This window comes from Oryx dammah, unplaced genomic scaffold (assembly GCF_014754425.2).
Source record: "Oryx dammah isolate SB20612 unplaced genomic scaffold, SCBI_Odam_1.1 HiC_scaffold_14, whole genome shotgun sequence".
In the NCBI taxonomy this organism is placed as follows: domain Eukaryota; kingdom Metazoa; phylum Chordata; class Mammalia; order Artiodactyla; family Bovidae; genus Oryx; species Oryx dammah.
In genome coordinates this window covers 11290799-11362887 of record NW_024070198.1, presented here as the reverse complement: position 1 = coordinate 11362887, position 72089 = coordinate 11290799, and positions in this window count along the sequence as shown.

Here is a 72089-nt window from a genome sequence, read left to right as displayed (position 1 = left end):
ATTAATCAGGGATGAGGAAAAGAGGGCTGAGTCCTCATAAAATATATTCCAAAGATAAATTTTGATAAGCCTTGGTGTTCATGTAACAGTAGAGTTTGAGCCACATGAAGACTCTAAAATCCCCTGTGCCTGTGAAAGACAAGATTAAATGATGTGTTACATAGTGCTGGCAATTTTGCTTAATTTCTGGAAATGTGTCATATAATTATCAGTTAACCAGAATGGTCAGTTAACTATTAGTGACCATTCCTTAATCATCGTGCCTAAGTGAGAGTTCACTGTATATGTGTAAGCTGAAGAGTAATATGTACAATTAATGGCAATTCATGAAGTGAAATTCATGTGGGCAGTCATTTGCAAATGATTTAGATAGGAAAAGATATATTTACACACTCTAAGAGAACTGACTAAGGATACATACTTACAATGGAGGACAAGGGAAAAGGAAGAAAAATTTATGTTAACTTGACCAACTAAACATTTATTTCTAGTCATTCATAGAATAGAACCCATGAACTAATTTCACAAATAAATACCTTAAAAATACGTAAAGTGCATAGTAGGAACTCAATAGAAATGGCATTGAAGTAAACATGCTTCAGGTTCTAGATGGGCCCATGTGCTTCTGAAGCTTTGCAAATACAACCTACCAACTACATCAGTGCTTGTTAAGCTGTAATGTGTACTCTGAGAAATAAGGGTGTGTTTTTTAGATTCTCCCCATAGTCCTGACCATAGGTAGAAAAATCTACATTAGTAATTTTTACTTCTGTTCACCTTACATTACTGGACCCAGAGCTAGCCACAAAGCTGGAAGAATCTATTCTAAGTTTGACATCCACTGTGCAAATCTGGCCTCATTTTGGCAGATTGAACAAATGATTTTGGAAGTTGAAAGCTATTTTCATGCCATTCATTTTTAGCTTCTTCCACATATATGCATTTATGCCTATGCAAGAATAATCACTATTCACTCAATTGTACTTTGAAGCAGGTAATAAGCAAAATGATTTGCAAGAATAAAAATAAAGCATCAGTTGCTTTCTTTGTTCACTCCCTAAGAGCGTCATCTTGTAGATGAAATTACAGGCCTCATATAACATTCAGAAACTGAAGAAGGTGAAATGCATGCATCCTGGATTGATCTTAGTCATTTCTGCCCAATTCTCCAATCAAGGAAAAGACAGAAATGTAGCTGACTTCGTGGGTCTGCAATTTGCTAGCTGTTGTAGGATGTCTGACTTTCAAATGAAAATTGCTGCTATATTTTCAAAAAAGATTTTTAAAGAAATAATGACTCTTGTATGCATGCTATGTAAGGATATTGTACTCTTTGGGGTTACAAATGTACGCTGATGATTTATAAATATACTCAAGGAAAGAAATAGTTTGTATTCCTTGAGTGTCACTCATGCACACAGTTTTTCTTTTACAGCCCCTGGAGGGGTGAATAAAAGGTTCCAAACAGTAGTCTTTGGCCATATATACCATAGAAATAAGTTATTTTTATAACATCCAAATATTTTAAAGTCATCAGCATGAGGCTACAGGATACCGTTGGTGTTTGAGCTGTGTGCCAAAGAATTTATCAAAGTTAAGGAAATCTTCCTCTCTGACTATGGTCTTACTCTGAATCCTATAATCACTGTGAAAAAAAAGTCTTCCTAACCCTGTATTTCCTATTCAAGACAATGCAGAGAAGCATTCAAATGTCCACACTGCTTCCAAGACTTGGTCAAAGGCAGAATTTTACTTTTCCAAGACCTGACCAGTCCCAGATCCTTAACCCCAATGCTGTTTCTGTTCAGGTAGACTGTTTAGGGGTTTGCCCATGACACAGGACAAACTCTGTAAGAAGAAAACTGCTGTTTCTGAGAGGGACAATGCTTGGTCTCCTTTTCTCTTAACTCCAAACTGGGCAGAATTTGTGTTCCTGTGATAGGGGGACCACATGATTACATTTCAAACCTAAACAATTTTGAAAATGATAAAAGAACACTCTTCATAATTACATTAGAACAACAGGTAGAAACCAGGCCATTCTGGGCAAATAGAGACATTTCATCACTCTTTTCTGTACTGATATCCAATCATTTTGTTTTCTCTTTTGGGACACAAAGGAAAAGTTCTGCCTATTCTCTATGTATAGAAGACAATAAGTGGAAAGAATCTGCTTGCAATCCAGGAGACACGGATTCAATCCCTGGGTTGGGAAGATCCCCTGGAGGAGGGCATGGCAACTCACTCCAGTATTCTTGCCTAGAGAATCCCATGGACAGAGGAGCCTGCAGGGCTACAGTCCACAGGTTTCAAAGAGTCAGACACAACTGAAGCAACTGGGCATGCATGCATGCATTCCTATATAGATGTAAGGCAAATTTATTATGACTGCTTTTTATACTTTCTCTCAATTCAAGAAAACTGAGCAATGAAGAGGCTATAGATCATATAGGTGATCTTCCATGCATTTTGTATAATTGAACTTTGGATAAAAACTCAGGCACTAGATAATGTCAGGTTTTTCTTCTGAAAAATGTTTAGAACTAAAGAGCCTCTTGATGAAGGTGAAAAAGGAGAGTGAAAAAGTTGGCTTAAAGCTCAACATTCAGAAAACTAAGATCATGGCATCCAGTCCCATCACTTCATGGCAAATAGTTGGGGAAACAGTGGCTAACTTTATTTTGGGGGGCTCCAAAATCACTGCAGATGGTGATTCCAGCCATGAAATTAAAAGACGCTTACTCCTTGGAAGGAAAGTTATGACCAACCTAGATAGCATATTCAAAAGCAGAGACATTACTTTGTCCACAAAGGTCCATCTTCAAGGCTATGGTTTTTCCAGTAATCATGTATGGATTTGAGATTTGGACTATAAGGAAAGCTGAGTGCCGAAGAATTGATGCTTTTGAACTGTGGTGTTGGAGAAGACTCTTGAGAGTCCCTTGGACTGCAAGGAGATCAAATCAGTCCATCCTAAAGGAGATCAGTCCTGGGTGTTCACTGGAAGGACTGATGTTGAAGCTGAAACTCCAATACTTTGGCCACCTCATGCGAAGAGCTGACTCATTTAAAAAGACCCTGATCCTGGGAAAGATTGAGGGCAGGAGGAGAAGGGGATGACAGAGGATGAGATGGTTGGATGGCATCACCACCTCAATAGACTCTGGCAGTTGGTGATGGACAGGGAGGCCTGGTGTGCTGCAGTTCATGGGGTCGCAAAGAGTTGGACACCACTGAGCGACTGAATTGAACTAATTCTGTATTGCTGATTTTGGACCATCGTTGGTCTTTAAAAACTAGTTGACAGTAAAAAGAAAGAGGTTGATGTCTTATGAAAATTAAGGCACTCAATCATCACCTCTATTTGTGTAGAGATTATTCCACCTTCATTGGTTGGTGGGAACTATTTGGATAGGAACAGTATATAAATATGACAAAGAGGCATAAGTTAGCACCAACAGTAAATGACTATGCAAGACTCATAGGTCTAAACCATAGAATATGATCACTCTGACAATTATAGCCCAGACAATTTTAATATGGGAGTCACCAATCACCCTTAAATTCACTAAAGAAAAAGCTTAATGGTGAACGCAAGAAACTATCTTATTTGGAGAAATATCGATTGCATTCTGAAATATTCTAAAGAACCCAGCCCTAGGGAATTGGTAGTATGACTCAATGACATTCTCAAGTATATCTGAGATATCAAAATGTTGATTTCAGGTCTGAGTGATTAATCCCCAGCAACTTTTTGTATGGACCTTCTTTAGATAATAAAACAAATTCATTTGTTAAATTCCTGACAAAAATATTTCATTAGCTTAGAAAAATATTTGGTATCTATTTCATCATTCCCAAGTAGCTTCATATTATTAAGAAACAAATTAAAAGAAGGAACGCTTAAATAATAGCTACTTTCTGTTTCTCAACATTATTGTCTTATCAGTCCAGGGATAGTTTCTGATGGTTGTTTTCCTTAAGACTTCATGAAGATCCGCCCAAAACAAATGGTCTCATTTAGATTAACTGTCAGCTCTGCCTTTACCTGCACTATCTCCAAAACACAAGCTGCTACTTGGTCGATTCAGTCAAACAATGAGTTATTTGATGAAAGAAAGACCATCAGTCAACCTGGTTAAGGTAAATGAGTAATTGAAACGACCAGGAAATAGAGTAGTAATGACTAATCCAGCGGTCCCACATGCAAACGGCCTCCATGTGTCAAATGGGCCTCCTCGCTCTGAATACCAGACAACAATGGTTTAATGTATTTGCAACTTTGTAAATAGCTAGGAACTTTTTATGTGATAATGTATTTGAATTTGGAAGGCCATTTTTTTTTTCAAGGAATGTTTGCCATTATCCGATCTCGGTACTGTTTATCTCCACCTCATATAGGACTGTGGTGTTTATGTGTGCATGTGGTTAGAACAATAGGAGAGATTAGCATAGAACTCAGTAGAAACTTCCCTGGAGTTCAGAGACGGTGGGCAAAATATAAGTCATAGAACAGAGTTTTTCTAACTGTGGGTCGTTACCCAATGATGGATATGGGATCAATTTGTGAGGTGGTGCTGTGGACTGAATTGTGTCCACAAGTCATAGGTTGAAGCCTGGATGCCCAATGTGATGGTGTAGATGATTCCTTTGGGAGGTGGTTCGGTTTAAATGCTATCCTGAGGACTTAGTGTTCTTATAGGAAGGGATGGCCGAGAGCTTTTCCTCTCTCTCCCTCTCCCTGACCCCATCCCAGTCTCTCTCTCTCTGCATGTCTCTCTTTCTGTCTCTGCTGTGAGGACACAGTGAGGACAGAAAGAGGATCCTCCGGGCGGACCGAATCTGACTATGCTTGATCCAGTCTCCAGAAGCTAGAAGCAAGCTCCTGTTCATGCCATCCAGTCTATGGTATTCTGCTACAGTATATTGAGCAGACTCACATAGATGGATGCCACTTTTTAAAAAAACAATAGACTAGACAATATGATTTGCATGTGTTAAGGGTAATAAACCTAAGTGGTATTTTTCAGCTTATGTTAATGCACAGGTATATGAGCACAGGATTATAATGGGAAATGGATTTCTTTGTGTGGGATATATTTTAAAATGTTTGTGCACACTGATATAGTGAAGCCTGTGGTACAGTGGTTGCAGAGATGAAAAGGGTGATATGATGCCTTTGTTATCCACATGGTTCAAATAACTACAAAGTGGTCATAGACTCTCAATTGCAAACAGATTAAAATTCTAATAAAATACCATAGGAAAAGGGAGCTGTGACATCAAGATGAAATGAGAGAGGGAAGGAAAGAGGAAGAGAGAAAGGGCAAGCCCCCCTTTTCAGCAGAATTCTTACCATCATACATGAAAGAAATGAACTAGCTAGAAAATCATTATTTTCAAACTCTATAGTAATAAACTGTTTCAAGGAAGAATCATTACAGATACTTAAACCACTGGCTAAAATGTTTATTAAGGAACAAGTTATTGTATAGTCTGAAAGTATTTCCTCACATATTAGTCTATTATATACAACAATTTACTTAATAGAGTAGAATAAACCTTCTATTCTACTCATTCTACTGCCAAATCCTGCATGACTTTCATTTTTAACCATATGATCAAAGCTAATGTCACCAATAACAAAACAAAATAACATCACAAAATTCCAGCTTTGATGTGTTATGAAGGAGACTACATTACTTATGTAGAATTTCTGCCCCTCTCCCCCAAAAAACACAGTACCTTTGCCTAGATCTTATCACAAGGAACCCATCCTACAAGAACAAACTAAGAGACTTTCTAAAAAACAAATGGCCTGTACTCTTCAAAAATGTCTAACTCAGTTCAAAGAAAGGCTAAAAACTAATCTAGATATAAGGAGACTGAAAACAATTACTACTATGTTGAGTCTTGAATCAAAAAATAAAACTTGTTGTAAAGACCGTTATTGGGACAAGGGTGAAGCTTGGACATGGACTATATATTGAAGAACGGTACAAGAATCGTAATGTATCTGTGTTGAATTTTTTTTTAATTAATTTTTAAATTGAAGGATAATTGCTTTACACAATTGTTTCTGCCAAACATCAACATGAATCAGCCATAGGTAAACATGGGTCCCCTCCCTCTTGAACCTCCCTCCCCATGTTGGATTTCTTGATTATTACATTGTGATTCTGTAAGGGAATAAAGGATTGTGACATCTGCAACAGTCTCTCAAATGATTCAGCAAAAATTATACATATAAACTTTTCTGTGTGTTTGAAAGTTTTTTAAATTGCTTTAAAAAAGCATAAGTGTGATCAATTTTAGATTAAAGACAGGTATTTGCTTCTTTATTTCTTAGACATTACTTGTACATGTCAGGGCTTCCCTTGTGGCTCAGCTGGCAAAGAATCTGCCTACAATGTGAGAGACCTGGGTTCGATTCCTGGGTTGGAAAGATCCCTTAGAGAAGGGAACAGCTACCCATTCCAGTATTCTGGCCTAGAGAATTCCATGGACTGTATAGTCCAGGGGGTCACAAAGAGTTGGACACGACTGAGCGACTTTCACGTTCACTTTCACTGTCAAACCTACTACTTCTTTCATCTTCAAGCACCCACCCTGAAAGTGTGTGGCTGGAATAAACTGGCACTCATTTGATTTTCATATAATAAGTCAAGGAAGATGGCAGATACTTCAGCTCAAGCAAAGAGAGAACTACCAAGCTCCAAAGTAGAGTCATATAGTGACCTGGACACCAAGCCTAAGAGCAGGTGCTGCCCTTCTATGGAGGGGACACTGATCTCCTTTGATAATCCAGCTTTGTATTTGCAGCCTGTGCTAAGGGCAGGCCCAGACATTCTCAGGTCTGCAGAGGAGTACTCCTCCAACCCAAGGCAGGGACAAAGGTGTGTGGGCACCTGCCCGTTCCTTGATGTTCTCTCTCCTCCCCTTCCTTGAACACTTTACAATATGTTTCCTGAAGGTGGTTGTGAATCTTTGGAGCTCAAAAATGTAGGGAAAGAAACATATTTAGGTCTCCTGCCAAGGTCTTCCCTGGCCAGGCTCATGGGCATTTGTGGGGACATAGCATCAGGTGATGACAACTTCCAGAGAAGGAAACAGATGAACAGTGTTTCAGCAGCAGGCTGAGTTGACTAGGCATGTTCAACATGCACTCTCCGCTGCAAGTCTGTCTTCTCACTCAGTCTACAACCACAAACTCTACTTGGGAATCACTGAGCCGGTCTGTTACTAATCCTACAACTTTCAGTTGAATTTTGCTGCTCTTGTTCCCTAATCATAGGCTGCACCTTATTCCCAGTTCTCAGGCTTGCCCAGGATCTGCCCCAGTAGCTTATAGAAAAGCACTATAACATTTAGTAAGAAATTTTAAAAATCAACTAAGGTTTTTAGTTAATCATAGAGTTTGGATGAGTGAAGGAATAGTGGATGACATGACATGTATTCTAGAAAGACAGATGTACAAAATTTTTACTGACAAAGTATTTTGAAATTATTTTCTCTTGAAAGAAATGAAAATGACAGCCTGCCAAAATAAATATATCTGCTGTATAAATTGCAGGTACTCTGTGAAATTTCTTCTAGGAAGAAAGCAAAACAAATAATGATGTTTTAGAAATATTAAGTCAAGAAACAAAGGGTAAGAGAAAAGTTTTAGGAAAGAAATTTTCTCTCTCCTCTGTCCCTTTCCCCTAGAAGCATATCTGTGTAGTGCACACCTAGAAACATGAGTATGTAGAGAAGACAGTTGGCTCTTTGTTCTCATTATCACAATGTTTTCAGCCCTCTCCACACCTAACCATATCCCAAATCTTTCTGGTATTCTGCAAAAGTATTCCACAGTGGTACCAAGAGATTCTGCTCCTACTGGCATGATGACACTCTCTCCAGAATCCTTTTAACTCTAAAAGGGAAAAGAAGACCCTTATTGAGTATTATTATTAGTCTTCCAACAAATATAAAATTATGACTCATATATATATAAAATGAACACATGTCAAAAATATTTTTGACACATTAATAGCGGAACAGGTAAGTTGTTAGAACTGGTTCTAACAGTGTGGATTTAATTTATATTCTCTACTGGACAAAATTCACTTGCACTGCCATGAACAGGAATCATTTGCAAAGCCAAGAGGAAATATTTGCATTGGATAATTTCCATTTTCTACTAGTTAGTCTTTTTCTTCAGTGTTGTATAACAGCCTGTTGTTGTTGTTCAGTTGCTAAGTCATGTCTGACTCTTTGTGACCCCATGGACTTCAGTGTGCCAGGCTTTCCTGTTCTTCACGATCTCCCAGAGTTTGCTCAAATTCATGTCCGTTGAGTTAGTGATACTATGCAACCATCTCGTCCTCTGCTGCTCCCTTCTCCTCCTGCCCTCAATCTTTCCCAGCATCAGGGTCTTTTCCAATGAGTTGGCTCTTTGCATCAGGTGGTCAAAGTTCTAACAAAGTATAATGCCTAGTGAAAGACAAAGGTTCACATCCCTGTAAGAGCAGACTATCCCAAGACTGTGGCATTCCACTGAATAGATACCTAGTAATCCCTTTTCCCATTCTAAAATCTTAAAATTTTCCTTACAGAATGATGAACAAAAATATGTAGATGATAGAGAGATGATAGATAGATATTAAAAAAAAACTCAAGGCTTGCTGATATAACTTTACTTTCAACTGTTGATGAGAAGGAATTTACTTCATTCTTAAATTCAGGTCTCAGATATCTGTGCAAGCAATAAAAATTAGGGTTAGGGTTAGGCCACATAAGTCTTGGCCCCGACCAAGGCTCAGTACTTTTTCATCAAGCATAATTTTTTATTTTTCTTTTTCCAAGGAAAATCAAAGACATTGATTTCCATATCCTTTAGGAATCTCATCATCTTCTCATTCCTTTCACCATCTCTTAGATGCCTGAAATTTTGGTCCCTGATCAGCTAAGACAGTGAGCAGCGAGCATTTTTGTTTCACTTGGTTTTATCTGACATTGTGAAATCAGAAACTGTTCATATATTTGACAAATTATAATTAGGAAAAAGAGAGTGAAACTCAGAAATCTCAGTTAATACTGAAAAAATAAAAAGATGGTAATAATCAGAGAGACATCTAAAGATTGAGCAAAAGGGAGAGGCACAGAAGATTTGAACCAGCCATAGAAAGATCTTTGCCTGGCACCAGTTCATGTCTGATCGTGTCTACATTCAAAATGGATGACAGTGCCCAATACACTTCTCTACTCCATCCCTTCAAATCAGCATCTACTTGATATTATTTTCAGGAAAAAAATTAGTTTTACGTCTGTCTTTTGCATGGGTTCCTTCCAAAATCCAACTTAAATCATTTTAGATGCTACATTAAAAACAACACAGTGGTATGATGTTTTACTATCATGATTCTCTTTTTATGAAATTACCTCTGAATTACAAACCATCTCTATGCTAAGAGTGTGTGCTGTGTGTCCAGTCATGCAATTGTGTCCAACTGTCTGCAACCCCATGGACTCCAGCATGCTTGGCTCCTCTGCCCATGTGATTTTCCAGGCAAGAATACTGGAGTGGGTTGCCGTTGCCTCCTCTTATACTAAGAGACTCTACCTCTATAGTTTTTTTCTACACATCATACCTGAATCTTCTTTGAAAGCCTTATGGTGGATTTTAGCCCATAGTAACAACAACAAAAAAAAATCTGAGGATAAGCCTACAGAATTGGCCCACATTTCAAGCAATGAGAAGTGGTTTATAGAAGGAGAGTGACAAAGAGCTTTTAATATGAGAATAAGAGTTCAGTTCTCCATCCAGTTGAAAGCAGAAAGAGGTATGCAATATCTTAGTGCCTTTTAAAAAATGCTTATGAAAAAAAAAATGCTTATGAAATACTTCTCTCCTTTATCAGAATCTGGCTTCTTCTGTAATGGAAGCAATCAGTATTTTTGATAGTCAATTGCATATGTGATAATAAATGTCTTTTCAGATGCCTAACATTTCTCAGCTTCTCTCTGGTTACTAATCCATCTCAATTCATTGCTTCATATAATTTAAAAAATATAGCTAAATGTGATGTTAATATATCCTAGTTTGGCTATCTTGTATTTGATCTATGAAATGTCACTTACTTTTCTGGAACTGATTATAAATTAAGCATAAGTGCCTTTTCTGAAGTCACAGAAACTTCGAAGTGCTCATGTTTGATTAGTGGTAAGTGACAGGTTATATTTCACTAACTGTACTGACTATTAAAAGAAATCAGTCTATCTTCCTATTTCTTTTCTTTATGTGGCAGAGATTCTGATAATTGGCCCAAGATGTGATTACAATTTCCAGTCTACATTTCCATGTGGAGCAATAATGTAGGGAACTATGCATGAACACTTTCTGAACGTCGGGCCCTGCCCACATACAGAGGACCTCTGCGAAGTCCACATGATGAGGGGGAGCATAAAACCATGGGATGCTTCCTGGCCCACAGGCACAATGATGCCAGAGAGTAAGTGTGCACACTCACATGCCAAGAACTTCACTCAGAGGGCCTCAGGCAGAGGACGGACAGTGCAGGAGAAGGAAGCTATTTCTGGTGCAACTGGTGGTTTTGGTTGGCTGATAATAGAGTGTGTGTTGAAGAAGACCAACTTTCCGCTTCTTTTTATACCCATGAATGGTATAAGTTGAATTTGGGAGAGCCAGATGCAACACTTTGTGGAAAGCATGCACTTTGAGCAACTACAGAAGGAGAGGATTCTCTGGAGAACGAGGACTAAGCAGAATGAAGTACCCATTTCTGACACAGACAAGCCTGAGAAATACAATGAGCAGATACGAGGATCAATGAATGATGGAGGCCAGGGATGACGTGGGAAGATGAGGATACAAGTGAGACAGAGTCAGAGACTTCCTCCCAGTCCTTGGGGAAGAAGGGTGGGAAGTTAGCATTCAAACCCTAGGGGGCATTCTATGAAATCTTCTTGATTAGCTAAATGGAACAGAGCATGTGGCTCAGACCTTAGAGAAGGGTTAGTCCTTCTCAGCAAACACTTTGATTGTTCTCAGTGGAAGATTCACAGCTTATTGGTCGTGGTTCTGGTTGCCAGTGAAGGTCAATCCTGGTGTTAAACATAGGTAGACTCTTTCCTGCCTGGTCAAGTTCAGGGCCCATAATGGCACCTGGAACAGGAGAAAAGAGGTAGAGATGATGAGATCTCCTGATTACTAGAGGGGTCTTGGAGCAGATATGCTCCCAGGAGTGACTGGTAAAGTATTGGTCAATCCTGAAGACGTATTAAAGCAGCTCATTGAAATAAATGTCATCGGTTCCACTATTGATCAGAACAATTATATACCCAAGGCAATGGCACCCCACTCCAGTACTCTTGCCTGGAAAATCCCACAGATGGAGGAGCCTGCTGGGCTGTAGTCCATGGGGTCGCTAAGAGTCAGACACAACTGAGCGACTTCACTTTCCCTTTTCACTTTCAGGCACAGGAGAAGGAGATGGCAACCCATTCCAGTGTTCTTGCCTGGAGAATCCCAGGGACGGGGGAGCCTGGTGGGCTGCCGTCTATGGGGTCTCACAGAGTCGGACACGACTGATGCGACTTAGCAGCAGCAGCAGCAGAAGTAAAGACACGAAGAGAAGCTGCAGAAGGGAAGCAAGGATGACAGAGGCCTTTTAAAAAATGTAGCAAGATGTCAATACTAATAATCCATTTTTTCTTAAGAAACAATAATAGAATTGGTCCTGCTTGACTTATTACACCAACAAACTGTAGTTCATTGAAATGAAAGTTCACCGCTCAGTCATGTCTGACTCTTTGCAACCACATGGACTGTAGCCACGTAGGTTCCTCTGTCCATGGGATTTTCCAGGCAAGAATACTAGAGTGGGTTGCTATTCCCTTCCCGGAAGATCCAGGGGTTGAACCCAGGCAGATTCTTTACCATCTGAGCCACAAAGGAAGCCCTCGTCCAAATATAGGCTTCCAAAAATGTGAAATTAAGAGAGGGAGGAAACAATAACAAAAATGGTCTCCTTTTCCCTTCATTTCCAGGAAAGCTCAAGGGAAAATATCACATTCACACAAACTGTTGAAGCCATAGGTCTTATATGGGTGATTTTTTTTTTTTCTGTTGGAACTAAAGAATTTCCCAACCATGTAACTCTACAGTCTTTGAAGATGCCCTTTGAATAACTTTTCTTGGGTTTGTCCACAGTAAGGCATGTGGAACTTTACCAACCAGGGATCAAAACTATACTCCCTGAAGTAGAAGCCCAGAGTCTTAACCATTGGACCACCAGGGAAGTCCTGGGTGCTTTTATTATGTTACACTTTTGTTTACATAATTTGGGAAAAAAAATTTATTCCAAAGTTACACAAACACAACTCAGGAGGAAGCACATGTCTTGGAGTCTAGAGTGAGCTCTGATGACATTCACCTGCTCTTTGCATCCAGCTTCCACTTGCTTTTGCTTGCTCTGCTGCTAAGTACTGCTACCTGAGAGAGCTGCTCTGCAGAAAGGGAAGGGCCTGGCCAGCCAGACTAGCTGATGAGGGAGCACAAAGTCTGCATTTGCCTCAAAGCAGAGCCTCAGTCTAAGGCTGCATCTACAATTGCACCCTTGTCTGTTTCCCTGGGCTTGCCCAGTGGCGCTGGTGGTAAAAATCCTGCCTGCCAGTTTAGGAGACATGGGTTCCATGCCTGGATCTGGAAGATCCCCTGGAGGAAGGCACAGCAACCCACTCCAGTATTCTTGCCTGGGGAATCCCATGGACTGAGGAGCCTGGCAGACTACAGTCCATGGAGTTGCAAAGAGTTGGACACGACTGAAGTGACTTAGCACGCATGTACTGTTTCCCTGCCCATCCCTTTCCTTACTTACCTGCTTCTGGGAACACTTTCTTCTTAATCACTTGGAATCAAACTTGGCTCAGGGTCTGCTTCTGGGAGGAACTACCTTAAGTAAAGTCTGGAAACCCTAATTCAAAACCTGGTTAAATTTACCAGCTGCCAGGCCTTGAAACCTGTCATTTAACCCAGAGGTATGTCAGTTTCTGCCTCTGTTTAAAAAAAAAAAAAAAAAAAAGAAAGAAATCTATAACTCTTCCTTGGCTGGGGTTTTGTGAAAATGAAAAGAGGTGATATATGAGAAGTGCTTAACATGGGTCCTAGTGTGCAATAGGCACTCAATAAATGTTAGTTGAATGTGAATATTTACTGGCAAGTCTTGGCTTCCACTGTTTTAAGATCAACAGTATTATTTTTAGTTTCATGCTGCTCCTCGCCAGCTGGTATGCTAGATTCATATTTCTTGCACAGAATTTATATATCTTTTTGCTGAGTTACTCAGCTCTTGTTCACTTGTTTATTCATTGTGTTTGGTCGACTTGAGTAGAAGGATTCTATAGTCACAAGCTGGTGGCTCTGACCCATACATGGGGCTGGATTATATGCATGGCTTCACCATTCAGCTCATGCTGATAAAATCAGTTAACAAATGAACTAAAGAAATCCAAAAGATGCTTTTGTCTCAACAAAATGATGGCTTTATCTCCTTATGCAAAGTGGAACAAATATTTGGACAATTATCTGGGAAATTCAAAACCAAGAGAAGCTAAAAGTGCTGAACTTATCTTTAATTTTCTCTAATTCCTTACTTGTATAGACTGTGCCTTTAAAAAATATTTGTATAATCTAGTCTTAGATACCCAGAGACTCTTTTTGGGGGGTGCAGGATAGCAAAAAAACCCTCCTGTATTTTTACATTTGGCTTATGTATTGAGCTTAATACCCTGAAAGCCAAAACTGCAATCAGAACTTTCTTGAGGGAAAATTAGAGATCCATTTTCCAATCTTTGAGGAGATGCATGTAACATAAAATATGGGTGCCTGAACAATGATCGTTGTTTGATTGAACAATTGCTTTTAGCAAGCTGCCCAGGCTTGTTTGTATAACTGTCTTTGCCTTTATTCCTGGAATGCTGCTACTGCTAAGTCACATCAGTCGTGTCCGACTCTGTGTGACCCAATAGACGGCAGCCCACCAGGCTCCCCTGTCCCTGGGATTCTCCAGGCAAGAACACTGGAGTGGGTTGCCATTTCCTTCTCCAAAGCATGAAAGTGGAAAGTGAAAATTGAAAGTGAAGTCGCTCAGTCGTGTCCGACTCCTAGCGACCCCATGGACTACAGTCCACCAAGCCCCTCCATCCATGGGATTTTCCAGGCAAGAGTACTGGAGTGGGTTGCCATTGCCTTCTCCGATTCCTGGAATATGTAGGGACAAAAATCAAAAGCAATACTTATTTAATATTCTCAGGTCATATAATTTGGAAGGGCTTAAGATATCCTAATGACTTTGAAGCTTTTGAACTGTGGTGTTGGAGAAGACTCTTGAGAGTCCCTTGGACTGCAAGGAGATCCAACCAGTCCATTCTGAAGGAGATCAGCCCTGGGATTTCTTTGGAAGGAATAATGCTAAAGCTGAAACTCCAGTACTTTGGCCACCTCATGAGAAGAGTTGACTCATTGGAAAAGACTCTGATGCTGGGAGGGATTGGGGGGCAGGAGGAGAAGGGGACGACAGAGGATGAGATGGCTGGATGGCATCACTGACTCGATGGACGTGAGTCTGAGTGAACTCTGGGAGTTGGTGATGGACGACAGGGAGGCCTGGCGTGCTGTGATTCATGGGGTCACAAAGAGTCGGACATGACTGAGCGACTGAACTGAACTGAACTGAACTGAATGACTTTGAAAGGTCCCTGTCCTTAAAATAATAACGTGTTTTGAATATGGGTTTTTAGACTGTGTAGGCAGTTGATGGCATTGATTTTTCATTTCTGTTATAAACACTCTTCCCTTTATGAATTTTATTAGCATTCATTATTCAAATGGTATTTTTATTTACCTTCCACTGTTGACAAAGAACAGTAGAAAAGAAAGGTTTATGAGCATAAAATTGTATTTAAATTGTGATACAAACAGTAAATAATAATGTTCTCTTTTGAAAAGATAAAGACTTCATATTTCAAAAAAATTATCCTAAGGCCAAATTACAGTGGCTAAGTGGTCTTGCCTTCTATAATGGGATTCAAAACAAATGAGAGAAAACAGGCATTTGAGAATTGGTCGTGGTTTCTCCAGCTTGCTTCAATCTTTCATACCACACACAATTGATGAGGCATCCGATCTGATCATTTTTCTCTACTCTGCAGGCAAATTTCCAACTGTTCTCATGGGGCTGGAAATAGCCCAGTATGACATGCGGTTTGCCCATCCATACCTCACCGCCTTGGCCTTGACCATCCTAGTTTTGTTCTCATCTTATAAAGAAGCCACTGAGCTGAGTGATGACATAGCAGCTAGTGACATCATCTAAAGTCAGGATGGACAGTATGAATGATGGATAAGGGATTGATATGGTAAAAACCAAGGTTTTGTACCTTCAGGGAACACTCTAGAAATCTATATCCACTTAGCAAAGCCATTGCTCATGCCATTTTGATCACAGTTAGGGGGAAATGGCCATGATATCAGTGGCGAGTGATATCTAGCAGTTACCTCTTCTTCCATGCAATTTTGTTTGGTGCAAGGAGAATGACAAGCTCTGGGAGTTGGTGATGGACAAGGAAGCCTGGAGTGCTGCAGTCCATGGGGTTGAAAAGAGCTGGACACGACTGAGTGACTGTGCTGACTGACTGAAGAAGAATGACGTTGTTTCATAGAAAAGACATGGTCTTCAGAATTCCCACAGGTCAGAGTTCAAATTACACCTTTGTCCATTTCCACTTGTATGATAGTGTGCAAATTAAGTTCTCTAAGGATTTCTATAAAGAGTACATGAGAAAAATGTGGAGCTCTTAGCAGAAGAATAAGTGTTTTGGACTCAGTAAATATATTCATTGATGTAGTTGATATTCTCTGCTAAGCCCCATCCAATAAAGATGGACTTTTCAATATTATTGTGAAAAAGGAAGAGGTCATTCAGAATCAAGTCTTGACTACACCTCATTTTAACTTTTCTCAGATATAAAACTTCAGCTATACTATGTGCTTTCAGTAGTGTGTGTATGTTAATCCCAAACTCCTGATTTACCCCTCCCTCCCATACCTTTCCCCTTTATTAAGCATAAATTTGCTTTCAAAGTCTGTGAGCCTGTTTCTGTTTTGTAATTAGGTTCATTTGTATCATTTTTTAGATACCACACTTATAAGTGACATCATATGGTATTTGCCTTTCTCTGACTTACTTCACTTAATATGATCATCTCCAGGTTCATCCATGTTGCTGCAAAATGGCTTCATTTCATTCCTCTTATGGCTGAGTAGTATTCCATTAGATAAATATACCACCTCTTATTTATCCATTCGTCTGTTGAAGGACATTTACTTCCATATCTTGACTATTGTGAATAGTGCTACAATGAACACTGAGGAAGTGCATGTATTTTTTTTTAATTATGGTTTTCTCTAGATAGATGGCCAGGAGTGGGATTGCTGGAGCATATGGTAGTTCTATTATTTTTACTTTTTAAGGAACTGCCATGCTGTTCTCCATAGTGGTTTTACCAACGGACATTTATACTAACAGTGTAGAAGGGTTCCCTTTTCTCTACTCCCTCTCCAGCATTTATTGTTTGTAGACTTTTTGATGATGGTCATCTTGACCGGTGTAAGGTAAAAACCAGTTTCTCAATCACAGCATCCTGGAACATGGGCAACAAGCATTTCTTCTGTTCGTAGTTCATTGGCTAAAACAAATCACAAGTTCATACTCAGATGCTGGTGGAGAAGGTGGAGTTGGAGGTGACTGGTGAGAAATGTAGCCCCTCATTTCAGCTCCTTACCCAAGTGACTCTACATTGTGGAAGGGAAGAGCGAATCTTGGGGGACAGCAAGCCATTTCTTCCATACACCCTCTTCAGTAAAGAGAATAAGGCAGTGGTTCTCAACCTAAGGTTGGAGTCCTACCAAAAGATAAACATGGAAAAGTAATTTTACTATGAGGTCATTTTCTTTCCATTAAAAGAGAGATATATTCTAGATTAGAATAAAATTTTCTCATACATAAACTAAAACATGAGATTTCAAACAAATGATATTTCCATCATCACTCAAACACACATACACACACACGCATAAACGAGCATCCATTGTTCTTGTTGTAAGTGGAAAGGCTTGAGGAATACTTAAATACTGTGGAAAAACATGTCATAAATCTTCAGTTCAGTTCAGTAGCTCAGTTGTGTCTGACTCTTTGTGACCCCAGGGACTGCAGAACGCCAGGCTTCCCTGTCCCTCCCAGAGCTTGCTCAAACTCATGTCCATTGAGTTGGTGATGCCATCCAACCATCTCATCCTCTGTCGTCCCCTTCTCCTCCTGCCTTCAATCTTTCCTGCATCAGGGTCTTTTCCAGTGAGTCAGTTCTTAGAATCAGGTGGCCAAAGTATTGGAGCTTCATTTTCAGCATTGGTCCTTCCAATAAATATTCAGGACTGATTTCCTTTAGGATTGACTTGCAGGGACTCTCAAGAGTCCTCTCCAACACCAGAGTTCAAAAGCATTAATTCTTTGGCAATCAGCCCTCTTCATGGTCCAACTCACACATCCATACATGACTACTGGAAAAACCATAGCTTTGACTAGGCAGACGTTTGTTGGCAAAGTAATGTCTCTGCTTTTTAATATGCTGTCTAGATTGGTCATAGCATTTTTTCCAAGGAGCAAGTGTCTTTCAAGGCTGCGGTCACCATCTGCAGTGACCTTGCAGCCCAAGAAAACGAAGTCTCTCACTGTTTCCATTGTTTCCCCATCTATTTGCCATAAAGCAATGGGACTGGATCCCATGATCTTAGTTTTTCGAATGTTGAGTTTTAGGACAGCTTTTTCACTCTCCTCTTTCAGTTTCATCAAGAGGCTCTTTAGTTCCTCTTCACTTTCTGCCATAAGGGTGGTGTCATCTGCATATCTGAGGTTATAGATATTTCTCCTGGAAATCTTGATTCCAGCCTGTGCTTCATCCAGCCCAGCATTTCACATGATGTACTCTGCATATAAGTTAAATAAGCAGGGTGACAATATATAGCCTTGATTTTAGCAGTCTTCTTTCTCCTTTTAAGTATTTTTTTCTCTTCCTTTGATAATGTAGTCTTACAACAGATTTTAGAAATAAGAGATTTCCTCCTCTTTTCCTCTTTCATCAAAGAAGAAGCTCTGACCTTGGAGTCTGTAGAGGAGGTGCAATGCTTTATTTGTCTTAATTCACACGAGTGACTGAGGAAAGCATGGGAACATACTTCACTGAGTTCTACCCTATCATCAGAACTTCTTGTTGGAGACAGCATTGTTCTCCCTACCCTTTGTCTAAAAGTGGATAGCTGTCAAAAAGAAAGGAATAAGATGACAGCCCAGAAATCTCATGGTACTGCATGTAAATAGTTTATAGTCCTAGACTGGATTATAGCCTAAAAGTACAGAAAATGGGAGGCCATGGGGGAACGTGTTATAAGATAAAAAGGAGAGACTTGGAGAGTAAGCAGGCTGAAGCCTAGGAGTGGACCTCATTGAGAGAGGGGATGGCAACATGAGCTGGTGGAGGTCACATTGAGGCAGGTTCTGGGCTTAGGACCAACTTTCTCTTTCTCACCACCTGCAGACCACTGTGGTATCTTGGTATATCTCAAGAGAGTATGTTCAATTCTTGCTTCACAAATGAAGTTTATTGTTGTTGTTTAATCACTAATTTATGCCAGACTCTTTGCAACCCCATGGACTGTAGTTCACCAGGCTCCTCTGTCCATGGGATTTCCCAGGCAAGAGTACTGGAGTGGGTTGCCATTTCCTTCTCCAAGGACCTTCCCAACCCAGGGATTGAACCCACGTCTCCTGCATTGCAGACAGATTCTTTACAGCTGAGCCACAAGGGAAGCCCCCAAGTGAAGTTTATTCACCTGTAATACTTGGAGAAGTGACCCCTGTGGGGTCGCACAGGGTCGGACACGACTGAAGTGACTTAGCAGCAGCAATACTTGGAATGGGCAACATTCATCTCAAAACCAAAATTTTCTCTAGAGAGAAAAGGGATTTTTCAAAGTTCACCCTATTCATCTTGACATATCACAGGATAAAACTTTGCTGAAAACTATAGGTAAACAAGCTGTGCTGCAGTGCAAGGCAACCCCTACCTCACAGAAACCAGGTGAAAAGCTTTCTGGTTCTGTAGCCTGGGGTGGTGGTTGTTCAGTCACTCAGTCCTGTCTGACTCTTTGTGACCCCATGGACTGCAGCACACTAAGCTTCCCTGTTCTTTGCCATCTCCCGGAGCTTGCTTGAACTCATGTCCATTGAGTCAGTGATGCCATCCAACCATCTCATCCACTGTCATCCCCTTCTCCTCCTGCCTTCAATCTTTCCCAGCATCCAAGTCTTTTCTAAGAAGTTGGCTGTTTGCATCAGGTGGCCAAAGTATTGGAGCTTCAACTTCAGCATCAGGTCTTCCAATGAATATTCAGGGGTGATTTCTTTTAGGATTGACAGGTTTGATCTCCTTGCAGTCCAAGGGACTCTCAAGAGTCTTCTCCAACATCACAGTTCAAAAGCATCAATTCTTCAGCACTGAGCCTTCTTTATGGCCCTACTCTCACATATATGACTACTGGAAAAACCATAGCTTTGACTATACAGATCTTTGTCGGCAAAAGCCTGTAAAGCCAAAGCCTGGGGAACCTTACGCAAATCCTCCTTTCTATATACACTTTTGGAAGAAGTGCCTGTGTCCTCAGTCACTTCAGTCGTGTCTGACTCTTTGTGACCCTATGGACTGTAGCCTACAAGGCTCCTTCGTCCATGGGATTCTCTAGGCATGAGTAGCAGAGTGGGTTGCCATTCCCTCCTCCAGGGGATCTTCCTGACCCAGGGATCGAACCTGGGTCCCCTGCATTGTAGGCAGATTCTTTATCACTGAGCCAACAGGGAAGGAAATGATATAAAACGCCCAGATGTATTGCAGCAGAGAGAGAAGCTGAGCCAAGAGGAATCCGTGCCCCTATTCTGGAGAGAAGCCAGCCTCAGAGGATGCACCCACATAGGATAAAATGGTGGTGGTGGAAGCGCAGGGGTAGTGGATAGAGGAAGAGTCACAGAGCGGGCACCAGAAGCTCCTGCGACCTTGCAGGAGACACATGACTGATGGCTCTGGTCCAGCAGGTGTGCTGAGTGATGGCTTCAGGGAACATGAGGCCTTGGCTGGTCAGCAGGGAGATGGCGGAGACCCCAGGGAATGCTGCCTGTACCGAGCGAATAGGACGTGACCAGCCATGTACCTCAGATAAGAGCTGGCCACTCAGTGGACAAGGACATCTCAACAAGAGGTCAGTAACGCAGCCATAAAAGGAATTAAATAATGCCGTTTACAGCCATGTGGATGGACCTAGAGATTATCATACTAAGCAAAGTAATTCAGAGAGAGACAAATGCTATCACTTATGTGTGGAATCTAAAATATGACACAAATGAGCATATCTGGTGGCTCAGACGGTAAAGAATCCGCCTGCAATGCAGGAGCCCTTTGTTTGATCCCTGGGTCAGGAAGATCCTCTGGAGAAGGGACTGGCTATCCACTCCAGTATTCTCGCCTGGGGAATCCCATGGACAGAGCAACCTGGCAGGTTACAGTCCATGGGGTCGCAGAAAGTCTGACATGACTGAGCATCTAATACACACACACACAGCCCAGGAAACAAAAACAGATGCACAGATATAAGGAAGAGACTTGTGGTTGCCATCGTGGGGAAGAGGTGGGAGAGAAGACTGGGAGTTTAGAATTAACAGATGCAATTATCATATATGTGATGGATAAACAACAAGGATCTATTATATAGTAAGAGAACTATATTCAATATCCTATGATAAACCATAACAGAAAAAGAATGAGAAAGAATAGATGGATAGTCACTGTGCTGTACAGCAGAAATTAAATACAGCATTGTAAATCAATTATAATTCAGTAACATTAAAAAAAAAGAACTACAGAATGACACAAGGACCCACATATATAATAGTTGCCTCTGTTCTCCAGAGGAGATGCGTGATTTGCCATCCTTACTGATTCCATCTTGGGGAGGGAGACGATATGGGATGGACACTTGAAAGGTAAACACAGCCGGGTAGGGAGCAGAAGCTTGAACCCAAAAGAGACTGAATTAAACAAGAGGAAAACTATTTATTTAATCCTAGCAGAGACTGAAATACATTGATTGTCAAGATGGTTCTTCTTACAATTCCCAGCCCCTTTGGAAGGAAATCATTTCAATTTATATATCTCGCCTCCTTTTTAGACATCTGAAAATGCTGTATAAAAAATGTTGACCCCATGATAGCTGCATAATTTATACCTAGCAGAAGACTTATCAAACAACATATGCTCAGAATATATTTGTTGTATAAAGATTTTAGACATAAGGCAAACTCCTCTATTAAACCAAAAAACAAGTTAACATCATGTTCCATTTTTGTGTATAGAGGTAACTTTTATAGTCATATGTATTTGCATAATATATTTTTAAACTCAAGTCGAAAGCCAAAGCTATTTTACTGCAACTGATTAAAAGTACTTACAATGACCAAGTCAAAACACACAATATGAAAGAGGATTAAATTGATCTGAAAAATAGACCCACGCCTCATACACACCTCAATTCTGCAACTGTTCTGGGGAGACAGTAATGTTTTGTCCTATATTTTCTCTTTTTTCATTTCTCTATTTTGTTTCTCAGACTTTATGAGTCCCAGGGCAGTTTTGTGTCTCTATATTGACTCTAAATAATGGGATAATTTTTTTTTTTTTAGGTAAAAGCAAAAGGGTGAAAGTGGGTTTAGTATATGGAGGCAATAATAACTTTTATACATAATATTTTAACTGAAATCAGCTGGCTTCTTCAATTTCTTTGTAAAAGAAGAATGAATTTCATGAAGGGATGGCTTGAAGATTTTAATATTTATACAAGATGCATAAGGGAATATTTTTACAAGGATAAAACAGAAGTTGATAAAGGTTATCTACACCATAAAATAGCCAGTAGAAAATTTAATATTATAAACAAAAACTTTTGCACACACAGAAAATAAAAGAGGCTAAAGTTCTCCTGCCAAACAAAGCAATTTAAATAAAGAAAATAACAGCTCTAGTAATGGACTTCTGTCTTGACCCATTAACTTACAAGGACAAGGTTAAATAAAATGAAGCTCACAAATAGCACAATAATTTTGAATTGGTTGTTGGCTTGGTTGGTTGGTATGTTTGTTTTTGCAAAATGTCATTTTCCTTTGGCACCAGGTAGGTTGTCAGAGACATTCTACGCCCATACTGACAGAGCAAAGAGGGAGAGTTTTGGGTTATCATATCTATAATTTTGCCCCAATTCTTTCACTTTTCTAAAGAACTTAATTTTACTCTACTCGATTATCATTAATCTTCCTGTTCTCAGGCTCTGCTACATTATGATTCAAATGTTATAGTGGATTTTTCCAAGGAGAACACTGCTTCTCTTTACATATTTCAACCTTATCAGCCCATTGGAAGGGTAATTTAGATTTTCCCCTGTCTAAAGTCATCCATCAGAGCCTGAACTGTTGACACTCTGTGTTGTCAAGTTCTTTAAACCAGGTTGGTAATGGGGCAGCTTGCCAATGTGGAAGCACCCGTTGACTGCTTGACAATTTTCCTCAATAAGCCCCCAAATGATCAATGTGTTATCCTGCTGAGAAAACCTATAAAAATCTCTCGTCAGTTGTATAATTCTGTTGTGGCCATACGGGCAAGTGGGAAGGACGGGGAACATAACTTGCACTTGAAGTTCCTCACGTCCTACTGCACAGATTTTCAGCAACTATCCAGGATCCTCAAAGCAACTGTGAACTAAACTCCTATGAGATCTATAAGCCTACAGAAGGTTTGTTTTTCCAAAGCTGCCTCTCGTGACTCTCATCTGTTGCCACTCTGTCCTCATGTTCCCCCACATTCTTGACTATGAAAATAAGAACTATTGACTAAAGTGATAAAGATATGCAGCCTCATAGCAACACAGCAAAGTCCAAGAGACAGATAAGAAAACTGGGGTGGAGGGGAGGAACTGCCCAGTAAGAATGTTATACAGAAATTCTCTTACCTTTGATTCTGAGGATTCAAATCCCCTCGGCAATCCCTGCTTACTAGAAGTACCCAGGCTTCAGCCACTCAAGAATTCACTTTCACTAGAAGCAATGCAATCTTGAGTCCTTTCTCACTGTTAGGAAACTATTCCTGAAACTCAGACGTTCCAGCCATCACCAGCCAGCTGAGAGTACAAATGTATTTACATTAATCCCATAAAACTGCTCTGAAGACTCCCCATTGCTCTTTAGTTAGAAATACTCAGAGAAGAGAGTTGATCTTCCCCAAATATTTCTGAGATTCCTCCAAAATACTTATAATTCAACTGTTTTCTAGGTCCCAGAAGATGTGGGTGCTAGGTATGGTTGCTTTGCCTTTTGAAGTCCCTAAATCAGTAGGTTGAAGGAGACAGTGATGTCTCAGCATATAAACCAAACTACACCCAAGGGTTGGAGGGCTAGATCCTGGTATTGAAGGGCATTAGGCAGTGAAAGAAGTCAGCAAGGACTTGCTTCTGGCATAACTACCAGAGGCATCCCTATGGATTGAGGAAGGGCTGTTTGTTGATGGATTTAGGAATGAAAATGCTTGTGTCACACATATTTCATCACCCTCTTACTTATCCAGGTTGTGTCAGGGCTATGTTTACACAAAATTAGAGTGTGAAAGCTGAAGCTGCTAATTTGGGGAGACTCTCCATCCCCAAGCAAGGATATCCCAGGCCTTCAACTATGAATGACAAGGAAGTTCTGGGTCACTGCTGGCTCCGAGGCAATCTGTCCATAGTGCCTGGTTGGACAAATTCCAAACTCTTTTCCTTCAACAGCTCCCATCACAGATGGGCAGTAAATGGGCCTGGGAAAGCTGACAAGGAAGTGGGCTTCCTTCCATCTTGGTGGTGAGTCCCTTTGGCGGTGGGGTGGGTGGGGGGCAGGAGACTTCTCTGCTAACTGTCCTTCTAAGTACATTTGAAAATATTTAGGTTTGTGAGACCAACTGCTGCATATGTTTGTTATTCTAACTGCCTGTGATAAGCACACTTCATCCTGTATCTGTGAGTAGAAAACCCTCTGATTCCAGGCCCCCTGCTCTTCTCTCTGCCCAGCTGATGGTTGCCTCTGATTCTGTGTGTGTGTGTGTGTGTGTTTCCCATTCAGCTTTCCATCTAGAAAAGGATATCAGGTCCCTTCCTTACTTTGGTCTTTATTTCCCTTGGATCTGCTCCCTTCTCCTTCTCTGCTCTGCTGTGTCTCACTTTGTTTCACAGGCTCTGGCGTCAGCTGGCTTCTGGCAAATGCCTGGCCTATGGAAGGACAGGCAGGTGATTGTGGAGTCAGAGAAAGAAAGAACCCAAGTGATTCTTCCCTCTACTTCAATATCTTGGGCACCATCTCAGCCATTGACCATATCTCTTCTATGGCTCCAGCTCCTGCCAAGTGGCAGGTATTCTACTTTCTGACTGGTGACTTTAGCCCTTGGGCTACAGTAACCCTAGACCCCTGCCTATGGCTGCTAGAAGCTTCTTGCTATTGCTAATGTCTGAGCTATCTGACTGCTCCCTATATAGATTTTTAGCTTCATCATTGGTGATACCCATTCACTCTGCTAAATATTTACAGTATTTTGTTTTCTGGTTGAATCATGATTTATGTTGAGGGTAATATTGAGTTATGGATCATGCTAATGTTGAGCTGGATGGAAAACTTTATGAGAAAAAGCCAGCAGACATTTATATGTGATTGCATATAGGTGCTGAAGACCGTGACTAATAAAATATGACTCCAATGTCTTTGTAATCAATCAGTTTCAGTACCAGAAAATGAACTCAAGAGATAAAGCAGTGATTAAGAAATAAAGACTGCTGTTGGCTTTCCACTAAGAAACTTATGTGAGTTCTGGGCAGGTTTCAGACCATATTATCTATCACAGGCCATTAGGTCAATCCTTTGAGCAAAATTTTGGGTAGTGCGGGACATCATGGTTGTTGATGCTGTAAGTTATTTCAATAAGGTAGCAAAAACATCTGGGTTCTCAGAGTTAATATAAATGAAACCAGAAGAGTGAGAGTAGAGAGAAATGGCATAAAACATGGAAGAAAAGAAGAAACTCAGCAGTGCTGGAAATGATAACCTCTACCCCAGAGGTTGCCAAACCACAGCCCACTGGCCAAATCTATTGGCTGCCTGTTTTTGTCAATAAAGTTTTATTAGAACACAGTCACACCTGTTTATTTACACACATCATCTATGGCTGCTTTTGAGCTTCAACAACAAAATCGATTAGTTGCAGCAAAAAACTAATATATCTCTCTCAGAGCCTAAAATGTTTCTTTTTGATCCTCCACAGAAATTTTCCAATCCCTGCTTTTGTCTCACATGTAGCAGTCCACAAGCCCTTCCTGATGAAGTCCCAACATTTCAAAGCAGAATTAAACTCACTTGCATCTGTGCTCTCATGGCTCTTTTTATATGTCTTTTTATATACAGTATTATAACACCAATCACATTGTAACTCAAGTCACTGCAGAGATTATGCTCACCCATCTCCCCATGGGTTATAGCAAAAGCCACCTTGTCAACCCACTTCCATCTAGCCCCTACACAAATTGCCAACATGCTCTTGAGTCAGGCTATTTCAATTTTCAACAGCTCCCCACCACAGCAGCTCCTATCACATTTAGGATAAAACTTCAGTGCTTTACAATGGTCTTGAGGTCTTTGCCTGCAACTAGGATCTCATGTCATAAAAGTCCTGCTCCAGCCATGCTGCCTCACTTACAGTGTCGTGCCAAACTTGTTCTCCTCTCAGAGCTTTTGAAATTATAGCTCCCCTGCATGGAAAACTCCTCTTCCAGATCTTCCCTGCTGGCCACTTCCTCATATTCATATCTCAGCACAGATGTCACCTACTCAGAGAAGCTGTTGCTAATGATCCCGGCAAAGTGTTACACTCCCTAGTGCATCATTCTATATCAATTCACCCACTTTATTTTATTCATAGCTCTCATGGCCATCTGAAATTATCTTGTTTATTTGTTCACTTATTGACTGTCTCCTACAATGCCAGCTTGCTAAAGCAGGGACCTTGTATCTTGGGTTTATTGTTGCAGTCTCAATGTTTAGAATAATTCCTGACATTTAGGTGCTCAATAAGGATTTGTGAATCCATGAATGAATGATTTATAGAAGCACTCATTTATTTGTACTATGTGTCAAGCCAACAACAAGCTCCTAGAAGTCAATGATCACAATTGTTATATCTTTGGGATGTAACAAGATGCCTAGAATTCAATTAATGCAGTTACTAAATGTTTGTTGAAAAAATCATTGTTATTGAGTGAATACTTAAAGATAATGAAAATGCATGCAACCATAGAAAAAATGGAATATACAAAATGAATTGGTTTAAATATTAAGGTATTCTTATGACAAATATTGATATATTGAACATTACAAGTTCTAAGAAATTTCAGAGAATGGTCATGGTTCCAGTTTACTTAATTGGCTGATTATCTTTGCCTTCAAACTATAACAAATATCTGCAAACATCTTTGTGCAGATTTTCAGTTTGTTTGTACTAGTATGTGCTCATCCATAGGTAAAGCCGACAGGTTTTCTCACCTGCTAATAAAAAAGATTGCAAACCTAGCATCTTCAAAAATGATGCACTTCAGACCCAATCATGGAGTTAGAAGTCTGACAGTATTGCAATGAAAAACATAAGAGGAGTCTATTTCTCTCCAAGTTCTGTCTTTGATGACACTAATCATGCTTGCTTTTGTTGGTTCAGGTTTGGTTCAAAATGAATAGGGAATAGAGTAGACAGCTGAATGTCATGCTCTTTTTCTTTCTAAGGTAATTTACCCCCTGAAGAAAGAGAAAAACCAGTTTTTGCAGGTGCAAACTCATTCAAAGTCAGCTATCCAAAATCCAAGTCTTGTAAGTAAAGATGCTATGCCTTGAAGTTCAGATCACAGCTACTGAAATGAATTACTAATGAACAAAGAAAATGGTCCTAATTCCACGAGAGATGGAGCCTTAAACAGAGCCTGCCTTCTAGCTGCTCCCATGCACGTGTGTTCAGGTCCGATGCAGTTACGTGCCAGCACACTTGCAGTTGGAGGAGGGGTAAATGTGCCATCTGGGGAGGCAGCTGTCAGGCCTGGCAGGGCGCAGTCACTTCTCAGGGTCACAGCATTCCAGCATCTGCTCCTCAGCTTTGCAGATCCAGAAAATGGAAAGTGTCAGTGTGCTTGTAGTTGATTAATCCCCAGGAATTTACAAGAGACTGATGTACAAAGCAGAGTGCCAATTTACCAGTTTATACTAAGAAATATAACTGCCAAACGGTTCCGAACATTTATGTCAGCAGGAGAAGGCAGCCTGCCAAAGACACGAGGAGGTAAACCATAATCCAAAGTTTGGTGGGTAGTCATGGACTTGGCACGTGTGGACTTGCAGCAGGAGGGGGAAGTCGGATGACCTTAAAACTGGTGTCATAAGCCTGACCCATTCATCTCCAAACCAAGACTGACCTGTCAGGAAGACACAACACTTGGATTCTCTGGCCAGTGCTGGAAACACATAGACAATTCCTGCTCACTGGCCTTCGTTTTTCTAGATTCCTTGCTGGATACACACATATTCTGCCTTTACATATATTAATGCCATTGAATAGGGTGTGCCTTTCTTTGATGTTCAGTGAGTCCTCATTATTAATAGTAATGAACTAATATTAATATTTATTGAATGGTAATAAGTGCTGGATGTATGCTAACTTCACAGTTAATTCTGCTTAAATGCTTGTTTTGAAAACACTAACTGGTTCAAGAACCATATATTAGGGAACAGTTTGAACATACTGCGAATTCATTTGCTTATACACAACTTTGTCTGCAGGAACCCCTCAGTTCAGTTCTGTTCAGTCGCTCAGTCATGTCCGACTCTGCAAACCCATGAATTGCAGCACACCAGGCCTCCCTGTCCATCACCAACTCCCAGAGTTCACTCAAACTCACGTCCATCGAGTTAGTGATGCCATCCAGCCATCTCATCCTCTGTCGTCCCCTTCTCCTCCCTAGGCCAAAGCAAAAACTCAATGGAATCCAACTGCTATGAATATACAAAGTGTATACACGGACATACATCAGACCTGTACCAGCTGCCTCAGTTTCCCCACATGAGTCAATTCATCTATATCCAGTGTCACAGCTTTCTTTCCAATTTCAGATACACCCCCCTCCCCAGCGCCCCCACCACCAATCTGGCTTCCCTGGTGGCTTGTTCCATAAAGAATCTGCCTGCAATGCAGGAGATTGGCTGCAGTACAGTAGGCCTGGGTTCAATCCCTGGGTCAGGAATATCCCCTGGAGAAGGAAATGGCTACCCACTCCAGTATTCTTGTCCGGGAAATCCCATGGACAGAGGAGTCTGGTGGGCTACAGTCCATGCGGTCACAAGAGTCGGACACAACTTAGGTACTAAACCACCATCCCCTGCTCCACCATAACCCACAAGCTGCAACCCTCTGGCACCCAGTTTCACAGCCAACTCCAAGTCTTTTCACAGGGCCATATTTTTGTAGTATCTATGTATTTCTTAACCATTTATCATGTAACATTGCTCTAGTATTTCTGTTAAAGTGTCCTCCTCTCTTTCGTGTTTCACCAGCGTTTTAGTGTTGTGCTTCTCACCTCGTTTCTCCTGCAAGTGTGTATAACTTGTGTGTATAACCAGTGTGTAAAAACTTGTATTGGTTTTTATTGTGTACTTTTGCACAGCATAGTGATTTTAGGAAATGCATATGTTACGTTATAGTAGAACTGAATGTACCTTATTATCCTATTTAATCTTGCAAAAAGTATCATTTTCATTGGAGGACACTGAGATTCGAGGGGTTTGAGTAATTTACCCAAGAACAAAGTGCTGGCGAGTAGTTAAGCAAAGATGCAAACTCTCTGCTCTAAGATACTCTGATAGCTTTGGGCTCCTAATTTGAGATAGGGCCAACTTGTCCCTTCAGGTGGTTTTCACCAAGAATAACTGATTTCAGATACTCAGAAGTAGGGCGGTAGAGTAGTAAAAATATGCTTTTTGGAGCCCTGCTGCTGAATACAGATCCTGGCTCTGTCACTTACAACCTGTGTAACAATGGGTGAGTTATATAATATGGCCAACTGTTGCAAAATGGCCCAGGAATCTCCCTCCTTATATCCTTGCCCTTTGAAAAATGCTTTGCCATCAAAAGGCAGATTCTATTTTCGTCATCCCCCTGGCTCGGGGCTGGCACTCTGACCTGCTCTAATGAACAAATATGGCAGAAGTGACCCTGTACCAGTCTCAAGTTAGACCTCAGGAGCCCTTGGATGCTTCACTCATTCTCCCAGAATACTGCCACCACCGTGTGAACAACCCCAGACTTGCCTGTGAAGTGACGAGAGACGGCATGGTCCAGTCACCCCAGTACCCGCAGATGAAAGGCCTAAAGTCTGAGTGAGGCCATGACAGACTCCCCAGCCCCAGTGAGCCAGCAGCTAAGTACAGATACATGAGTAAAGCCAGCTAAGATCAACTGGACCCAGATCAGCAGAATTATTATTTTGAGTTACTAGATTGGGGGTTATTTGTTACACAGAAAAAACACACCTGTTGCATTTAACTTCTCTGTACATGAACTACCCAATATGTAAAATGGGAAAAATAACAGATCTGGGAGAGTTAAATGAGTTAAGTATACAGAGACAGACTCAGAGTAATACCTTGGGTGTTAACAAAAATGAAGCCTTACACACCAATAGTTTATTATTATTTCTCAAGGTTCTGAGGATTGACTAGGCTTGGGTGGTTTGTGCTGAGGGTCTTTCAGACAAATGCAGGCAGACAAGGGTTAGGGCTGGGGTCGCCTTTTTAAAAAAAAAAATTTATTTGGCTGAACCAGGTTTTAGTTGTAGCACATGGGTTTTTTTACCTCTGGCATGTGAACTCTCAGTTGCCACATGCAAACTCGTAGTTCCAGCATATGGGATCTAGTTCCCGGACCAGAAATTGAACCTGGGCCCCAGCATTGGGAGCGTGAAGTCTTTGCTACTGGACTACCAGGGAAGTTCCAGGGCTGGGGTCTTCTTGAGAGCTTCTTCACTTCCATGGTGGAACCTCAGCTAGAAGGCTCCAAAGGACCAACTGGAGCTCAGACATCTCTCTCTTTCTCTCTGTGTCTTTCTCCCTTTGCTCTTTGGGGGTCTCTCCAAATAGTGAATTTGCCTTCATTAGGCTTCTTCCTTGGCATATGTTGATTCTCAGAATCCCAAGAGAAGGCAGGCAAAAGCTGCGTGGTCTTTTCCACTCTTGCCTTGAACGCCACGCTGTGTCCCTTTGCTGCATTCTCTCCATCCAGATTGTCACAAAGTCTTGTCCAGGTTTAAAGAGGAGGACCATACCCTCCAAGTACGGATGGGAGCTGTGTGAGAGAATTCATAGTTGTGTTTTAAAAACACAATGATCTCTTTACATACAGTCGTAATTACACCCTTCTCCCAGCAACCCTACTAAGGGTAGTAAAAACAGTGTATCTTTTATTATTTGAAGACGTATTTTTAGACTGTTTTAGGTTCACAGAAAAATTGAGAAAAAGAGATTCCCCATGAATTCCCTGCTCCCCCACACGCGCTGACTCCTCCATCACCAGCGTCTCCCACTACAGCAGTACCCTTGTTACAACTGTTGAAATGACATTGAAACATCCACTTTTAACATGAGGAAAACTTGACTCAAAAAGATTAAATAATTTGATGAAAGTCACAAAACTAGACATTCTCAGTGCTTTCACTCCACCCAGTATGTTTTTAGCCAAAACCTGTAATTTTAACCCATATACGACACTACTAATCACATCTAGGTTTCCTGACCATCACATTTAGTGAGCACAAAAATCTCTGAGCTGGGAGGTAAGCAGCTGTCACTCCCACATGGGACACCGAATACACTAATGGCCATGTAAGTAGCCAATTAAACCCTTTTTCTGGACCTTTCTCATAAGCCTGTTTATACTCTACAATTACAAAACAGTTGGTTTACTACAGATAGAGAAGCACCGAACAGTAGACAGATAAGGATTTAGAGACAGAGGAAGCAGAAGGGACAGGGCAAAGATAGTAAGAAGCAGCGTAGTATAGATAAAATAACAATTCTTTATATTTATATCAGTATTTTAAAAGTCAGATTTACATGGGTGAAATAACTTACCAGCAACAAAAAGAAAAGAGGTGTTATTTTATTTGATACCTGTGAAAGGACAAAAATGAAATCTCCTTCCCATAGACACACCGTGGGAATGACAGAGCTAAGTCTGTAACTTAGGCCTGGAGTCCTAGTCCTAACAGCTGCCTGCTACCCACAGGGTACAGTGGGGTAACTTATCCTACTCCTGTTGAATATGCCATTTAACTTCTTCTGCTTGAGTTTCTACGTCTCTATACTTTGAGGGGGTTGTTCCAAATAGCTTTTAATGTCCCTTCTCTGATATTTCAGTGTGTCATGGTTTGCTCTGATGCCCCAGAAAGAAAGAATGAGCCTGACTAAAATTATCTTTCAGAATCCCTTAGTTGGGTTTCATATTGAAAGCTGATACACATCACTGTTTCGTTTTATCCCCTGTGTTTTTCCTGTTGGAGTTTCCTTTGATGAGCCCCAGATGAAGTCCATGACTTTGGTTAAAGGTCTAAGCTACATTCAGTGTAGAGACATGCTCAGCCTGGAAACTGAGACTCGCAAAAGGGGCAAGTGATTCATTCCCCTATATAATAGTCACAACCTCAATGGAATGGCTGGCACATAAAACTATAGTACGAAATTTCTATTTAAATATTGGGTTATTGGATTTTCCTTTGTTTGTTGGCTTTTCTCCATTTGTTGTTTTTTCCTGTTTTTTCTTAAAAGGCTGGGCACATAGAAATCACTTACGTATCATCCAATACTATTATTAAGCAAGAAAATATAAAGAATTGGGAGCCATAATTGAACAGAGGAAGGATAATCACAAAACTATATATGTAATGGAGCATATGGACTGAGTGAGAAAGACCTCGATTCAAAACCAGACTCTTCTACACGTGTACCCCCATGTTCATCGCAGCACTGTTTACAATAGCCAGGACATGGAAACAACTAGATGTCCATCAGCAGATGAATGGATAAGAAAGCTGTGGTACATATTCACAATGGAATAGTACTCAGCTATTAAAAAAACACATTTGAATCAGTTCTAATGAGGTGGATGAAACTTGAGCCTATTATACAAAGTGAAGTAAGTCAGAAAGAAAAGCACCAATACAGTATACTAACACATATATATGGAACTTAGAAAGATGGTAATGATGACCCTATATGCAAGACAGCAAAAGAGACACAGATATAAAGAACAGACTTTTGGACTCTGTGGGAGAAGGCGAGGGTGGGATGATTTGAGAGACTAGCACTGAAACATGTATATTACCGTATGTGAAATAGATGACCAGTCCAAGTTTGATGCATGAAGGAGGGCACTCAAAGCTGGTGCACTGGGACGACCCAGGGGGAGGGGATGGGGAAGGAGGGGGGAGGGGGGTTCAGGATGGGGGACACATGTACACCCATGGTGGATTCATGTCAGTATATGGCAAAACCCACCACAATACTGTAAAGTAATTAGCCTCCTATTAAAATAAATAATGTAAAAAAAAATAGAATTTACAAAAAGCCAGATTCTTCTTCTTATTCTTTGGTAATCTTGGAGTTGGAATTTATAAAACTGAAACAACACCACCTACACATGGGCCTGTAAGGAGAAGTAAATGAAATAATATGCATAAAGTGCTTAACACAGAATCTGGCATACAGTAAGTGTTCAAGAAAGTCACTTAAAATAATTATTTTTGTATTATCACAGAAAGGAGAGAACTTGGGCAGGAAGTAGCCCAAGGAAAGAATATTGCAAAGCCATAAATAAGCCCAGGAGTAGACAAAAATGTATTCTCCCATCAAGAATTATCCCTTCAGATGGGGAGAGCAAATGTTTCTATGAGGAGATATTTTAAGAAGATGGTACTTAAGTGTGTGTTGCTGATGTCTTATTCTTTCCAAGTCCCATTCTGCATTCTCTCCAAAGCAAAACAATAGCTAAAATGGGCACCCTGGAATAGCCTTTATGACACCCCTACTATAAAGTTAAAGACAAGACCAGAACTTTGTTTACCTCGCGTCAGGCAGTAGCCACAGTCCAGGAATGGAAAGACCTCAGGCAAGCATTAGAAGGTTGAAGTTCTTTGTGACAGTCTGGCCATAAAAAGAATCTCCCTAGGAAGTTGTGTAGTTGTGTGCGTGTGCGCGCGCGCGTGTGTGTGTGTGTGTGTGCAGTTGGCTTACAAAATATTCACAATCTAAAAGTTGACAGTTCCGTTTTATTCAGTGGGAAATTTTAGGACATCAAGCCTAGGAGACAGGCTCTCAAGTAACCCTGAGAGAATTGTTCTGAGGAGGTGAGGAGAGGAACCAGATTATACAGAAATTTTGCAACAAATGGCAGGTAGTCTCTTCATCAAAAGATTACTGCTCATTAAAGAAAACCAGATATCCCAAGTTAAGGAACTTAGTGTCCCTCTGTGTGTGGGGAGACACAAAAGTCTGGGATCCCTGAAATCAGTCCTGTCACCTGCATCTCAGGATCCTGTGTGTTTCACATCCTGAGCTCCCTTGGGGTCCCCATAGGGAGTAGTTGCAATCCTAATGGCTGCTCGTTCCCAAGTATTCTTCCTGCGTACCTTTAGGGGAGTCCCTGGTAGTTCAGCTGTTGAAGAATCTGCCTGCAATGCAGGAGACCCCAGTTTGATTCCTGGGTTGGGAAGATCCCCTGGAGAAAGGATAAGCTATCCATTCCAGTATTCTTGGGCTTTCTTGGTGACTCAGCTGGTAAAGAATCTACCCCAAAACCCAGGAGACCTGGGTTTGATCCCTGAGTTGGGAAGATTTAGGGCTCAGGAACTCACACCAAAGGGCTGCAATCACTGATGACTGTGACATCCTTATTTACTGATATAGCAGGAAATACTCCATTTCTTGATGTGTTAGCAGGTTTTTTGACCCCTCGGGAACTTCAAGGGATTAGGAAAGTTTTGCATTTGAGCCAAACCTATACCATAAATCTAAAGCTATGGAAAAACAAACCCTATAACATTGCAATTGGAGAAACAAGGAAGCAGTGAAACGTTCCCCCAGTGTTTCAAGAGGGGACAAATGCATGCAAATTAATATGACCACCTCACAGAGACAAAGAATGACATCACTTCCACTGCTCCAGGCTTTGCTGCAGCTGGGAGACGCAATACCTTGATCTGACCCCCTCTCATAACAGCACTTCAAGTATTATGCCAACAGACCCTCAACCATTTTTCGTTTTTACCCAAGACCTCATTCAAGGAAGGAGTAAGATGTGGTAGAAGAACAAAGGAAGTGAGAGGGAAGGAAATCTCCCACATTAAGATTGAACAACACAGTAGGAATTAGTCTGTAGAATATTATATCTACCTGGGTCATGAAACCAGGTCACATATGGTGCAGCTGTAGGAGAGATTTTGTTAATTTTCTGGCTGCACCATGTGGCATGTGGGATACTAGTTCACCCATCCATCACCTGTGCTCCCTGCAGTGGAAGCACTGAATCCTAACCAATGGACCACCAGGGAAGTCTGGAGAGATCTATCTTAAGAGAAATGGGCAATGCCAGTATCAATAAGACTGAGGTGAATATGGGGAAAAAGGGAAAGAAGCATTAACTCTAGAGACCAAAGAATGATACCCTCTGGCTCCAAGATAGAAGTGTCTAGAAATATGTCATTAGAAGGAGAAACAACTCTCTAACACTTAGCAGCTTGTTAAGCGTTGAGGCTTTCACTATGGAGAACAGTATGGAGATTCCTTTAAAAACTGGAAATAGAACTGCCATATGACCCAGCAATCCCACTGCTGGGCATATACACCGAAGAAACCAGAATTGAAAGAGACACGTGTACCCCAATGTTCATTGCAGCACTGTTTACAATAGCCAGGACATGGAAGCAACCTAGATGTCCATCAGCAGACGAATGGATAAGAAAGCTGTGGTACGTATACACAATGGAGTATTACTCAGCCATTAAAAAGAATACATTTGAATCAGTTCTACTGAGGTGGATGAAACTGGAGCCTATTATACAGAGTGAAGCAAGCCAGAAAGAAAAACAGCAATACAGTATACTAACGCATATATATGGAATTTAGATAGATGGTAATAATAACCCTGTATGCAAGACAGCAAAAGAGACACAGATGTTTTGAATAGTCTTTTGGACTCTATAGGAGAGGGAGAGGGTGGGATGATGTGGGAGAATGGCATTGAAACATGTATATTATCATTTGTGAAACTAATCACCAGTCCAGGTTCGATGCATGAGACAGGGTGCTCGGGGCTGGTGCACTGGGATGATCAGAGGGATGGGATGGCGAGGGAGGTGGGAAGGGGGTTCAGGATGGGGAACACATGTACACTCATGGTGGATTCAAGTCAATGTATGACAAAACCAATACAATATTGTAAAGTAAAATAAATAAATAAATAAAAATTTTAAGAGTTGAGGCCTTGTAGTTTGGGTTGAGGGTCAGTGACTACTTATACATTTAATATGACAGGGTAGGTCACTCTTAGTCCTGTACTTGTGCTCGTCACATGCATTCATTTAAATTGCATTAAGTTGCTTTTGCTTTGTGTGGTCAACAATGGAATTGCTTGTAAAACTTCCTATTCTGTGACCAGGTGTGAGGATTGCCCTTCTCTTCCTGCTTTGAGGTTACATGTGGTCCTATGACTTGCTTTTCTATTATGAGAAGTAACACGTGTTACTTTGTGACAGAAACTTTAAATAAGAGTCAGTGTATGACTTACTGTATCTTCTTTCCTTGCTTTGGTGATTATCAAAATATGTATCAAGATGGCACCTCCACCACCCTGTGGCCTTAAGTGGCTATGAGCAGGACATGCCTACTGACTTGAGATGGATATGTACTGTGAATGGCAAGTAGGCATTTACTATGTTGGGTCATTAAAAGCCCTGATCGTTGTCTCCTCCCCATTTCACACTTGTGAGATCATATTAGAAATCACCGCTTGTGCAAGTCACTAACACTAGTGTGTACTGCATCTGAAATTAAACCAAACTTTATTTCACCTGACTCTCTAAATCTCCCTTCTTCCCACAAAGACCTTGGAGTTGCCAAAGGAAGATGTCCATGCCTCGAAACCATCATCTCTGGTCAGTGGGTCTAAATTTAGATGGTAACTTATATTTGCTTTCACTAATAAAAATAAAGGTGAACCTCACAAAATGATGGAATGAACCCTAAATACAGCTGCCTAAACCTTTACCCTTTCAGCAAAGAGTCTTTAACACCATGACCTCCTTACTTTATGCCTTCAGTGAAAATTCTGTCCACCTAGAGCCACAAGTGACATCAAAACAATTATGTATTCTTCAGTGCTTGTCTTTTCAGCTTTTCCATTTTCAAGTTCTTTTCTTGTGTCAAAGCCGATTTTCTGTTTCCTTGCTCCTCCCACATCTCATTTTGCAGAGCCTTTGCAATAAGGTTGCTTTCCAAGCCATGCAAGAGGAAGCAGGACAGTTTTTATCCCTTTAGACATCTGGAGGAATCCTCTTGCACTTTACTCACCTTTAGAAAGGAGTCTTAAAAGTTCAAAGGAATAGCTCAAAAGCTTTGCAAATTGCTAGTGATTGTGACCCTTTCCATCTAATTTATTTCAATCTTCAAGGCCTGTATTAGTCTCTATTTTTATAGCAAAGCAATGGACCGTCTTTAAGGCTTTCACTTCTTATTTTTATTTTACTTTCTCTCTCAACACTTTTTTTCATTTCCTCTAAACCTTTTTCAGTTCACTTCTCCAACTCGACATTCATATTGACAAGAGATAAGGAAGTAACTTGGAGGGAAGAGAACAACGAGAACAAGCAAAAAGAGAAGTGGGGAAAAGTAATTATTGTAGGGAAGTCTTTAGAGAAGCTTGATAATGTGAGAAGAGTGGAGAATGAGGTTTTGAATGGATTTTACTGTGCAGAACGGGGAGAGATCATGAAGAAAAAAAATAGAAAATCAAAGTGAGAGTTATAGACAGAAGAAAAGAGTGAAATGGAGTTAGGATCTCTTTAGTGGCTTGGTCATCAATTAAGTTCATAAATTGTTACTACTGGACAAACCACTGGCCTTAGGAAACAGTGCCAAGAGAAAATGCTTAGTCCAATGACACATAACAACTTGTAATTTCTCGTGGCATTTGTTACTTAGTGAAAGTGGAATGCCTGATTCTGCTTGTTTCAATAAAAACAGCTTTGACACATACGAACAGTATACTTGATTGGGACAGCAACCAAAACAATGACTCGTTTTCATCTCACATGCAAATCTTAAGACTTAACTGACAAAACCATACTGTTTTATAATTATTTTTGCATCTAGTTACCATACATTTGGAACCATATTCTTCTCTGAAGCACATCAACACAATGTTTTTCAAGCTGGAAAATGCTTGTCTACCCACCTTCTTTTCTGTTCTTCTGGTATTTACCAAGTGGCTAATGTATGCAAACCTTTGTGTTCCATTTTCAAATGGCTCAGGAATAAAGCTAGATGGAGCAGCCCTCTTTTTGGTATCCCTGATGAAATTTTAGTTCTGGAGAAAACAAGTAATATTGTAATCTGATTTATAATGGTAAGGGACCTGTATTCTTTTTATCAGCCAGGTAGCTTTTATTTTTCCAATAACAATGCCCCTCCTCTGCCTTAAAAAAGATGTCCTTCTCTCATGCCACCTGGTTCTGGCATGACTATCAGAACACTTTTCTCCTTTTTCTAACCCTTTCCCTATGGAGTGGGGCTTCCCTGGTGGCTCAGAGGTTAAAGCGTCTGCCTGCAATGCGGAAGACCTGGGTTCTATCCCTGGGCCTGGAAGATCTCTTGGAGAAGGAAATGGCAACCCACTCCAGTATTCTTGCCTGGAGAATCCCATGGACGGAGGAGCCTGGTGGGCTACAGTCCACAGGGTCGCAAAGAGTCGGACATGACTGAGCGACTTCACTCACTTCCCTATGGAGTAGGGCACTGACCCAGACCTCACCGTGTCCCTCCTTCAGCAGATACACACTTGAACCATTGTAAGGGAAAGAACAAATGTCATGTTTTGCTATTTAAAAATTCGTATTTAATTTGATTTTCTACCGTAAGCCTCATGTGTATGTGTGTGCACCTATGTACACTCAGTCGGTCAGTCTCATAAACATTGTTAAATGTTTTAACATTCAGCCAGCAACTTTTTAAAAAAACAGCCAACCATGCGAAAATTCACAACAGCAGAAAGTTAATCTTTTCTTCCCTTATTCTCATAGATGTTATACAGTTTAAAGTTACTGCTTTCGCCAAGAGAAGTAACAGCACCTTAGTCTGCCTGGGGGGATGAATAAATACTCTTATGAATTCATGACCCAAAGTGGGAGATGTGTATTACTAATAGGAATGGGAGGAACACAAACAACTAGTGAACTCTAGACTCACACTTGGTTATATTGAACTGTATATAATGTATATAGTGGTTGAATATGGTTTTTAAAACTTTACATAATTAAAAAAAAAAACACTTGGCATTCGACTCCAACAAATTCTCTCTTAAAAATTTTTTTAATGTATTTGCTTGTGTTGGGTCTTAGTTGAGGCACTCAGGATCTTTAGTTGAGGCATGAGAACTCTTCATGGTGGCATGTGGGATCTGGTTCCCTGACCAGGGATGCTCCCCTGTGTTGGAAACATGGAGTTTTAGCCATTGGACCACCAGGGAAGTCTTAACCAATTCTCTTTATATACAATTCAATTTTGAATAGGTGGGGGGTTTTCAATTGAAGTACAGTTGATTTACAGTATTGTGTTCATTTCTAGGATAGAGCATAGTGATTCAGTATTTTTGCACATTATATTCCATTATAGGTTATTACAAGATAATGGGTCTAATTCTTTATGCTAGAACAGTAAATTCTTGTTGTCTATCTATTTTATACATAGAACTTTATATTCTTTAACCCCATACTCCTGTTTTATTCCTCCCCACATCTCACATTTGGCAACCCAAAACTTGTTTTCTTTATCTGTGAGTCTGTCTGTTTTGCTTATGCATTCATTTGTATTGTTTATTTAGATTCAGGTGGGCTTTTTTTTTTTTTTTACATCATTTAGCTATTCATCCAGAAAACTGCCTAACAGTCTTCTGACTAGACATATCACAAAAGGGCATCCAACCCTGGAGTTTACAAACCTGACTTTGTACAAGAGCCACCTGTGGATTTTTTTTTTTTAATTCTGATTTCCAGATCCTTCCTCCTTTATTTTTAACAAGTTCCATGTGTGATTCTTTTCTACATCTAGCTTAGCTTGAGAATCACTAGCTTAGTCCATCTTTCTCCATAATTGTTCATCTTCAATCTTGAAAAATTAAAATTCCAAAAGTGTGCGTGCTTAGAGTAAGAATCATCTTCTTACTCTTCATATGAGTATTTCAGTTTCAGAACAGAGAGGCTCTCCTTGATGACTGTAAGCTGTCAAGATCCTTTTGCGAATGTAAAGTACATTTGCAACAACCAGAGTTGTTTCCAAGATGCAGGGTCCCGTTTTGTATGATGGTTAAATGATAAATCAGATGCACCAAGTGTTTTAATGACTCAAACATAAATTGCTGCATAGATTTCAATTGCAAATAATTTTATTAATTTTTTCAGGTCATTGAGATACCACCTAGTAAAGTTTAGCATCCATGGTCATGGTCAAGAATGTAACATTTTCTCCCCATACATGCTGAAATTTACATTTAGAGAGTAGTGAGTTATTCAATATCTGGTCTCTAGCAGGAAGAGAGAAAATAGAGATTCTCCTCCAAGGAAGGAGAGGAAAGACATAACAGAGGATGCACAGGCAGGAGAACAGCTCACTTAGACCTCAGGCACAACCTGTCAATCCTTTGAATCCTTTCTTCCTCCCTCAGTTACACTAAAATCATTCCCAAGTCACACTTCTTTCTCTCCCACTCCCATGGCTTGGAACAGGCTGTTCTGTACTTCTTGATGAAGTCCTCTTTCTTAAGACCCGTTGAACTGTTCCCCTTCTGTAGAGGTTTCTTTAGTTCTCTGGGTCTGTTCTCTACCCACTCAAAATCTCTATTTAGCTTTCATGATAGTTCAGTTCATTTGCTCAGTTGTGTCCAACTCTTTGAGACCCCATGGACTGCAGCATGCCGGGCTTTCCTGTCCATCACCAACTCCCGGAGCTTGCTCAAACTCATGTCCATCAAGTCGGTGATGCCATCCAACCATCTCATCCCTCTGGCTTCCCTTCTCCTCCTGCCTTCAATCTTTCCCAGCATCAGGGTCTTTTCCAATGAGTCAATTCTTTGCATCAGGTGGCCAAAGTATTGGAGTTTCAGCTTCAGCATCAGTCCTTCCAATGAATATTCAGGACTGATTTCCTTTAGGAATGACTGGTTTGAGCTCCTTGCAGTCCAAGGGACTCTCAAGAGTCTTCTCCAACGGCACAGTTCAAAAGCATCAATTCTTCATCAAAAGCACACTTCGAAATTATTTTTGAATTGCCAATTCCTAGCACAGTGCCTGACACCCAGAAAGTGCTGAGTAAATGCTTATTGAATAGTAAATGAAATAATTTGCTTGATTAAATTTCCATTCTACTGAACCTAACCTGCCCTAATTGTGTGTTTAAGTGGCAGCTAGAGGGGGCTAGGTGTCCCCTTGAGTTCCATGACACAACAACAAATCCACTGGCCTTTTGAAATAATGGACAGAAGTCCCTGTCTGGCAGCTGCATTCAGTAACTTGCCAGTTCTGTGACTGGGTTGCTGAGGTTTCAGCCCATGAAAAGACACGAGGAAAAACCTGGTGTGAAAAACCTAGGTGTGTGTAACCAGGTAAACCAAATGACCAGTTTCAAAACCCAGGAATATCAGCTTTATTTTGGCAGTATTTTTTTTATTGTAATATAATTTCTTTACAATGTTGTGTTGGTTTCTGCTCTATAACAAAGGGAATCAGCTATGTGTATACATATTTCTCTTTCTTTGTAAGCCTCCCTCCCACCCCACCCCAATCCTACCCTTCTAGGTCATTATAGAGCACCAAGCTGAGCTCCCTGATATACAGCAACTTCCCACTAGCTGTCTACTTTACACGTGGTAGTGTATAGACGTCATTGCTTCTCTTCCAGTTTGCGGCACCCTCCCTTCAGTCCACAGCCCATTCTCTAGGTCTGGATCTCTGTTCCTGTCCTGCAGGTAGGTTCATTGGTACTGGTACCATCTTTCTAGATTCCATATGTATGTGGTAATACATGATTTTGTTTTTCTCTTTCTGACTGACTTCACTCTGTATGATGCTCTCTAGGTCCATCTACATCTTTGCAAATGGCACCGTTTCATTCCATTTAATCGCTGAGTAATATTCCATTGTACATATGTACCACATCTTCTTTATCCATTCCTCTATCAAAGGACATTTAGGTTGCTAAAGATACATGTACTCCATTTCGTTGCAGCACTATTTATAATGGCAGTAGGTATTGAGAGCTGTCCTCCAAGAGGAGGACAGATTAGGGGCATAACCATGGATCCCAGGAAGAGATGATATAGGTTGCAGGGACTAGCAAATGATGACTCGGTTTTACCAGACGTGAAAGACTACAAAAGTCAGGACTCTAGAATTACAAGTGATTAAAAAAAAAAAATGAATGTAACTGCAAAAGAATATATAGAAAAAAATACGTCCCTCCTCTAGTATCCCAAAGCCCTCTCTGGGTGTCCTTATAGTGTATCATACTGTCTCTTTTCATTACCAAACTGTAAGCCCTTCAAGAAAAGCCACTTCAGCTTATTCCTCTTCTGTTCCAAACACCCCCCTAGGAACCCAATGTATTGTCTGAAACTTAATTTACACCTAACATGTTTTGCCATTGAACTTTAAGAATGGAGAAGTATCTAACTTATGCCCTCTGAGTCCTGGAGCTAAAGACAAGATTTTAACCTTATGTGTTTTACTATGTGAATTTCAGGATACTTTTAGGAGTTCCTTGAATCTGCCATTATGAGACATTTTTGCCCTAAATTATGTGTGATGACTAGAGCTTCATAGATGATAAACAGACATGAGCAGAAAAGAAAAAAAAAAAAAACAGAAACAACACAGAAAGACTTCACTTTTTCTTAGTAATGATACACTAAACAGTGTTTTATCTAATGCCTGAGAAAGTAAAAGCTTCTTTAATTCCACTGCTATTTTGAAATGAAATCTGCCGTTGTTCTGACTGTTCGATGCTCCAGACAAGTTTGGGTGTACTAGCTGACATATGGTGCCGTGACTCTGATACAGTGTTAGATGTCTGAGTGACAGAATGGTATCAGCTTTTTGCAGAAGTTAGCTCCAATTTTATTGAAAAAGAAGTTATCTGAGGAGATTGAGCGGTGACTGCATATGCATATAAATGCTCCAACAGTCAAAGACTTGTAAAGTATCCACATTTTCCAAACTGACTTACATGATAGAGAGAAAAACTCCTACGTTTCTTCCAGTCTTATATATCACTAAAGGGGCACTATAAAATATATTTTATATAAGTGTATATAAATCATTGCTATAAAATATCATTGCTTCCCTTTCTTGCTTTTTATCACTCTGAGTCCATATGTAAGATTATATTACCAGTAAGTGGACATCCTGGCCTATGCTTTCTTCACAGGGAGAATGTCAAATTCTTACAGTTATCTCCTCATTTATTCCATATGAATTCAATGCATCAATTGCCTCTTTTATGGCAGACATAGGATCTGAATATGGAGAGATTCATAATTCATAGTCTTAGCCTTCAAAGTGCTCAAACTCTAAGAAAAAAAAACAAAGAATTATATAATATCCTAAGTGCTATGATAAAGACTTTACAGGGTAATGCATTACCATGGAGGGGAATAAAACCTCTAACTGCCCATCTGGGAGGATGGGAATTTGGAAGGGCTGGACATGTTTACAAGGAAATATCATGGGAAGTTTACGGCAATTCCACGGAAATTTTGGAGAGACTATTGTAATACTTTGAGGTCTGCTAGGCTAAGTAGGTTTCTTCCAAATAGTAAACCAGTAAGAGTTTGCTGTTGAATGCAAAAGTCTTAGTTCTGAGTGAAATGAAGATCTGGAATTTGCTCATGTAGCATGAACCATACCCACAGCCTGAATAAAGCAAGCCAAATAAATGAATGATTAATTCAGTTCACACAAAAGCAAGGTCCCTTAACCCAGTTTCCATGGAAATTGTTTCTCCAGACCTTAATCTTAGTTCTAGGTTTGCTCCCTTCTAAGGACCTAGTCAAAAAAGCGATGCAGGCTTCCTAACAAAGGTATATGCATTGACAGAGGTAAAGCTGATAAGCGTTAGGACACTGTGGTAGTAGGAAACCTGGATGTAAAATTTGGGGTATCAGGCCTAGCAATGGCTGAGAAAAATGCTCTTTAGAAAATTATAAATGATGCACCTGAAGGCTGAATGATACAGTTTGTTTTCCATTATATCCCCGCAATACATAGCTCTTTACTCTTTTTTTTTAAACTGAAGTCTAGTTGAATTTCAAGATTCATTTCAGGTGTACAGTAGCGATTCAGTATTTTTGCAGATGATATTTCATGATAGATTACAAGATAATCGGTATTATTCCGTTTTATACAGTAAATCCTTGTTGCTCATTTATTTTCTATATAGCAGTTTGTATCTGTTACTTCAATACTTCTAATTTGCCCCTCCCCCCTTCCCTCTCCCCTTTGGTAACCACAAGTTTGATTTCTTTATTTGTGAGTCTGTTTCTGTTTTGTATATAGATTCACTTGTATTATTTTTTAGATTCCATGTATAAGTGACATCATATAGAGTATTTGTCTTTGACTTATTTCACTAAGCATAGTATTCTCTAAGCCAAGCCATACTGCTGCAAATGGCAATGTTACATTATTTTTATGGCTGAGTAATATTCAATTATATGTATGTACCACATCTTCCTAATCCAATCAACTGTTGATGGGCAGGCACTTGGGTTGCTTCTATGTCTTGGCTATTGTAAATAGCGCTGCTATGAACACTGGGGTGCACAAATCTTTTTTGATTAGTATTTCCTTTTTTCCCCGAATATATAGCCAGGAGTGGAATTGCTAGATCATATGGTATTTCTATGTTTAGCTCTTTAAGGAACCTCCATACTGTTTTCCATATGGCTTCACCAATTTCCATTCCCACCAACAGTGTACAAGTGTATCCCTTTCTCCACATCCTTTCCAACATTTGTTTTTTGAAGACTTTTTGATGACAGCCATTCTGACTGGTACGAGGTAACACCTCATTGTGGTTCTGATTGGCATTTCTCTAATAATTTAACAGTGTTGAGCAATTTTTTCAGGTGCCTATTGACCATCTGTATGTCTTCCAAGGAATGTCTATTTAGGTCTTCTGCCCATTTTTTGATTTGGTTGTTTGGTTTTCTGATATTGCATTGTATGAGCTGTTAATGTATTTGGGAAAATAACCCGTTGTCAGTTGCTTCATTTGCAAATATTTCATAGGCTATCTTTTCATTTTGTTGATGGTTTCCTTTGCTGTACAAAAGCTTTTAAATTTGATTAGGTCCCATTTGTTTAGTTTTGCTTTTAATTCTTTTGCCTTGGGAGATGAATCTAAGAAAATATTGCTGTGACTTATGTTGACCATTTCACATGTGTTCTCTGCTCTGACCCCGATCATGACTATTAAACTCCAGGCGTAATAAGATAGGGAGAGAGTACACTATCTCATTCACGGAACTTAAAGACATTTTGTAGTTCCTAGGGATACCTGTATAGGAATGAAGATGGAAGGACTTTCTCCTTACAGGAGTGCTCTTTCTTTTTCTTCCTGACTGTAATTTGGTTCTCTGTTTCACTACATACTTCAAAGAATTCTGAAGATCACTACCCAGTATCCTTTCTAAAGTGATTCAAATCCACGACAAATCCACTTTCTAAGGAAGTGACTGCAAGCCCTGGATGTTCCCCATTGCATAAACAATTATCACAAGAACTATTCCAACACATTTTTAAGAATAAAATATACTAATTTAAAACATTAACATGTAAAATATCATATTTTGAGGAAGTATATATTTAAGCCATATAAAAAAGATAAATAAGAAAGTGTTAAGATGTTACAACTGCAAAATCTTTAGATTCTAAAGAGATTCTGTGTTCTAAATAGCGTTTTGCCCAGAATGGTTACTGTGACAAATTTGAGGTGAACTGGGAGACTCTGAGCCATCTCAAAGTAGAGAAGTGTGGGCCAGTATTGCAATATTATCAAACATGCAATACATATCCATTGTAGAAAAAGTAGAGAATACCAGGAAACACAAAGATTAAAAAGAAAAAAAAGCCTGTAACCCCATGACTTATTAGATAACCATATTAGTAAGCTTTTAAAGTATATTTTCTGGATTTTTTCATATGATTTAGTTGTAAAAAAAGAAAAAAGGAATTATATCCACATACTTTTAACAATTATTTATCTATTTATTTGGCTATGCCAGATATGAATTGTGATGCACAGGATCTTTGTTTGCTGCATGTATACTTTTTTTAACCTGTTTCCATTCACTTCATTTCAAGCTGAATGGTATAGCACTGTAGGAATTTATACCATGATTTATTTAACCAGCATTGTAACTATCCTTTTGTTGACTGGTTCAGTTGTTTCCAATTTCTATCATAATTTTACAATGAACATCTTTGCAAGTGAATCTTTGCACACATCCTGAATTCCATCAGGATGCATCTTTAGAAATGGAATTGAGGAGCCAAGGAATGGGCACATTTTTAAATTTTCTCAAAGTAGTCTCAAATTTTCCTACAGAACATTTGTGTCAGCAGAGTCTGAGCTTGCTCATACCCATAGTCTGGCTATTTGTACTCATGGCCATTATGTTCTCACCCTAACTTGTGTCGCTCATATCACCACAATACTCCAGTGACCACTGTAGAGATCTGGGACATTCAGCCGTTGAGAATAAAGTTCCTTTCCTTAGAAACCTTTTTTTTTTTCTTTTTTTCTTGAGTAGTTACACATGTCCGTCACATGATCTTTTTCAGATTTCCCCAATCAATTAAAGACATGTTAACTCAACTGAGAGTATTTCACTTATGAATGATCATCACAGTAGGCTATAATTTATGCTAAATCATGTGTGAGATTTCTGAATAAGAAAAACGTATGTTGGGAACAGATCTTGAATGATTTAGCATTCAAACAGCAGTGCTGAAGCACTCAACCGAGATTTTGGTTCAGGAGAGAGATGCTTCAAAACACTTTTTTCTCTTTGAGGCCAGAACTTGAAAATGTTTAGACGGTTATTTCATTTTAATCAATTAATTGGTTAAGTTCCCTAGCCCCCAGGGGAAATGTTGCGAGGAAAAGTCGATTTCAATCTGTGGGGAAAATGATGGCAATGGTACTTTTAACAGCCAGTTACAGGAGTTGTCTTCTGGAACAGCTGGGCTGCAGTCACCAACTGGAGTCCTTCTGCTGCTTTTTCTGCTTTCCTTTTGAATTTTTTTAACAACAAAAAAGAAAAAATTACAAAAGGCAATTCTATCTAAGAAAAAGAAAGGATTAAAAAAGGAAAGCCTTCAGTTCGAAGCATCCACAGGACACCATGGAAAGCTCCCAAGCACTAGAAAACAAAATCTCATTCTATAGACATAAATCAGAAGAAATCCTGGATATAGCTTAAGACAGCGGGTGAGGATGATAACACCACAGTATCTGTTTAAAGCATTGGGCTTTGCAGGCTGCATATCCTTAAGAAAAAGATAACTTTAAGGAATTAGGGTGAATTCAGCATGTGGAAATTGCGTCACTTCCTCGTATTGTTTTTTGGTCTTTCAATGATGGTAGGATCTAGTGTGTGGCCCCAGAATGCACAGGTTCTATTGTTTGATGAGACATTTGTGCCTCACATGTATTCCAACCCACGAGCTAGAGAGGCAGCTACACGACCCAGGACTGAGCTGGGTGGAGGAGACTGCACAGCCACTGGTAACACAGCCACCTTAACTCAGACTCTGTCTGTCCATCCTCTGATTTTCCAGTGAGAGTTTTTGAATCATTCTACAAGCAGCTTGTGTGTGTGGTGTGTGCATGCAGTGTGCTTAGTCGTGTCCGACTTCTTTGCGACCCCATGGACTGTAGCCCACCAGGCTCCTCTCTCCATAGGATTTCCCAGGCAAGAACACTGAATTGTGCTGCCATGCCCTCTTCCAAGCGATCTTCCCAACCCGGGGATCAAACCCAAGTATCCCAACTTGCGGGTGGATTCTTTAGTGTCTGAGCCACCAGGAAGCCCACAAGCAGCTTGCCGAAGCACAAATTTCAAGCATTTCTCCTTGCCAGAAGTGTTCTTTGTTTTCAGACTTTCACAGACCTCAATTTATACTTCAAGTCATATGTTTAATTATATTCCACCAAATTTAATTTTAATTTATAAATATTCCAGAAAAAAAAAAGCCTCTAGGATCAGATAGGGAACACAATTCAGGATCTTTAGAGAAACACTTTTTAAATTTAGCATAAAAATCAATACCACATAAAATAAGCCCTATTCATTTCTAAATTGTTCATAAGAGAAAAATCATACACATAAATCACAATTGCAATTATATTTTTTTCCTTCAGTGAATTAACCATTTTTAACCTGCAAAACTGCCTTTACTTCCTTGGTAGCAAAGTCAGGTGATATAAGAAAAAGAATAAACTTCTTTTGATAGTTTGCTAATTTTGCTGACTCTAAAGATATCAAATGTCATTTCAAAGAGCAAATGGTTTGTCACAGAGATAATAGAAGTAGCCACCATTCTTTATATATGTGTATTATATTAAAATGTATAACTTAAATTTGCTTATTAGTTACTTAAGCTGGTGACAGTTCTTTGCAGCATAATTTTTCACATTTTACATGGGTAAACAAGCTCAGAGATGTTAAATTACATGCAACAGAGTCATATGTGAATAAAGCTATGGCTCTGAAATATGTTACAGCTAACGTGTCACAAAAGCCAAAGTATGACCATCCTTTCTGTCATATCTCATTTTCCTGTGGTCACCTCAGCCATCCTCTAAAAGAAGGTGATGCAGTTTAGAAAACATCCCAGTCCTTCCCTGTTACCTGTTTCTCTAGTAATAAATTCATTTCTGTGACAAATAATAAATGATTACTATATTTGGCACTGTAGCATCAAGATGACTAATTGTATGGCCATGACCTCCAAGATCTCAGTTTAGCAAGCAAAATATACAGATATTTTTCAAATTAGTTAAAAGAGCCTAAAATTAGTTAAAAAGGAGAAGTGTATGTGTCAGTAGAAAGATACAGTGTGGCAGCCCACTCCAGTATTCTTGCCTGGAGAAGCCCTTGGACAGAGGAACCTTGGCAGGCTACACTCCATAGCGTCACAAAGAGTCAGACACAACTGAAGCGACTTTGCAGACAAGCAAACAGTGCTCAAACCTGCATTGAGGTGGGCTTTGCAATGTGAGTGCATGCTAAATGTAGGTTGACCAAACAGGAGGTCCCAATCCATGCTCCCTCCTTTCAAATATTTTTTGTCTCCGTTATCAGACAAATTTGCCTCCTCTGCCACCTATTGGCAGGAAAAAACATCGTCTGGCTGAGTTCATCCTAAAAGCACAAACCCAGATGAAGATGATTAACCAAGAAACTGGTGTTACTACACATTGTCTCCTCCACTGGATGTGTTATAGATCAGGAGAAGAAAATATTGATGGAAAAACTGAGTTTTAGTTTGGAGAATTAACCCAGCAATTATTTCTCTTCTGTGCATTACATTTACAGTCCTATTCTGAGCATCCATACCCTGGTTTTCCTTCTAGTAACTGCTTAAGGCTCTAAGAGCCTCAGTCTCCTTATATATCAAAAGATGACAAGGATATTGTCACTGACCAATTCACAATGAAGTTCAGAGACAAATGTGATAAACGTATGTGGCCATTGAATTACTTATCCCCAAGGATTTCCCCCTCTTGCCCTCTGCGGGGGAAAAAATTTTCTTTGAAATAGCTGTTAAGTTCATTTGCCTCATTTTCCAGAGGAAACAACAGGGTCCCAGAGAGGTGATGCTTCAAGATGTGTTTGTGAACTTGAAGAAACCAATGACAGATCTGGCCCTATGGTTAGAACTGAGAAGTAGCTTAGAGACCCACAGTAGAACAGCCTCAGCCCCTCACCACTTTGTATCTTTATTTGCAGCTCCTATCACATTCTGAGTAATGGAGTCAGTGTGTGTATGTGTCTAGATCTTATATAACAGAAATGTCTTGTATCCTGCACAGTGCAGAATCAAGTACTTTATAAATATTAAATGGATGGACTGGTGAATGCAATAAGCTTAGATTATTTAGCATAATACATTTACTATGTAGTGAATACATTCACCTGAGGCCCCCAAAATCTTGGTAATTTGTTCAGTCAACAGAGTAAATCAGAACTGGGGCCAGAAGTCACTCTGAGGTTCTGATTCTAGGCTGTTACATTTTCCTCTGTTGTTCCTCTCTTCCAGTGGGAATTCCAGACTGCCAAAGTCTTGAAATAGGTTAGTCTTCTCTGATCCTCTGAAGTTCTAGAAACTGTGGTTCTTTCTTTCCCAAGAAATGTATGAATCATTCTGACTGTGTCAGAATGGGGACAAAGGTGCTGCAAGTATAGAAAGTGCTGGGATGCAAGTGAGCATAATAGCACATGGGAAGAAACCAAGCATGGCTTGTGAGCTTACAGCTGGCAGAAGGCAGTGGGGCTGATTTGTACTGGACCGAGCAGAGCAAATATGGTGACCTATGTCATACATGACTATCCTTGTTCTGGACAAATCCAGCTCTGGGACAATAACACAGTTGGATATCATTGCTTGTAAGAGTAGGGATTCATTGAATGGCACAGGTGGTTTACCGCAACATATGTCTACCATAAGAAAGACAATTCCAGGAGTATCTTTTCTCAGGGATAGCCTTACTATCTGGGTAAAAAAACTACTATAATGCTGGTGACAGCTCGAGGCCTTTTGGCTAGCTTTATTTCTGAAAGCTACACAAAAGGAAAACCAAATTTGATGGTTTTATTGGTGGCTAGATAAATCGACTATTGATAATAACGTAAGGGTCAGATTGGTTATTTCTTAATCCATGCCATCGCAAAGAGTCAGACACAGCTGAGCAACTAACATGGGACTTCCCTGGTGGCTCAGACAGTAATGCATCTGCCTTCAATACAGGAGACTCGGGTTTGATCCCTGGATCAGGAAGATCCCCTGGAGAAGGAAATGGCTACCCACTCCAGTAATCTTGCCTGAAGAATCCCATTGACAGAGGATCCTGGTGGGCGACAGTCTATGTTGCAAAGAATCAGACACAACTGAGCAGCTAACACATACTATATACCTCTTGAGCACAGATTATAATATTACTTACAGGAATAAATAGCATTGTGCTAAATACTTATTTTTTAAATCATCACAACAGTCCTATGTGGTTGACATTGTAGTTGAGGAACCCTGAGGTTCAGATACATCAAAGGATTTGCCTGGGGAAGTATGGGTAGGAAGGGCTTCCCAGGTAGCACTAGTGGGAAAAAAAAAAAACAAAAAACACCTTCCAATGCAGGAGATGTAAGAGACATGGGTTCAATCTCTGGGTCAGGTAGATCCCCTGGAGGAGGGCACGGCAATCCACTCCAGTATTCTTGCCTGGAGAATCCCATGAACAAAGGCGCCTAGAGGGCTACAGCCTATAGGGTCGCAAGCAGTTGGACACCACTGAGCAACTTAGCATGCACACATGCATGTAACAGAGACAAGCATAGATCCCATCTGCTGAGTCCTTGCCCTTAACCACTATCCTCTCAAATCCATATCCTGCCAAGTCCAACCTTAAGTTTCTGTTACCTGTGCACTTGACTTATCCCTCCCACTAGACAGCAAGATCTTAAAAATCAAGTCTCACTGTGCGCCTTCAAAAAGCATTTGTCACAATGCTTTGCAGAAATGTGTCCTAAAATGGCAGAATAGTCAGACACTGAGATTTTGAAAGTGATGGATAGATAAATGGATGATAGATAGATATAAGAAAGGTTCAGTTATTTGGGGAAGGGGGAATGGGAGAAGGAAGAGAATTGGTGGACTAGCAAAGGGAACGAGAAAAGACATTTCAGGTTTAATACTTGAGTTCTAACTTATCTCAGCCAACTCTAGTAATAAGATATGTCCTTGCAGAGAAATGGCTAACATCTCTTCTGATTTACACATAAAAGGATTTATTGTAGTTCTCGCCTCTGTAAAGCAATGAAGATCAACAGGATTAGTGGCATTATATTGTGCTCTCTGCAGAGTGTAATGCCATTTCAAGCTGTTAAAAATTTATAGAAACAAATAAGAGAGTCCAGTATCAGCTGAAGCTCTAATCCTCTCGAAATAAAGGATTGTTCCTAGGTTACAATTTCCCTTGCAAATGTAAACTCAAGCGACTGCAGTTTGCAGATAACATTACTTTCTTCTTGAGTCATGACTGGAGAAAGTCTGGCTGGGTATTCATGGAAGAGTGACTGATGGAGCATAGTGTATCCATCAGTCTCATTTCTTTATTATGTCCACAGCATAGTGGGCAAGGAGTAAGGGTGACGGTAAAATGATTCTTCCTCTTCAAGGGTGAAAGGAAATTGGAAAAAAAAAAAAAAAAACTGCCCTACGAACATTAAAGTACAAAATCATCCTACCAGAGTGGACAGGTAAAGTCCTTTGAAGGAGGCACAGTGACTTGTAGGCCATTCATATTTATTCATTCACCCATTCATATGTGCATTCGTAAGTTTAGAAGATAAAATGTGTCTCTCAGAAAGGAGATTCATAAACAATGGAAGACTAGAAAACCAAGTGTTTCTAAAATACACAGATATGTGGAAAGAGATGTGCCAGGTCACTCCAACACGTAATTCATTTGAGTCTCTCCACTTACGATACTTCATAGATGTGAGACTTAAAGAGTCAATTCAAAGATGTATTTTATTTTATATACTGCTAAAAAAAAAAAAAACAAGCTACAATTACACCATGCTACCACACCTTTTGAGTTTTTTTTAATTGACGTATAGTTGATTTAAAAATACTGTGTTAGTTTCAGGTACACAGCAAAGTGATTTGGTTATATATTTTTTCAGATTACTTTCTGTTATAGGTTATTGTAAGATTGAATGTAGTTCCCTGTACTATACAGTAAATTCTTGTTGCTTATCTATTTCATGTACGATAATCTGTACCTGTTAATCCCCAAATCCTAATTTATCTGTTGTCCACACCCTTTCCCCTTTGGTAACCATAACTTTTGTTTTCTATGTCAGTGAATCTATTTCTGTTTTGTATATAGATTCATTTGTATTATTTTTTATTCTTATTTACTTAAGATGTCTTTATTTGGCCATGTGGCATGTGGGATCTTACTTCCCTAGCTAGGGACCTAACCTGCACCCCCTGCAGTGGAAACACTGAGTCTAAACCACTGACCTAAACCACTGAACCACCAGCAAAGTCCTTGTATTATTCTTTAGATTCCAGATATCATACAGTGTTTGTCTTTCTCTGACATTTCACTAATCATAATATTCCCTAAGTCCATCTGTGTTGCTGCCAATGGTAGTATTACATTCTTTTGTATAGCTGAATAGTATTCAGTTATATATCACATCTTCTTAAACCAGTTGTCTGTTGATGGGCAGTTGGGATGTTTCCATGTCTTAGCAATTATGAATTCTGCTTCTATGAATACTGGGGTGCATGTATCTTTTCAAATTAGAGTTTTCGTCTTTTCTAGATATATGCCCAGAAGTGGGATTGCTAGATCATTTGGTAGCACTTTTTTTAATTTTTAAGGAAACTCCATACTGTTTTCCATAGTGGTTGCACCACTTTACGTTCCCATCAGCAGTGTGAGAGTGTTCCCTTTTCTCTACATTCTCTCCAGCATTTATTATTTGTAGACATTTTGGTGATAACCATTCTGACTGGTAGGAAGTGATACTTCATTGTGGTTTTGATTTACATTTCTCTAATAATTATTGATGTTGAGCATCTTTTAATGTGCCTGTTAGTCATCCACATGTTTTCTTTCAAGAGATGTCTATTTAGGTCTTCTGCACAGTTTTCCTTTCTTTTTTAAATTGAGGTATGACTGATTTACAATACTGTGCCAATCTCTACAGCTAAATGACTCAGTCATACAGATATATACATTCTGTTTTATATTCTTTTCCATTATGGTTTATCTCAGAAAACTGGATATAGTTCCTTGCGCTGTATAGTAGGACTTTGCTGTTAATCCATTCTAAATGGAATAGTTTGATAGTTTGACTCTATCAACCCCAAATTCCAAGCCCATCCCTATCTTCCTCCCCCCTATGCTGCCCATTTTTTTGATTGGGTTGGGTTTTTTCTTTCTTTTCTTTTATATTGAATTGTATGAACAGTTAGTATATTTTGTAAACTAACACCTTGTTTATCTCACCCTTTGCAAACATTTTCTCCAGTTTCATAGGCTGTCTTTTCATTTTGTTGATGAGTTCCTTTGCGGCAAAAAGTTTCTATTTAGAGAGGACCTTGCAATATTTCTTTTAGGTTAGGTTTAGTATTTAGTATTCATCTTTTAGTTTTTGCTTGGCTGAGAAATTCTTTATCTCTATTTTAAATGATAATATTGCTGGAAGAATATCCTAGGTTTCAGGTTTTTCCTTTTCAGGGCTTTGAACATTTCATGTAACCCCTTCTGCCCTACAGAGTTCTTACAAAGAACTCATTTGATAGCCTTATGGGAATTCCCTTGTAATTGACTTTGTTTCTCTCTTATTGCCCTTGGAATCTTTAACTTTTCCAATTTAAATACAGTTAGTCCCCCACACATGAATGAGTTATGTTCTGAAATCATGTTCGTAAGTCTAATCTGTTTGTTAAGTCCAGCAAAGTTAGCCTAGTTACCTAGCTAACATGATTGGCTTTATAGTACTATACTATGATAGGTTTATAATACTTTTCACACAAATAATACATAAAAAACAAACAAAAATAAAGACATTTTTATTCTTACAGTATAGGACCTTGAAATAGTACAGTAATACAGTCCGACAGTTGGCATATAGGCACTGGTGTCGAGTGAACAGGCAAAGAAGGGTTACTGACTAGAGGAGGGAGAAGAAGTGGGGGATGATAGAGCCTGAAGGATGGTTAGCAATAGGAGATGGAGGGGAAGCTTAATTTCATTCACACCCCATGTTGATGAAACACATGTTGACATCTTTGAAAGCTGACAACTTGAATGTTCAAATGTAGAGATGGTCTAATATGTCTTGATGTGGGTCTGTTTGGGTTCATCTTGTTTGGGACCCTCTATGGTGGCCATATAGAATACTGTATTCTTCTTTGGATGCAGGAAATTTTCAGACGTAATTTCTTCAAATCAATTTTTAATCCCTTTCTTTCTTCCTTCTGAAACCCCTATTATGTATGCATAGGTTGGCACATTTTATATTATCTCAGAGATCTTGTATGTTGCTTTGTTTTCATTTGTCTTTGTTTGTCGTTCTGATTGGGTGGTTTCCATTATTCTAACTTCCAGATCAGTTAATTTGCTCTTCTGCGTGATTTAGTCTGCTGTTCATTGCTTCTAGTTTGGATTTTATCTAAGCAATTGAGTTGTCTAGTTTTGATTGGCTCCTTTTTATAGTTTCTAGTTCCTTGTTACAGTGATCTGAATTTCTATCAATAAAGTACTATAGGAATTAAAGATTATTACCTCCCTTCTGAACTCGGGGTCTAGTAGACTGGCAAGGTCATTTTCATTATTTCCTCTTTGGGGGAATTTCTCTTATTCTGTTAATCGGAAGTAGTTTCTCTGCTTTTTCATCTTAATTTTGTCTCTATGAATTTAGGAAGAATAGTTACCTACTGTGGCCTTGAAGGGTTGTTATTATGTAGGATTGTCCCTGTGTAGACTGTGTGAGTCCAGTATTTTTGGTATGGATGCCTGCCACATCTTTCCTCAGAGTGTGCTGGCTGTTTCTCCCCGACAGGGGATGTGACTGATGGTGTGGTGTCCAGAGCCTGCACTGGATATTGGGAAGGGCCTATGCTTTGCTCCATGGATGTCACAGCCCTGTCATTACTGGGGTCTGCTCTCCAGTTGTTGGAGTAGAAACCCTGAGGGTTGGGTTCAATAAAGGATCCCTTGCGCTTAATTGTCTGTTTTGTCTCCAGGAAGGATAAGCTGAAGCAAGCGATTCTCATGCGGTCACAGTGAAATGACCACCTGTGCTTGCCTCTGAGGTTCTGCCCAGAGGCAGCCCAAGGTCATGTCGCTGTCTCCATGTGTTCATTCCAGACCTGCTTCTAGGCTATCACTAGAGCCCAGGGCAGTGGGCCTGCAGGAATCAAGGTGGCTTTGCTGGGACCTGAGCTGCCTTTGTGTTAAGGCTTTCCTGAGACCTGTCTGCCCCAGATCTGGTTCTAAGCAACTGCGTGAGGGAGAAGGAACCCGAGCACTCTAAGTGGGTGAGGAATCCCTGCACACTTCTCCCCAGGGGCTTTCCACTGGAATAGTGCAAATCTATGATGCTGTCTACCAGCCAGTATACATGGCAACAAAGTCTACAGCTGGCTGACCCACCCTTGGATCTGCCCTCCCGCTCCAAGGCTGTGAGTACTGATAATGGGCTCACAGGTCAGCCCGACCCTGTGTGCACATGGTCCACCACTTCAAGAGTTGTGCCCCACTATAGTTGTTGTTTGTGTATGCTCAGTCATGCCCCACTCTTTGCGACCCCATGGATTGTAGCCTGCCAGGCTCCTCTGTCCATGGGACATCCCAGACAAGAATATTGGAGTGGGTTGCTATTTCCTTCTCCAGTGGATCTTCCTGATCCAGAAATCAAAGCCGCATCTCTGGCATCTCCTGCTTTGGCAGGCAGATTCTTTAGCACTGTGCCACCTGGGAAGCCCCTGTAGGCACCTTGACAAGGGGCTCAGAGGGTCAGCCTGGCCATACCCCAGGCCCTCTGGTCTGTCTCTGCGCAGCTAGACCAAGCCCCTTCCTAGGGTCTGTCTGCCCAGGTTTCGGCACCGAGCTGCTATGTGTATTGGCACCCCGCCGGACTGTTGCTTCAGGCAAGGTAGTGCAGCTAGGTGGCAGCCATCGGCACTGGTCTCTCTCTGTCCCAAGTGCTAGCAAGCTAGCAGAGAAGCATGCAGAGTCCAGGCTCCTGCAGCACCTTGCATCTGTTTCAGTCTACAGCAGGCCTTCACAGGCCGAGGGCCTGCCAGTAGGGAACCCCCTACATTCACAGATCCCTCCCAGTGATGCCAATCCCCTCGTAAAGCCTTGTTTTGATCCTACCTGTTTCTATGAGGATCTTTCTTGCAAGACTGGTTGTGGAAGAGATCTTCTGCCAGTTTCCAGCTGATTTTCTATTCCACTTGTGGAATAGAAACAAATTGTTCCACTTGTGGATTTATTTTTGATGTGTTTGTGGGGCAGGGGAGGTCCACATCCTCCTACTCTACCATCTTGATTCCATCCACTATTGAATTGCTATTGTTTACATGTACACTTGACTTATTCCTTCTCCTAAACTGCAAACTCCTAGAAACCAAAGATCAAGTCATCTTGCGACTGAGATGTGTCTTTATTTTATCCTAAAGCAGAGTGCTGATTAAGGCTTTACGTTGTACAGCTTGCTATTGTCCACCACCCTCAAATGTACTCCCCGCCTTTCTCCATTCGGCCTTCTGACCCAGGAGACGGATCTGCAGGGGCCCCCTCGGCAGTCCTCAAGGTGTAGTCCTCAAATCCCTGGGTTTCTGCAAGACTTTTTCAGGAGGTACACAAGTCAAAACTACAAGAATACTAATACAGTACTTGCCTTTTTCACTGTGCTGCCATTTGAACCAATGGTGGAAAAGCAAAGGTGGATAAAACTGCTGTTGCCTTAGCAGGAATCAAGGCAGGGCACCCACCTGCTGGTAGTCATTGTGTTCTTCCAGCTTCCCTGGTGGCTCAGACGGTAAAGAATCTGCCTGCAATGCTGGAGACCTGGGTTCGATCCCTGGGTCGGGAAGTTCCCCTAGAGGAGGGCATGGCAACCCACTCCAGTATTCCTGCCTGGAGAATCCCATGGACAGAGGAGCCTGGAGGACTACACCCCATGGGGTTGCAAAGATGGACACAACTTAGTGGCTTTCACATTCACATTGTGCTCTCCACTCACTCAGCACTCTCAATTCTTAAAGAAATGTCGGCTTCATTTAAGAATGCCCATGACAAAACAGCAAAAACAGTATTAATTTCATTCACTCACATCTTTTGTGTCCATATCTTTTTAATATTCCATGTAATGAGAGATAAGTATGCAGAAAGCATTCTTCTACTGTACACCCAAGCATGACGGTTATTTCTAAGAAACGTGTTGGCAGGATTGTTTAAACTGCAGGCTGAATATCTGCTTTGCTCATGGAGCACCATTTGGAAATAAGACTATCAGATAAACTATAGGTATTCAGAATTGGCTTTTGGGAGGTATCTTCTCAAAAATAACACAAGTGAATCTGTCATTTTGAGAGAAACCATTGTATTTGTTGCCAATGATAAAATTTGAGCTTTTAAGCAAATATTAGAATTTTTGAAATTTATATTCGCTTCAATGAGACTGTTTCCCAAAGCTTAAAATTTTTCTGATGAGATTGGTAGTGCTGTTAACAAAACTGATTCTTTTATATTGTATATTCAAGTGTGTCAATATGTAGTAGATTTGCATAATTCACTAAACCAATATTTTCCAAATGACCAAGGCATAAAACTACATAATTGTGCATTGGTAAAACGTATATTCAAAGTACATTATAGACCAATAAATTTTAATGTCACCAAGTACACAAAGTTCATTGGTATAATTTCAGGTTCCATATTGCACTAACCTTTAAGAAACTACTTGTTGAGCTTTGGTGCATTATTAAAGGAGAATATACATGATTTTTGGAAGAGATATTTAAAGGCCTCCTTTTCTAACTGCATGTAGTTATGAAGCTTTTTTTCACGCACTTCAACCAAAATAGTATGTCACCACATTTTGAATATAGAAATCAATATGAAAATTCAGTTGTCCTCCATGAAGCCAAACATTAGTAATTCTCCAAAATGTAAAACAATGCCACCTACTTACTAGCTTTTGAAACACACAGTTGTTTTTCATTGAAATGTTTATTAATGTGCAATGGATTCATTACTTTTTAATTCAATTAATTTTTTGTTTAGTTTCTTAGCTTTTATTTCTAATGTGGTACGTATCAATGGATATAAGCTACATAAACTAAAGTTCTTTGGGGTCCTCGATAACTTTTAAGAGTATAATGGAGTTCTGAGACCAACAAACTTGAAAACTGGTGGTTTACATAAATGGATCGTCTTACCTCTGCCTGCTGTTTGATCAAGAGATCAAATCCCTCCAAGAAATCAGAGAATGGGGGTGGGGGTGGCAGTGGGTGTTGATTTCCCCAACTGTCTTCCTGCAGGGTCACTTGGCTGGTTGTATCCCTCCTCCTTTTACAGTCACCCTCGGACCCTGTCTTACAACTCTCTCACCCTGACTTCTAGGAGCACATTCCCAACCCTTTGCTTTGCGGTGGCAATGGCTTCGCTGTTACTATTCCCAGGTCATAGCCCTGTGTCTCACTATCCCTATGTTTCCCTATTCCCTGTGTAAATTAGCTTCTTGTTGAGTCTTAGCTGACAGAAACTGATTGAGGCGTTTTTATCTTCTATACACATACACTGAAATATAACTGAAATAAAAGCCCCCTTTGGAATTTCTTCACAATACAAACCTGAATCTTCCTAATTGCTTTCTGGGTAGGAAGAGTCACTGAGATTCTTTTCCATGCTCTGTGCCCTCATGTCATGGCGAGTTCATGTTTCTTAAAAGAGTCACATTTGTCTCCAGATTTTTTTCCCAGGGGTTGATCCATTTTGCATGTTTTGATGCTGACACTTTTGACTTTATGCATATGAAGATTTTAACAAGCCACATCTCTATTGCTACCTGGCCAGCACAATACAATTATCTATTACCTAGCATAATTTTGGATAGTAAAATGTGATCATATATGTCTTAGAATTAATGAAATATGATAGCTTAATTCCATGCTCAGCAGACAACCTCTAATTATTTGGCTTCATATGAAACTTCAACCAACTTCCAAATCCTTCCATTGTTACAACATTGTGCCGTGCTGTTCTTAGTCATTGAGTCGTGCTCGGCCCTTTGCAACCTCATGGAGTGTGGCCCTCCAGGCTCCTCTGTCCATGGGGATTCTCCGGGTAAGAATACTAGAGTGGGATGCCATGCCCTTCTTAAGGGGATCTTCCCCACCCAGGGATCGAACCTGGTTTCCCACATTGCAGATGAATTCTTTAACGTCTGAGCCACCAGGGAAGTATTACATGCAACCTTAGTTCACTTATTTCACAGGTACTTTAGATATAAAGATCAACTTGCAAAATTATATAGAATACTGAAATTCTTGACTCTAGGGAAAGTGGGAGATTACTAGTCCATAGCTGTCACCAACTTGCGCTCAGCATATTTTAACAGGTAAGCCTGACTTTGCAGTTTGAGGTTCTCTCTCATAGAAGATAGGACCCCACTTTCCTGAGCATTAAGGATGCCTGGGCTTTTCTGGTAGAACTTGGTGTGAGCTTCTGTCCCAGGCACCACCTCCAGCCTTTAAATGGCTGCTCCACCCTCAGGTATCCCTCTGGAGGAACTCCCTGGACCCCCTCCACCCCAGCCCTAGGACAGACTCTACAAGAACTTTCCTTTGAATTTTTCTCAGTTTTTGCCTCATCTTTACTTTGGACTTTTTCCTCTTTTGTTTAACAAATTTGTCATTCTGGACAGCTGATCCAACTGCTCCTCTTAATTACATTTATTCTGTTTCCCTCAGGCCTTCTCTTTATAATTAGTTTGCAATTTCAGCTTTCCAACATCAGTCACTTTTTCTCCTATTCCTCCAAGTCTAAGATGACAAACCCTTGTTTTCCTTTTTTTTGGTCAATTCATTTCTGGTCCATCATAAAGCCATCATCCACAGAGCCCTGTTTTTCATCAACACATACAAATTCATTTTTCAGATAATAAAAAAAGGAGCGTGGCTACAGAGGGCATAGACTGCAACATGTAGCAACATTGTTTTTTAACATTTATCCAGACACCAGATATTATTATGCTGAGAAGTGTACATGAATTAACCATATATTCCTAACCACAAGCAAGGAGACAAACTTAACTAATGATAAACACTGAGGTTTGGTGGTGGTGGTAGTTTAGTCACTAAGATGTGTCCAACTCTTACAACCCCATGGACTATAGCCTGCCAGTCTCCTCTGCCCACAGGATTCTGAGGCCTGGCTGCTGCTGCTGCTGCTAAGTCGCTTCAGTCATGTCCGACTCTGTGAGACCCCATAGATGGCAGCCCACCAGCCTCCCCTGTCCCTGGGATTCTCCAGGCAAGAACACTGGAGTGGGTTGCCATTGCCTTCTCCGATGCGTGAAAGTGAAAAGTGAAAGTGAAGTCGCTCAGTCGTGTCCGACTCGTAGTGACCGCCTGGCCTGCAGCCCATCAGGCTCCTCCATCCGTGGGATTTTCCAGGCAAGAGTACTGGAGTGGGGTGCCATTGCCTTCTCCGTCTGAGGCCTGGAGAGGTTACTAATTCATCCAAAGTCATAAAGCTAATGGTCCAGCAGCCCAGACTGAGTCTGTGTTTCTGGCCATAGAGCCTAAACTCTGGGCTTTCATAACTTATTTCGTGGACATCTGCTTTGACAAGGCACTGTTCTAGGCACCGAGAGGGAAACAGAAAAACAGAGAGAAAGCAGCTTACATTCCAGTAGGTGAAAACAGGCTGTCATAAGACTAGCACCTGGTAGAATGCAATCTGCACCCAGTAAAATCCAAACCAAACCCAGAGCATAGAGGAGAATTCCAGCTGCAGAGACAGGAGGGCTTCGAGGACGAACTGGCATTTGAACTGCACTTGAGTGATGGGTAGAATATAATGAGAAAGCTGTTAAAAGGAGCAGAAAGTAGGCTGAATGCCTAAGGGTCTAGGGGAGGGAAGAAAAGGAAGCTGGGAAACGGTTATTTATTATCGCCCGTCACTATTTGTGATTCTGCTTCTTAGATTCATGGTCAGCCCAAAGTCAAGCTCAGCACGGAGAGCCCGCCCCTCCCGTCAGGTCGGCCTGTGAGCTGCTGCCATTCCCCAACCAGCTGCAGCTCTGGCCCAGGTACCAGATGCCAGAGGCTGTCACTGAATTCTTAAAAGGTTTCTCCTGTCTCCCTGCCTGCAATTCCCTCACTTCAGCTCACACCCCGGCTGTCATTTCATTCTTCACACTTGCCCAGCCTGAAAGAGGTGGACTGTGCTGAACAATAGAGTTATCACCACAGAATGACAAGAACAGCAGGACCCTGCAGAATCACTGGGACTAGGGGTTATAAGAAGGAAAAAAAAGGGAAAAATACCTGACAGCCTCTGGGCAAATCTGACCCCCACTGTTCAGCTGGCACAGAGTACCGAAAGGTTGGCATGTCTCGGGTCACGGGTTCTCCATTCCCTGCCATACCCACCTCTGCCTTTGTCTTACAGAGTTCCTTGGACACCTGAGAGCACTGAGTTCTGATTTACAAGTTGATGAACACGTGACTCTTAAAAGAAATAATGCCACCTTAGGTAGGTTTATTCCTATGTCCTTAGGTAGGTTGGAGAAGGCAACGGCACCCCGCTCCAGTACTCTTGCCTGGAAAATCCCATGGATGGAGGAGCCTGGTGGGCTGTGGTCCATGGGGTTGCTAAGAGTCGGATATGACTGAGCAATTTCACTTTCACTTTTCACTTTCATGCATTGGAGAAGGAAATGGCAGCCCACTCCAGTGTTCTCGCCTGGAGAATCCCGGGGACGGGGGAGGCTGGTGGGCTTCCATCTATGGGGTCGCACAGAGTCGGACACGACTGAAGTGACTTAGCATAGCATAGCATAGCATAGGTAGGTTTATTCTTTTTGTTGCAATGGTAAGTGGGATTGTCACATTTATTTCCCTTTCTGATCTTTCATTGTTTGTGTATAGGAATGCTAGAGATTTCTGTGTATTAATTTTGCAACTTTACTAAACTCATTGATTAGCTCTAGTAGTTTTCTGGTAGTGTCTTTAGGATTTTCTGTGTATAGTATCATTTCATTTGCAAACAGTAAAAGTTTCATTCTTTTCCAGTTTGGACTTGTTTTTTCTTTTCTGATTGCCATGGCTAGGGCTTCCAAGACTATGTTGAATAATTAGTGGCAAGAGTGGACACCCTTGTCTTATTCCTGATCTTAGAGGAAATACTTTCAGTTTTTCACCATTGAAAATAATGTGTACTGTGGGCTTGTTATACATGGCCTTTATTATGTTGAGGTAGGTTCCCCCTTTACCTACTTTCTGGAGTGTTTTTAATCATAAATGGGTATTGAATTTTGTCCAAAGCTTTTTCTGCACCTATTGAGATGATCATATGGTTTTTATGCTTCAAGTTGCTAAAACGGGGCATCATATGAATTGATTTGTATATATTAAAGGATCCTTGCATCCCTAGGATAAATCCCACTTCATCATGCAAGGTTTCAGTTCAGTTCAGTCGCTCAGTTGTGTCCTACTCTTTGCAACCCCATGAACCGCAGCACTCCAGGCCTCCCTGTCCATCACCAACTCCTGGAGTCCACCCAAACCCATGTCCATTGAGTCAGTGATGCCATCCAGCCGTCTCATCCTCTGTCATCCCGTTTTCCTCCTGCCCTCAATCTTTCCCAGAATCAGGGTCTTTTCAAATGAGTCAGCTCTTTGCAACAGGTGGCCAAAGTGTTGGAGTTTCAGCTTCAACATCAGTCGGGCCAACGAACATCCAGCAAGGTTTATAATCCTTTTAATGTGTTGTTGGATTCAGTGTGCTAGTATATTGTTGAGGATTTTTCTAGAACATGAAAGTAACCTAAATGTCCATCAACAGAGGAATGGATAAAGAAGATGTGGTACATATATATAGTGGAACATTACCCAGCCATAAAAAGGAATGAAAATTCATCATTTGTAGAGACATGGATGGACCTAGAGAGTGTCATAGAGAATAAAGTAAGTCAGAAAGAGAAAAACAAACATTGTTTATTAACACATATATGAGGAATCTAGAAAGATGGTACAGATGATCTTATTTACAAAGCAGAAATAGAGAAAAAGAAGTAGAGAACAAATATGGATACCAAGGAGGGAAGAGGGATTGAGACAAATTGGGAGGCTGAGATTGACATATATACACTGTTAATACTGCATATAAAATAGTAGCTAATGACAACATGCTGTATTGCAGAGAAAACCCTACCTAATGCTCTGTGGTCAGCTGAATGGAAAGAAAATCCATAAGGGAGGAGATATATGTGGCTTACTCATTATGCCTTACAGTAGAAACTAACACAACATTGTAAAGCAACTATACTCCAATATAAACTAACTTTAAAAAAAAGAACCAATGCCCCAACGCCTTGATTAATACTGTTAGTTAACACCAAAGCTGAGAATGAAAGCCCAGAATTTCCTCTCACTCAGGTAATTTTTGCAGCTATACCACACCTACCCATATTGTAAGGGAAGCCGGAGCTTCTAGGATTTGCAGAAAAACTTTGAACACAATATTCACAGAGCTTACTAAAGGGATCAACCTCTGTCCTTTTATATGTATACCTCTGTCCTTTTGCTGTGTCAACTTGCCAACCCCATAGACAGTAGCCATTTAATTTTGTTTATGGATATCCAGCTCTATTCCAAAAAAGACTTATTATCTTTCAAAGATATATAAGATACATCAAGATAAGAAATTAGAGGTAGATGATGAACAGAAAGCCAGGGAATAGGATAGAAATGAGGTTGATATAAAACACTTTTCATGAGGTCCTATTTGCCAGTTATAGGAAGTGGCATATTTGCCTCAACATTTTCCTAACAGTTATTTTTTTCTTAGTCTATCATTTGATTCTGCTTCCCAAAGATAAACTATTAGGGGAAAAAAGCAATAATTTTTCATAAATAAAGCAAAAAATTTCACTGAAGGGGTCTGGCATTGTGTAATATGACAAACCAGGCACTCAACAGCCTCCAATAGATTCTGTTTGTTTTTCATCTGGTGACTAAAAACATAATTTATATAGGTTGATTACAAAGCATAATTTACATAGGTTACTTATGACTTCTAATTTCTGCACAACAAATTCCTGGGGAAACTTGAAGTTTTTGTAAAGTTTCCAGAAGTATTGCCTATGTATTTATTGCATAAATAATTGTCTCACTCACTGATATATGAACAATATTCAGATATGTATAGACACTATCATGACTATATAGATGATTATATAGATACTTAAATTTGGCACAAATTCATAGAGGCTTATCTTCTCATTCTGTATTTGGCAATAAATAATAGAAGTACAGTTATTGCCATGGGGGCGATGGTGGCTCCACTTGACTTTGTGATAGGGAAACCAACTCCATTTTCAAAGACAGAACCAATACAATATAGTCCTTAACAGCCACCATCCATCCCACCTGGTCTGTGCAAGTGCTGTACCAAGTGACAAATAGCTATGTTCTTGTTTTTAATAAATCCTATTATCTTCCTTGTTAAGAGAAATTGAGAAGCATTCATTTGGAGAACTTAATAGACTGTCTATCCTATGAGCCCTTCTCTATGACTATTTTTCTCTTGACTAAGAGATCGAATAGAGCACAAGAGAATTCAGATTTGTAATCCTTGACGACTAAGGTCCGTCTAGTTGAGTCTATGGTTTTTCCAGTGGTCATGTATGGATGTGAGAGTTAGACTGTGAAGAAGGCTGAGCACCGAAGAATTGATGCTTTTGAACTGTGGTGTTGGAGAAGACTCTTGAGAGTCCCTTGGACTGCAAAGAGATCCAACCAATCCATTCTGAAGGAGATCAGCCCTGGGATTTCTTTGGAAGAAATGATGCTAAAGCTGAAGCTCCAGTACTTTGGCCACCTCATGTGAAGAGTTGACTCATTGGAAAAGACTCTGATGCTGGGAGGGATTGGGGGCAGGAGGAGAAGGGGACGATAGAGGATGAGATGGCTGGATGGCATCACTGACTTGATGGACGTGAGTCTGAGTGAACTCTGGGAGATGGTGATGGTCAGGGAGGCCTGGCATGCTGCGATTCATGGGGTCGCAAAGAGTCAGACGTGACTGAGTGACTGAACTGAACTGAATCCTTGATAAATACCTGGCTTGGCCACTTTGCTCTTGCCACTTAAATTCAAAATAGTATGTTTTAACTTAAAGCTGAATTAGTGGATCAGTTGACATTCTTTTGCAAAACTCAAGAAGCCTAGCAAAGATATATACTTCTCACCTCCATTCAGAGAAGGGATTCAAGCAATATGTGGGTAGAAAGTTGGGTTTTTCAGTTCAGTGGAGTCACTCAGTCGTGTCCGACTCTTTGCGATCCCATGAATTGCAGCACGCCAGGCCTCCCTGTCCATCACCATCTCCCGGAGTTCACTCAGACTCACGTCCATCGAATCAGTGATGCCATCCAGCCATCTCATCCTCTGTCGTCCCCTTCTCCTCCTGCCCCCAGTCCTTCCCAGCATCAGAGTCTTTTCCAATGAGTCAACTCTTCGCATGAGGTGGCCAAAGTACTGGAGCTTCTGCTTTAGCATCATTCCTTCCAAAGAAATCCCAGGGTTGATCTCCTTCAGAATGGACTGGTTGGTTCTCCTTGCAGTCCAAGGGACTCTCAAGAGTCTTCTCCAACACCACAGTTCAAAAGCATCAATTCTTCGGCACTCAGCCTTCTTCACAGTCCAACTCTCACATCCATACATGACCACAGGAAAAACCATAGCCTTGACTAGATGGACCTTTGTTGGCAAAGTAATGTCTCTGCTTTTGAATATGCTATCTAGGTTGGTCATAACTTTTCTTCCAAGGAGTAAGCATCTTTTAATTTCATGGCTGCAGTTACCATCTGCAGTGATTTTGGAGCCCCAAAAAATAAAGTCTGACACTGTTTCCACTGTTTCCCCATCTATTCCCCATGAAGTGATGGGACAAGATGCCATGATCTTCTTTTTCTGAATGTTGAGCTTTACGACAACTTTTTTGCTCTCCTCTTTTACTTTCATCAGGAGGCTTTTTAGCTCCTCTTCACTTTCTGCCATAAGGGTGGTGTCATCTGCATATCTGAGGTTATTGATATTTCTCCCAGCAGTCTTGATTCCAGCTTGTGTTTCTTCCAGTCCAGCGTTTCTCATGATGTACTCTGCATAGAAGTTAAATAAGCAGGGTGACAATATACAGTCTTGATGTACTCCTTTCCCTATTTGGAACCAGTCTGTTGTTCCATGTCCAGTTCTAACTGTTGCTTCCTGACCTGCATACAGATTTCTCAAGAGGCAGGTCAGGTGGTCTGGTATTCCCATCTCTTTCAGAATTTTCCACAGTTTATTGTGATCCACACAGTCAAAGGCTTTGGCATAGTCAATAACGCAGAAATAGATGTTTTTCTGGAACTCTCTTGCTTTTTCCATGATCCAGCGGATGTTGCAAATTTGATCTCTGGTTCCTTTGCCTTTTCTAAAACCAGCTTGAACATCAGGAAGTTCACGGTTCATGTATTGTTGAAGCCTGGCTTGGAGAATTTTCAGCATTACTTTACTAGCATGTGAGATATGCAATTGTGTGGTAGTTTGAGCATTCTTTGGCATTGCCTTTCTTTGGAATTGGAATGAAAACTGACCTTTTCCAGTCCTGTGGCTACTGCTGAGTTTTCCAAATTTGCTGGCATATTGAGTGCAGCACTTTCACAGCATCATCTTTCAGGATTTGAAAGAGTTCAACTGGAATTCCATCACCTGCACTAGCTTTGTTCGTAGTGATGCTTTCTAAGGCCCACTTGACTTCACATTCCAAGATGTCTGGTTCTAGATTAGTGATCACATCATCATGATTATCTGGGTCATGAAGGTCTTTTTTGTACAGTTCTTCTGTGTATTCTTGCCACCTCTTCTTAATATCTTCTGCTTCTGTTAGGTCCAGACCATTTCTGTCCTTTATCGAGCCCATCTTTGCATGAAATTTTCCCTTGGTATCTCTAATTTTCTTGAAGAGATCTCTAGTCTTTCCCATTCTGTTGTTTTTCTCTATTTCTTTGCATTGATTGCTGAAAAAGGCTTTCTTATCTCTTCTTGCTATTCTTTGGAACTCTGCATTCAGATGCTTATATCTTTCCTTTTCTCCTTTCCTTTTTGCCTCTCTTCTTTTCACAGCTATTTGTAAGGCCTCCCCAGACAGCCATTTTGCTTTTTTTGCATTTCTTTTCCATGGGGATGGTCTTGATCCCTGTCTCCTGTACAATGTCATGAACCTCATTCCATAGTTCATCAGGCACTCTTATCTATGAGATCTAGTGCCTTAAATCTATTTCTCACTTCCACTGTATAATCATAAGGGATTTGATTTAGGTCATAACTGAATGGTCTAGTCGTTTTCCCTACTTCAATTTGACTCTCAATTTGGTAATAAGGAGTTCATGATCTGAGCCACAGTCAGCTCCTGGTCTTGTTTTTGTTGACTGTATAGAGTTTCTCCATCTTGGCTGCAAAGAATATAATCAATCTGATTTCGGTGTTGACCATCTGGTGATGCCCTGTTGGAAGAGGGTGTTTGTTATGACCAGTGCATTTTCTTGGCAAAACTCTATTAGTTTTTGCCCTGCTTCTTTCTGCATTCCAAGGCCAAATTTGCCTGTTATTCCAGGTGTTTCTTGACTTCCTACTTTTTCATTCCTGTCCCTATAATGAAAAGGACACCTTTTTTGGGTCTTAGTTCTAAAAGGTCTTGTAGGTCTTCATAAAACCATTCAACTTCAGTTTCTTCAGCATTACTGATTGGGGCATAGACTTGCATAACTGTGATATTGAATCGTTTGCCTTGGAGACGAACAGAGATCATTCTGTCGTTTTTGAGATTGCATCCAAGTACCATTTCAGTTCGGTGATTCCTAGAATGTCGACGTTCACCCTTGCCATCTCTTGTTTGACCACTTCCAATTTGCCTTGATTAATGGACCTGACATTCCAGGTTCCTATGCAATATTGCTCTTTACAGCATCAGGTCTTGCTTCTATCACCAGTCACATCCACAACTGGGTATTGTTTTTGCTTTGGCTCCATCCCTCCATTCTTTCTGGAGTTATTTCTCCACTGATCTCCAGTAGCATATTGGCACCTAATGACCTGGGGAGTTCCTCTTTCAGTATCCTATCATTTTGCCTTTTCATATTGTTCATGGGGTTCTCAAGGCAAGAATACTGAAGTGGCTTGCCATTCCCTTCTTCAGTGGACCACATTCTGTCAGACCTCTCCACCATGACCCGCCCATCTTGGTTTGCCCCGCAGGCATGGCTTGGTTTCATTGAGTTAGACAAGGCTGTGGTCCTAGTGTGATTAGATTGACTAGTTTTCTGTGAGTATGGTTTCAGTGTCTGCCCTCTGATGCCCTCTTGTAACACTTACCATCTTACTTGGGTTTCTCTTACCTTGGGTGTGAGGTATCTCTTCACGGCTGCTCCAGCAAAGCACAGCCGCTGCTCCTTACCTTGGACAAGTGGTATCTCCTTACCGCCGCCATCATCTTTATATCTGCATCCCTCTACCTAAACCTCACAGATTAAAAGCAATCTATATTCCAGAAGACTCTAAATAGAATGGTCAAAATTGTTTATCCAGAATATTCCATAGTCAAATGACTGCTCCACCATTTTAAAATATCATTCGTGGAATGCCTAATTTTAAGGTATGTTATTTTCTATTACTTTCATGAGAAACGTGCCATGAGCACTGAGTGAAGTGACTTGCTATGTGAAGTTATTAAATATGAACTAAGTAAATATTATTTCCCTGAAAAATCATTTTTCATCTTAGGATACACAGTCTGTAGTTTTCCTCCTCCATAATAATTAGATGGCATGTTACATTGTCTATTAAGATCTCTCCTAGATCACAATATTGAAAACATAGCAGCTTTATATAGAAGAATGTTCATCCCAAAGTGCTATCAGATGATAAGAAACGAATTAAAATGAGAGTAATTTAATTCTTTAAAGTAAATAAAATAGAGTAATTTAATTCTTTAAAGGCTTTGAATGTTATTGGTTGAAAAAAATGGGACTTTTATATAGAACCCCCACTCTCAGAAACATTTAACCTTAAGGAAAAAGTTAACCATCAATACATGAAAGCTTCCATCAAGGAGCTACATTGGTCTAAGCAAAACAGTGCTTTAAACATACCCAAGTGCCTGGACTAAAGAAAAATCCTCTGCTATCATCCAATCTGGGCTTCCCTGGTAATCCAGTTGGTAAAGAATCTGCGTGCAGTACATCATCCAATCTATCATCCTTCTGGCAGAAAGAGACCAACCCCATCCCTCAGACTAGTGGCTGCTCCATCACATTCCTGACACAGATAAAGCAGTTATATTCTCTCTGAATTCCTTGAAGTAAAGAGTAATGGCAAAATCTGGGAATCATCATAGCAAAGCACACAAAAGTACAACAGAACTATTGGCCACTGTGCTTTCCTCTGCCGTGACAAAGGAGGTTTTCTGGTCAGATACTAGGTAAATATAAACCTCTGACTCCCTCTAGGGTTCAGAAACATCCTGGTGCAAATTAAAATATTTGCCACCCAAGTGATAACTGTACCTTCTAACCACCACAGTAGTAGTTGGGCCAGGAACCACGCCTCAGCACCTGCCTCCTTACTCAGTGCATTAGCTTCTCTCAGTGGGTAAGACAATACCTGGAATCAGTAATACCTCCAGGACTAGAGTAAGATAACCCGAAATCAGCAATCTTAGAACCAAGAGGACCTCTAAGTCTATGTGGTCTAGCTCTCTCATTTTACAAATGAAGAAACTGAGGCAAGGAAAACTAAAGACCTGCCTGGGGCCACACTTTTCATTAGTGATGGAGAGAGAACTGACCTTCAGAGGTCTCCACGGTTCATTCGAGTTCACCTTAAGAATATGCTCTGTTGTGGACACGATAGAAGCATCCAGGCTTCTGAAAGGTAGCCGTGGCTTGGGTAAGTTCATTTCATTTGAAGGATGGCTCCAAGTAGAGAGAATATGTTTTTCTCTCTTTGAGCTATTTATTCTGAGTCATTGCTTAGGATGGTGGCCTCCATTTGAATGATTCATGCATGACAGCCACTACAGACTTGAAACTCTTAAAATGTCATTGGGCCTATGATGTATTGGATTTTACTTAACACAGGGAAAATGCAACTTGTTCAAAAGGGATATTTTTCTATCCCTCTGTGGTTGGGGTTTGGTGAATGGTATAAGAAATTTCAAATGGAAGCTTTCAGTTTGGGGATTTTTTTTTTTTCCTGCTAGCAAAATTTGATAGTCTATAAAGTGTATATATTGTAAACTAGTTTGCTTTGTCACTAGTAAGTTGGGAAAATGGTTACAGTTGAGTTTGTGGCCTAGAGTCCACTGATTTACCAACACTCTATGATTTGATTCTCATCCCAACTGACAGCCTTCTCTACAATGTCTCATATGTTACCAAGAAGAAAAAGGCTGAATTCAAGTCCAAGTTTTCCTTTGCCACTTCTGCAGCCTTAGAAGAACCATCAGCTTTTCTTTTTCCTGGTTTTCTCATCTCTGAATTTTTGGTATCAATTCCAGTTTTTGTCTACATCATGAAGGATATTGTACAGGATAGCTGAAATCAACCTATTCACAGATGCTTTAAAGAGAATAGTTTTCTATCATTTAAGAAGGTAGGTCTCTTCATCACCTTCTCCCCACAGAAAAAAGAAATTATTCAGGCAGGCCATAAGGAATTCAGGCTTCCCCAGTGGCTCGGTGGTAAAGAACCTGCCTACAAGGCAGGAGGGGCAGTTTTGAATCCCGGGTTGGGAAGATCCTCTGGAGGAGGGAATGGCAAGCCACTCCAGTATTCTTCTCTGGAAAAATCCCACGGACAGAGGAGCCCGGTGGGCTGCACTCCATAGTGTCGCGAAGAATCGGACCTGACTGAAGTGACTGAACACATGAACACATGTAAAGAACTCAAGCACTGTGGTGGGGTAGGTTCCTTGGGTAGAGAACCGAAAGGAAATGTAGCATTTTCAATAATTAAATCACGTGGGGTGTGTCTATAGGAGCCAAATATGGACTGAGTTTTTGGACAGAAAAGCAGCTATGAGGCAGGGGTGGGTGATGGAAGGAGTGGTGTAGAGATTGAGAGGTAAGGTTCCTCTAAACAGAGGACAAATATAGGAGAGAAAAAAGCGAAATATTTAAAATAGTGGGTGAGGTAATAGAAATGCTAGGAAAACCAGGATAGAAAAATAAATGGATATCTCCTCCTGCGGGTTCCGTTTCCATTTATACTCCTTAGTCTTTACACCTGTGTGTAGTGTTAGTGAGTGATTCGGTGAATAAGCATTTATTAAGAGGCACCTACTGCATGCTGGGCTCTGTTCTAGACCTTGGGAGTTGTACTGTATTCATCTGTAATGAATACAACAGATGAAAACTCTGACCTCATAT